This window comes from Motacilla alba, chromosome 2, assembly GCF_015832195.1.
Source record: "Motacilla alba alba isolate MOTALB_02 chromosome 2, Motacilla_alba_V1.0_pri, whole genome shotgun sequence".
Classification (NCBI taxonomy): Eukaryota; Metazoa; Chordata; class Aves; order Passeriformes; family Motacillidae; genus Motacilla; species Motacilla alba.
This window is the reverse complement of record NC_052017.1, coordinates 15,989,286-16,053,861: the sequence shown is the minus strand read 5'-3', so window position 1 is coordinate 16,053,861 and position 64,576 is coordinate 15,989,286. Positions and strand designations below refer to the sequence as shown.

Here is a 64,576-nt window from a genome sequence, read left to right as displayed (position 1 = left end):
AAAAAATTATAGAAACATAGAAATCCTAAACAATTCTGAAAGAATTTCAAAAAGAAGGAAACAAATTTAAATGAAACAATTCTTGTGTCAATTTTGAATTTACATTATTTGTAAAATAGAATTTACTCCTAGAAAGCCGGATTCTCATCTCCATATTTTTGCTAGGTGGCCTTTTAACTTTTTCTGTTGTAGCTAATCAAAGCAAGAATTAAATGTTTCAAAGTATGAATCTGAGCAGTTATCCCTAATTTCACCTCATATTCACCATTTCAAAGCAAACCTCCAAGAAATTGTAACTCTGAGTGATGTGTGGAGCTGTGAAACAGCCTCATCTCTGCTTCACCACTGTCAGTCAGTGACTGAGAAAGGCTCTTTGGGACCTGCTGTGCTATCCCTGGGATGGAAAACTCTTCCCACTGCCAAGAATCCCCACAAAGCCTTTCTAGAGGAATCTTCTTCTCCTTGTGCGCTGAAGGAAGTCCAGGAGGAGTGCAGGGCTTAGAGTGTGGCATCCTAGTGAGTTCTAATTAGTTCAATTGAATTGATTCTCATCTGGCAAGTTCTTTCTCAGAATCAAGGAAAAAAAATCATCAGTCACTTCTATCCTGGGGTATTTGATTTGACCCCAAAGAGAATTCTTGTCTTTGCCATCTGATTTGTTGAAAAGATTCACTTTTTTTTTAGCAGAGGTTAAACAGTAAAAAGGTAGTGTCTGTGTATTGTATTGCACTAAATAGTTTATTTAGTTGTTGTTTTTGCACTGGGTGTTTGGTAATTTGCACTGATCACATGGTCTTCCCCCTCCCTAAGCACCCATGGTAATGGTTTGTCCCAGGTTTACTCCTTCCTTCGCCCCTTCCTCCACCCCCTTCCCCTGAGCTTAAAATCTCCTAGAAGGGGAACCTGCTCTCTTTTTTCCCTGGGATGTCACCTGAATCCTGAGGTGACTCCTATCAAGGAATAAAATAGGACTTTGGTCCCGAGGAGGAGAGCACCTCGCATCTTTTACTTTTGTCCTTCTAAGGGTTGCAAGTGGCCAAAGGTTCAAAGCTCGCCAGATCAGACCCAAACACCTCAGACAGATCAGCCCTTTACAGCTGGTGCCCCAACATGATACTCATCTGACAAGTTCTTTCTCAGAATCAAGGAAAAAAAATCATCAGTCAATTCTATCCTGGGGTATTTGATTTGACCCCAAAGAGAATTCTTGTCTTTGCCATCTGATTTGTTGAAAAGATTCACTTTTTTTTTTTAGCAGAGGTTAAACAGTAAAAAGGAAGTGTCTGTGCATGAGAGAGTTTGGGGAATTAAGTGGGGAATTCCCTCTGGCAGTAGAGACAAGAGGAAGAATATAGTACAGAGCTCTGTCACTTGTGGGCAGTGTCATTTGTCATGGTAACCAGCAACAGATGATTCCAGATTAACAAAGTTTGGATCAAGTTTCTGTGTTTGTGGGAAGTTCACGTTTTCACCTAATATTTATTCAAGGGTAAATGCATGATTGTTGGACTGGACTGACAGTGCTTCTGTCTTGTGCAGCCCAGGAGATGGAGACTGCAGATGAAGTTGCTATTGTTGGAATAGGATGCAACTTTCCCGGAGGTAACTTTGGGGTAAAAGCAAAGCAGGCTGTGAGTGAGCACTGAAAAGCAGAGTCTTTTATTAATGTTGAAATGGAGGAAACCAACAGTTGTTGGCTTGTACCTCAGTTGAATTTGTTGCTTTGCTGCTTGTGGGATCTTTTTGAAAGGTGGTGCTGTGGTGGAAACTATTTAATGTAAACTTGTCTGTTGATAGACAGACAGACAGACAGGCAAAAGAAGCTGCAGTGCTGGCTGTGGGCAGGGCATTGAGCTGCACATGAAACTCATACAAGTGAGCTGGATGGGTCCGGGATGCTTTGACCTTTCTGTGTGTTCACTGGCTGGGTGATTGTGTAGTGCTACAGGACTCTGCATCCATAGGAACGGGGCAGATGAAGGGCTGAGCATTCTTGTCAGCAAGGCCTGTAGTATGAACAGGTTGGGTTTTGCTGAAAGAAAGCTTCTGGCTTTATTACAGTGGGTGGAGTGGATGCAGTGAGATGGCAGGGAAATGGGGAGAGAAGGTAGTTAAGGATTTGGTGGAGTTCCTTTGCTTTTAGACAAGCAGTGAGGGGATCAGTCATGCTTTTTCATTTTCCTCTCTCCAAAGAATGATCACTTCTTTCTGTGGCAAGTCTGCTTGAGCAGCCTAGGTTTAGAGGTGGGAGGTCCTTGTTGCTGATTGTGCATTTCTGAGTCTGCATGGGGAGGGGGAGCACATAATTTAATCTGTTTTAAAAACTCTGTACAACAGGAGACGGAATTGACAATTTCTGGAAAGTCCTGGAGGAAGGCAAAAACTGCACCGTAGAAAGGGATGCATTACTAGACCTGTTGGTCACCAACACAAATGAGTTAACTGCGGACATCAAGATTGAAAGCAACCTGGACTGCAGTGATCATGCATTGGTGGAGTTGGCAGTCCTGAGGGATGTTGGTCAGACAAAGAGTAAAGTCAGGACCCTGAACTTCAGGAAGGCAAGCTTCCAGTTCTTCAGGAAGTTAGTCAGTAGGACCCCATGGGAAACTGTGCTCGGGGACAAGGGAGCAGAACAGAGCTGGCAGATCCTTAAGGATGCCTATCGTAATTGCAAGAAATCAGGCATCTAAGGCAAGAGACTGGCATGGCTGAGTTTTGACTAGGACTTACTAGTCAAAGGGCAAAAAGCAATTCATAGACAGTGCAAGCAGTGCAGCTATCCTGGGAAGAGTGAGTCACGTAGTGACACTAGACATGTAGTCTGGTTGTGTAGGGATAGCTTAAGGAATGTCAAGGCACAGCTGGAGCTGAACTAGGCAGGGGATGCAAAGAATAACAAGAAGGGTTTCTACAGGTATGTTAGCCAGAGAAGGAAGGTAAAAGAAAGTGTACCTGCCTTGTTAACAAAGGCCAGAAAACTGGTCACAAAGGACAAGGAGAAGGCTGAGGTACTCAACCACCTTTCTGCCTGTCTTGAAATGCAACCTCTCTTCTCACACCTCTTGAGTGGGTGGACTGCAAGATGGGGCTTTTGGGAGCAAAGTCCCTTCCACTGTAAGAGAAGGACCAGGAGAGAAAACACTCTAAGGGCCAAACAGGTTAAAATTTAAAGTTATAAAGTGAATTTATTATTAACAGAGTCATAAGAGGACAATGAGAAGTAAAATAAGCCTTTAAAACACTTCTTTTTCCCCTAGCCCCTCTCTATTTCCCACTGACAGTGCAGGGAGATAGGATGTGGGGGTTTTGGTCAGTTCATCACCCAAGATCTTTTTCTGTTCGCTCAGAGAGAGGAGTCTTTCCTCTGCTATGCCATGGGATCCCTCCCACAGGGGACAATTCTCTGTGAACTTCTCCAGTGTGGTTTCAATCTCAGGAGCAGTAGTCCTGCCAAAACTGCTGCAAGGTAAATCTTTCCCACTAGTCTTTCCAAAACTGTGGTGGCGTGGCTCACTTGTCTACAGGGTGGAGTCCTCTGTGGATAGGCTGCTCTAGTTTGGAAGCAAGGGTCCTCTGTCTTGATCTCTGGAAGCAGGGGCACTCTCTCTCCATTTGAGTCTCCCACTTGATCACACCTTTCTCCAGTATCCACCCACTCTGCCATTGCTACTTCTGACATGGGCTGCAAATGGATCTCTGCATCCCCCGTGGACTTCATGGTCTGTGGGGGGACAGCCTGCTTCACCATGGTCCTCACCATGGCCCACTGAGGAATCTCCCCTCCAGCATTTGCAGTATCTCCTCCCCTTTTTCTACTGACCTTGGTGCTGCCATGTTTTTTCCTTCACATGTCCTCACCTCCTCCTCTTCTCTCACTAGAAGAAAAGCTGTTGCCTGTAGGTACCACTGCCGACAATTTCCACCAATTAAAAGATTCCTGCAGGATCCTGCAGTGCCAAGAGGTTGATCTTGTCTAGGTTCCTTGCCAGGAGTCACTCGCCATACTTTTGCCGCCAGCCACACGGCCCTGCTGCCACTGAGTGGGCAATGATGGCTGCTGCGGCATTGGTGCTATTAATGCCTCTCTTCATGTGGGGCAGGGAAAGGGGAGCTGTGGCTACCGCCCCTGCCCTTCTGTCTTTGGCCTGGCTTGCTAGGGGTGGCCAGGCAGGCAAAGGTTGCTATGGGCCGTGCCAAGATGGTGGCAGCTGCAGTGCATTGCCTTACGCTGCCAGGATGGCCCTGGTGGCGGCGCCTTGCCACCCCAGGAAAAACCTACACGTGCACTGTTTGATTTTCTTCTTAAATATGTCATCACAGAGGCATTACCAACCTCTCTAATTGGCTAGCAGCATGTTCATCTTCAGAGCCATCAGAGATTGGCTCTGTCAGACATGTTGGAAGCTTCTAGCAGCTTCTCACAAAAGCCACTTCTGTGGCCCTCCCCTGCTACCAAAAAACCAGGCCGTGCCAAATCAACACAAATGTCCCTTCCAACTCAAACTATTCTATGACTCTGTGAATGAGAAGGATCCTGTCCTGTTTACTGGGTCTCATGAAACTGGCCAGATATCCACAGGTATAACAGAGGCAGTTCCTTGCTTTGTCTCACTTGCTCAGACTCTCAGAAGAAACCCACCACAGCAGCAGATTTGGACTGAATGATTTAATAAGTTTGACACCAATTTTTCCAGAATTACAAACACTGGTTACCATCACTTATTTTATTTCCAATGGGTCTATCATGATATTGGCAACAAATTATGAATTGATTTTCACCTACTGCCTTGTCCCCATAGGTTAGAAGACCACCTCATATATTCTTAGCTGCTACTATTGATGCATCACAGGATGGATTGTCACTGATGAACATAATGGAATTTATGGCTTTACAGTTCTAGGACTGAGCTGCATAAACTTGGGTTTCTTTTTCACTTTGTCCCAAATCAGGCTGTGATTGCCTCTAGCGAATCACTGCCCTGTCATACCATGGAACAACATAACCCAAGTGGTTACTCAGGAGGTCCACGCAAGTTCAATAAACTTTGCAAACTGCAACCAACAGAAGCTACACACAAACTTCTTAAGGGTACCAAATGTTCAGCCTTAGCTAGAAAACAGGACACCAAGAAAAGGCTTTGAATAGAAAATGGGAGTCAGCTTGGGGTGGGTCTTCCCCAAGGTTTTTTCGTGCTGCATTAAGAACCTAAGCACATTTTGTCTCCTGAAGGCTTATGAGTTATTGCAGTCTGAGACAGTTCTGACCTCTTGTAATTTTGCTGTAAAACATCCAGATTTGAGCCTCTTGGGTAAAAACTGTCTTCCAGCTCAGTGCTGGGATGACTTACAGCACCAAGGCAAACAAGGAGGAAATACAGTCCAATGAGAATTACCCTTTCCTGCTATGACTGTGTCCTTCAAACATGTAACATAGTCCATTCACCTGATGCAGTGGTCAGTGTTTGTAATAATTTTAATACATTCAGTTAAAAAGCCACACAAAAAAGATAATTGGCAACAGTAAGCTGGTAGTTACATACATAAAGGTAAAAAATGCAAATCCATTCTGTGCGGTTTGTTGTTAATTTTCTTACCTGGCTTTTCTGAAGCCTTTGTTGATCTGATGTATTTATTCTTCTACTTTTTATGTCTTATATTCCCTGACAGTCACTGTGTTTGAGCCTCCACATAGTAAATATATAAAATATTTAAATAATTCATGGACAGTCTTTATCATTTCTAAATCTATGCTCTAACCTTTTAGACGTGGTATTGTGAGGTGAACTGCCGAAGATTCCAAAAAATGTTAAAAACACTGGAATAAAAACAAGACCATGAAGAGCCCCAAACAAAATAACAAGGAACATGATCTTGAAGAATGTCCTAAAGATGTAGGTGTTTGCTGCAGCCAGGACAACTACGCCCAATATTGTGGAAACTGCACCTTGTAGAACTGGGTAACCTAGCAGGGACAGAGCTTCAATTGCCCTTTTATTGGCTGATGACTCTCCACTTGTAACAAAGGCATAGGAAATATGAGCAGAAAAATCTACTGAAAACCCAATGCAAATGACCAGGTTGATCATGGATATGGAATCCAGGTTGACGTTCCAGAATGTCATGAAACCAGCGACGCCAACTATAACAGAGGCAATAGCAAAGGTCACCCACAAGCAGCACAGCGGGTTGGGAATGAGCAGAAGGGAGACAACGAGCATGGCCCCGGCAGCAACGACAACGTTCTGAACAGTGTTCTGCACTATTACCAGGTACTGGTCGTAGTAGATGAAGGCTGGGTGATACACCTTCAGTGGAATGCTGCACTGCTTGGCTGCCTCTCTTAACTGATTGAGGAGATTCTTCTCATCCACGGCTGATGTCACGTTCACTGTCTGGATGAAGAAACGTGAAGCCTCTATTGCATCCTGAGTCTTGTTTATGTCCCACTCAGAACTGGGCAGAACTCCAAACAGTATAGTTAATTTATTTAAGAAGTCAGTCTTACTGTTTATATTTATCGGGTACCTTTTGGCAAGGTCTGTGTATATTCTCAGCCATGACTCTGAGTACTTCTTATCTACATAGGAAATGTTCTCTATATTCTGTACACAGCTCTCAATGCCAAGACGCACCGACTCATTCCAGTAATCTACACTCTCAGTAACAACAACCATGACCCTGGGTCCATATGTGGAGAAGTATTTGTCATCATCATCATAGTATGGAATAACGTAGGAGGCATCATTTGCCAGATTTCGGAGATCGATGCCTTCCCTGACCTGAGTACACCCATAAATGCTGCCACCCAAATATGCTCCATAGAGCAACACCAGGAGCACCTTGATCCATTTATTTGTAACAAAAGGGCCATAATGCTTTTTAAAGAATACGCTCATTGGATGCTCACCTTCTGGCTGAGATGGCTGCCTAGAACAGCTGCCGATACAGCAAGCATTGTACAAGCAGGAGTTCTCAGCCTGATCTTGACCTACGTCCACAGGCACACAAGTCAGCCAGTGTCGGTTCCCTTGCTCCCTTTTGTGATTTAATACCAGAACTGCCCCAAAGAAGGTCATGGTATATACATAGCAGAAGACAAAAGCCGTCCCTGTATAGAGGCAAAAAGACCTCACGGACGGAAAAGCAGTCCAGGTGCCAATGAAGAAGGCCAAAACATCCGTCAGAGTGGTGATGGTCACAGAAAGTGCTGCCTCTGCATAAGTCTCAGCCAGCAGAGATTTAACACTGGAGTTCTGTTTTTTCTTTGAACTTTGTTCCCAGGAAGCAATCATGATGAACATGTCATCAACGCCAACCCCTGCAAGAGGAGAGACTGTTAACGCTGCACTGCAAATGGCAGCTTCCACCAACACCCAACAAAACTACAACATTAATCATGTTTCATTCTGCAGAAAATCTGAAAAAGGAAGGTGGGCTACTAACACTGCTCGAGCGCTGATGCAAGTTACAAGAGAATCTGGAAAACAGATCCTTTGTGTGTGGCTGAATGTATTACCTTTCAGCACCTCCTGGTGACCTGATGGGTTGTTGATCCCTCAGCGACTCTGCGGAAGGACTGAGCACATCTCTGACAAGTGTCTTGTAGCTGATGTCCATGATGCAGATGACACAGATTTCAAAGCATCACACATTCTGATGCTCAACTATTCTTACCATTGGAAGCACCCCCCATTATCTCTGGAATCTCTTCTTCAGCGCTGCAGCGACTTAGACCAATAATTTCTTGTTCTGCCTTCAGAAGGCAGGAAGAGCAGTTGCTACCACATGGGAGAAGAGTGATTCCAGTTTTCCAGTGGCTCACTTTTTTATGCTCTTTGCCCTCCACTTCTCTCCAGTTTATTTTCCAGCACTTATTCACGATTTATTACTGATTTTTGTTCACCTTTATACTGATGTGCTCACAAATATTACCTGACAGGTCCCTGGGAAAAACTGCCAGGAAGACTGGATCCTGGATTTGGGTTTCGCTAAGATGCCAGAGTAAGTGAGCTGAAGTTCAAAAATGAAGAGCCAATGGGCTTCTCTCACCTCTGCTAACTCTCAAGATTATTATCTCACACCTTTCAGTATTTTGCCATGTCGTCAAGGGCTCTTCTATTCACTGAAAATTAATCACACAGAAGGGAAAGCAAGGCTGTGCGAATAGCGGAATGAGATTTAGCCAAGCACAGAAGAAGAGATGAAATCATTACCTGCTACCTGAACAGGCAATTGCCAGTAAACATGCAAAGATGAATTAAGCAGCACATCCAAAGGTATTACTTGGGTGGCAGCGAGCCAGGCTGCTTTGGAAAGCAAGCAGCCTTCAAAGCAAATCCTCTGATGTACTGAGAATTTGTTTGCTTTCACGCAAGGAAGACAAAAAGTCTGCGTGTTATTTCTGAAGATCTGAAGAGACTGCCTTAAGCCCTTTCCCAGGTATACAAAAGGGGCTTTTTGGTAATCAGAGGCACTGCAATTGATGAGCAAGCAAAAGTAAATCATGCAGGAATTATGCAGGAAACAAAGAAACAATGCCTGCCCAAAGGAGCATTTGCATTGGACATCTTAGGATGATGCACAGCCTCGGTCAACCTGGCAGCTCCATGTGTTTTCCTCAGCATGAGACCAAGCCGAAGAAAACATCAGATAAATGTATGATTTAGGAGACCAGTAAGGATTTTAAAAGCAGTAATTTGTTTGCAGCAACATTATCTAGTTGGAAACATTATCTAATTGCAGCAATGCTATCAGTACTTGGAAAGTTCAGCACTGACTGTTAAGCAGTCAGTGTAACAAGGCTGCAATGATACCAACGTCCTTGGGTTTTTGGGGGGAGCTGCTTGCCCAAATGGTGCATCACTTCAGTTGTGCAGCCAACTGAGACTGGTTTGTACACAGATGTTATATTGCAAAATCCTCCTGGCTACACTTCCAGGGACACTAGAACAATGCCAGAAGTGCTGACCTTACCACTCTCCCAGTTTCAGTCTTCCTGCTGTAGTAGTGGATCTAGATCAGGCCTTGTCTTCTGGGGAAAGCTGCCCTTGCACCAGAACCCATCTCCAGTCCCACTGTGGGCACGCTGAGCTGAGCTGAGGGGCTTGCCCACCTGTAGGTGCTCTGAGGGGGCTGCACCTCTGGGTATCTCCTACACTCACTTCAGGAGAAAATGTTGCATCATCTGACATTCACATCATAAAAGAATGACACCATTAGGTTGTTTTAACTTCACTCTGGTCTTTGTATCTGAACACAACTCACTTTTTCTACTTACCCAGAATGAGGAATGGTGCATTTGCTACAGTGACCACAAATGGCACTCCACAGAAGAGCATCAATCCAAAGCTGCTTAATACAGCTAAGCCAGAAGAAAGCACTCCACAGATTGCAAGCCAGATATTATTTCTTATACAGCTCAGTCTGAAAATATTTCAAGGAAAATCTTCGTTGTATATTTTTTCATTATATATATATATATATATATATATATATATATTTCCTGTCATATATTTCCTAGACAATACCCTGTCTGAAGAGAACACCTGATGAATGATGTTATGAGAGATCCTAGGTGGCAGCAGTGGACAAGATTAATTTCTCTAGGAGGTGAGCATTCAAGGTGGTCATGTCTACACTGAAGACTTGTTCAGGTATTTATCTGGTACTTACCATGAACCTCATCTAAGCAGTTAGGAAATATGCACAGATAGACAAGAAAAATCAAATATTGTCTATTATTTAATATCTTATTATTAAAAGTCATTGTTATATTGTTAAATATTGTTATATTATTAAATGTCACTGGAAGCCTGCAGTTTCAAGAACGCCTTCACTCGGCAAGAGCAGAAACCAACTGGAGGATGGTAAAGAAGAGCAGAGATCACTGCTCATTGAGCCACAGCTTGGAGACATTTTACCTTAGGCAAGAGACGATTGCAAAGGTTATTGTCAGGAAATATGTTATGGAGAAGAGCGGGATCACACTCTTGGTATTTCCTTCAAACTCCTGTTGTCTGGACAGCGAAGTAAAATAAGTTACCTGGCGTTAAAAGAACAAGAAATGATAAAGCACTTTCCCTCTTCTTGTTCTTTGTACAAACGCACAGGCAAGGCCAAACATCACGTTGGCAGAGGAACATTGCCCTGGCCCTCGCAACCCGCTCGCCTTCTTCCACCACCGTCCCTTTTCCTTTCCATTCCGCGACGGGGCTGCCCGGACAGTTCGGGCTCGGCGGCTCCGCACGGCCGTACCCGGCCCCTGCGTTACCTGAATGGAGCCGAGGTGCAGCTCCGCCACTTTGGACGAGATGTTTTGCAGGAAGCTCTCCAGCCACCGCCGGCTGTCCTGCGCCTCGGGGCCGTCCTCCCGCAGGTAATAGACCAGCTTCAGGGCCCGCGCCCTGAGCAGCCGCTCGCCGTCCGTCTCCACGCCGCCCAGCGCGGCCCCCAGGAAGACGCCGTCGTTGACGGGGAAGCGGAGGCTCCCCGGGGCGGGCGGTCCCGCGTCGCCCCGCGACGACAGCAGCTCGTTGGGGCTGGCACAGCCGCCGGCGGTGCGGGCGCAGAGCCGCTCGTACTCGGCGTCGTGCACGGTGGCGTTCAGCCGCAGCACCTCTGCCCACGCCGCCGCGTCCAGGACCGAGGTCCCGCTCGTCGCCACGGCGATGAGGGCGGCGTAGGCGCCCTCGGTGGGCAGCCGCGGGGCGGAGAAGCGCTCCGAGTCGTTGGTGGGGAAGTACCGCCGCACGAAGTCGCGCTCGGCCTTGGCGGGCCCCCAGCTCGGCGTGAACTGCCCCTCGATGTCGTTCGCCTGCCGCTGCGGCAGGAAGACGAAGCCGGCGCCCAACCCGCCCGACAGCAGCAGCGGCACCAGCACGAAGGGCCAGGGGCAGGCGGCCACGCCGCTCGCCAGCCCTTCGAAGAGCCGGCGCAGCGGCCGCTCCACGCAGTTGGTGTTGCGGCAGGAGCAGCGCTCCGCGGGGTCCCGCGGCTCCGCCATGGGCCAGGCGGGCACGGGCTGCCGGCCGCAGCTCCTCGCCGCGGGCGAGTCCCACGCCGGGGCCCGACGGCGCGGACTGTGCGGGCGGCGGAGAGGAGAGAGCGAGGAGAGAAAGAGGGAGAGGAGTTCAGAGCCGCCCTCTGCCCGCTGGGGCCGTGGAAGTAACGCGGAGCTTTCGGAGGTGGGCGCGGCCGGGGCCCTCCCTCGCCGTGACTCACGGGCTCCCCGGGACGGGCAGCAGGGCAGATCGGGCTTCCCCTGCTGCGCTCCCCCGCCGCCTGCCCCTGTTCCGTGTGCTCCCGTTTCCTGTCCACTCGTTTACCGTAGCCCGCAAGAAATGACTTTTTCTGTGTATAGTGAACTGAACAAACTCACTGGGGAGTCAAATGAGTGCTGGGCCTGTTACGAGGGGAGGAGTCAGGTGCAGCAGGAGGAAAGAGCATCTGGAGTCAAGACTGTGTCATGCACAGTTGTCTCATGAAAGCTCACATGTAGGAGACAGGAGGGATTTCAGGTAAATTTGGGGCTGCCTCTTGGGATCTAATACCTTGAACTTCCTGTAGTAAACAGGATTTAATGTGATCCTTGTGTATATGAACTTACCAGAAGCCTAGGGAAGGGACTTCCACAATATCTAATAGAATCAATAAAGCCAGTGTTACAATATTAAATACAGAACTAGCTTCCATGTTGTAAGAAGGAGAGAGTAGAATTAAAAGGTGAGAGGTGAGGTGTAGTGATCTTTTGAGGAGTTCAGAAGATCACATGGCAATGAGCCTGTGCTGTATGCCCAGCATGGCCCTTGCACCAGACTGTGCCAGCAGGATAGCCTCAGCCAGCCCATGGTACCGGAGTAGCCTGCAAAGCACTTGGTACCAGTGATCAGAAAAGGTAGACTTCTGTTTCTTATTTTCTCCAAATCTGCTGCAGATGATACTTCACCACTAAAGATTATTCTCCTATCTGGGAACAAAACACAGACAGTGGTGATATGCATCTTGCAGTGTTTGCTCTTTCAGTGTACACAGGTTTACAAAACAGGGGAGTGACAGCGGAAGAAATAATAGACTTTGAAACAAGGGTTAGTGACTCCAGTTAGCAAGAATATCACAAGAATATCACTAGTGTGATATGCCAGAGCTTTATGCAGTAGCAATCATAGAAAGAATCTTTCCAAGTCCAAAACCTCCCCTGCAGCCTGGTGTTATTGACACTGGTGACAGTGGTTTGAGTGGCTTCTGGCTGAGAAGAACATTAAGCTCAGATGTGGCAGTGCTAGTCAGGTGTCCAGATAATTATCTAATACCTAACAGGCACTTCTTTTCCTTGCCTTTGAGAGAAGCAACTCTCTTCTTTCATCTCCTGCCAGTACTTGCAGAAAAGTTGTAGGCATTTCTTCTCTCCCATCTAGGGAAGACAGGCTTGGCACCTGTGAGTATAAAAGAGCCAGCCAGGCTCTGAGCAAGGTTATGTATCTCCTGCTGCACTCAGCACTAGGGCAGGTTGCATCCTGGTGCTTCCTTTTTCTGTGCACAGGTTTTCTGAGACACGTATGTCAGCTCTGAATTTCTCTCTGGGAGACAGACACTTTGAAGCTATTTCCTGTAGCTCCTAACTTGTCAAAATCTAAGTGTTAATTAGCATGACTCCAGTGATAGCTTCTCCCATGTTCGGTTCTCAGTTTCCTTGAAAGGATTGACACTATGTTAGAGTAAGAGCTGTTTACATAGAAGGAATTTGTCAACAGAAAAAGGGGTGGCTACTTGATGTCATGTAGACACACTCTTTAATTAAAGAGTTAGCCAGCTGAAAAATATAGCCTTTCTCACATAGACATAACTAGGAAGAAGAATAGAAGTCTGGGTGGGAATAAATCACAAAGACACACCTATCCATAGCCAGACACCAAGAAGATTTCTAGGAAAATCTGGCCTTAGACCATGTTGTGGAAGATTCACTGACATTGCAACAGACATGAAGAGATGGTGTCTAGCTGTAAAAAACAGCCATGAAGTGTTTGTGACTTTTTGAAGTTCAACAAGGCAGAAAATAAAATTTAACCACTTGTCATAGACAGTTCCTTTCTGGCTCCTCAGGAGTTTGAGAGAAACTCTGGTAATGGTCAAGAGGCAGGACGTGGCCTAGTGGCAGGACCCCTAGTGGCAGGAGCTGTCCAGTCAGGGTACCCAGTACACGGGGCTCAGGTGGTGCCCGTAGCTCTAAGACTTGGGAATCTCACCTATGGCGTGCAAAGATTACTCCACCAACTCTGAATTCAGAATGGACTTGAAGAAAGAAGTATATGCCAGTCTTCTCCCAGAACCTGGATTCTTGTCCTTGTTCCCTGCCTATTCATGCTCTGGTATTAATTTCAATAGGACAAAATCTGAAATGCTTCTTGGGGCAGAGCTAGGAGCTGGTCTACAGGACTTCTGCCAGACAGCTTTCTGGTGTTTTTTGGATGAAGGCACAAGCTCTCCTGATTGTTGTGTTGCATTTGCTGAAAATTTCAAGTGAAATCCCAGTGAATTGCTGCTTATACATATTTGCCCATAGGCAGATACTTGCAGCAAAATTTCTTTGTGTTTCCCAATGCTATAGAAATGGTGAAAAGGAAAGCTGATGTATAGCTATATATCTATCTATATATCTATCTCTATCTAACCATCTATTGATCTATCTATCTGTCTATCTGACATGCCTAGAAGACAGCCAAGATGGATAACTGGTGCCTAACATTTAAGCAGATTGTACTTGCATCTTTGCAAGGTTTGTGGGGACTCAGAAATACAATCAATTAATTTCTAATATCCCAGTGGTCCCATCTCTAGGTGGTCTTAGACTGTACCTAACACAGGTACATTGTCCACTTCAAGACCACATAAACCAGTGAGGGTGGTAAACACCAAGCAAAAGGAGAAACAAGGCCAGGGTGAGAGGAGAAGAAGGGGAGAGGTCCTCACTGGAGCAGAAGGAGGGAAGAGAGTACTTGGGCAGGGGCTGGAGCCAAGGGACCAGGAGCTGAGACATGCAGCCCTGAGGAGCTGTGTCCTGGTGCGTGCTGGCCTCAGTCTCCTGCACTGGCCTCAGCAAAGGGGCTGAGCACAACCAGGGGTGAGGAGCAAAAAGGGTAGGGGGAGGAAGAGGTATGAAAAGGGAAGCAGGGTTTTTTCTTCAGGGTTGGCTGGGGTTTTTTTCAGTTTCCCTTGATATCAGAATCTGTATTTAATAGATTTTAAAATGGCAAATAGATTAATTCATGGAAATTCCCTGTAGGCGTAAACAGCTTTTGCCTGTAACAATTTCTTGCTGGAATTTTTTGTGATACAATTTGTTACACTTAGTCTTTGTTTTTTCCCAGGGCAAGGACGCTTGCATTATCAAATTCTCAGGTGGCTTATTTCTGCCTTGCTTTTGAAATGCCAGAACAGAGGGACATTTCCTAATGCACCCAGGCTGCCATTGGAAAGTGCTTTGCCAATTATGTGAGACACACTGGACACTGGAATAAAAAAAATTGTCGCCATCAAGAAGATTTTTATCCCATTTTTTCCATCATAACGTAGCATCAGGCATGACTGTGCCATTTATGAAGGAAATTTCATGGATTTTTGCAGTCCCCACCATAGCACCTGACAGAGAAGTTGTTTCCTGTCCTATCCTATCCTATCCTATCCTATCCTATCCTATCCTATCCTATCCTATCCTATCCTTTCCATGCATTTTGATGAGGCAGGAGTACTCTGAGGGCTGCTTAGCTACTGCCGTGTTTGCATGTGTGGCTGAAACAATAGGACTTTGGTACCTGTGCTAGGCAGTGACAGCCTGTGGCTCTGAGGTTGCATGACCGCAGATGATGTGGGAAATGCAGTGTCTCAAAGCCCTGTGTCCCAAGAGAGCAGTTTCATTGTCAAACCGGGGGCTGCCAGTGGGAGATGTGTGCCCTCTGTGCCTTCACCAGCCAGCGTGCAAGATAGGATCACATTTTCCTTGGCCTTCCGGAAAATGCCCACCAAGGAATGATGGGGGTGGCTGGGTGATGGGGGCAGCAGAATGGGAGGTGAATTCCTGATTTCCTCTAGGGTGGCTCTAGAATATAAGAGTCCAAAGAAACCCCAGAAGTTATTGTGGCACCAGGACCCAGAAGTAACAGATGTTTATTTGTGTTGAGGCGCTGCTTTTCCTTTCCTTTGGGAGCACACAGTGACACTGTGAAATTGCCACCTGCTGGGTGCTGGCAGGATGAGTGGCTCCTCTGCTGCATGATGAGATTGCATTCATTTGATTTTTCACTTTTGTTTTTGGGAAGAGTGAAGGTGCCTAAGTGTTTTAACTGTCTGGGTGATGCTGTGGATAGAAACTGTCTGTTTCAATTGAACATTATCATGAGGAAGAGAATTTCAGCTTATCAGTGTAGGATACCAGAAAGGCAAGGTATGCTGCCATATTTCATTACTTTATTTCTGAGGAATATTTCTTTCCAGCTGACTTAAAGAAAATGTCCTGTCTCCACAATAATTCCATAATCATGAGGTTTCCCAAGAAGACTGCATAAAACCCTAGAAGGCGATGATATGATGTACCATGACACTAGACACTGCCAAAGAGCCTAATCAACTTTTGTACTTGTATATCCTTATAAAGGGTCCATAATATTTCACTTTCCTTAATGTACATGAATGATTTCCCAACTTACTTCCATGAGAAGTGCAAATTGTTTGCCTCTTTGACCAGTTGTTTTTACTAGGGAGTATGTTATCTTTGTAGTCTGCTTTTATTTGCATATACGTTTATAACTTTCCTCATAAAATGGTCACTCAGGTCTCAGAGATCTTCAGGAACTGTAAGCACATTATTTATGGAGAAAAACCACAGAGTAAAACTACAGTGCCTCACTTTTACTCCTGCTTTGATCAGGCAATGTCTGCTTGAAATTTTTGGTGGTAGCTTTTATTTTAAACACTACTGTATTATTTTGAATATGTAAATCAGAGAATACTGATACTGAAAATGAACTGAACTTTGATTTATTGGAGCTCAGAGACACTGTTAGAGGTTCAGGAGGATGCCCATGCACAAAAAAACCCCTCACAACAAACTCAGAATTGCAAAGGAAATTAATTTTATCAGTCATGTTAGCAATTAATACATACCAACCCCCGGATTCTGGAAAAGCCACTGAACCACAGGAGGACATAGAGCATGGCTTCTGAGAGGGAGGGCTAGGAAGGCACTTTCAGGGTATTCCCTAGATGAAAATGGCTTGCATCATGGCATCCTCTCCCCTCCACCCTAGGACCACACCTTGTATCTCCTCCCCAGAGAGTAGCCGTTTTCAACATCATCTCACCTGGGGCCAGCACATGAGATGAGGTCATGATAACACTTCCATGCCAACAATGGCTTTATTTTGTATTACTCCCCTTTCACAGGATAAATTGAACCAGCTGTCTGATACATAGTTTAATTTCTGAAGGTCAGAGTCCTACCAGATAACAATAAGGTCATCTTCTGCATTATCTTGTCGACGTGCACAGCAGTGGACCAAATATGGCAGGCTTGAGACACGTCTTCGGTCCCTGACGCAGACACAGTAAAGAATCTCAGGGTCTAATGTGAGCACATGTTCTGTTATCTGAGGGGGCGATGACCATTCAAATCCCTCCCCATTTCATTTACTGGAAGCAAATTTTATACTTCCTTATAAGGGAAATTTTCTGGCAAACACACAACTTATGTAACACTGATCTTCTGCTCCCCAGTGTTTCTGTGCCATCAGAAACAGGATGTTAGAGAAGTTATCAGTTATCTCCATGTCAAGTTAATCCAATCTCTCCTGGCATATGTTGATTTATTATGGGTGTGCATGTCAGGGTAATATCTTCTGTTGCTGGTGATATTTTTATCAATGTGTCCTTTTCATTTTGTGAGCCAGAGTGTTTGCAGAGGTGTCACTACCTGGGTAACTTGCTTTACATACAGTATTGCATAACCTTCCAGGGAATTTCTGCTTTTCCTAGAATGCTGACATATCAGATAGAGACTTCACGTCCTTAGAAAAAGATCTTTCTGATCCCTGAGTTTTGACAGCCACAGTCAATACTACTTCTCAAAAATGAACCAGAGTTCATCCTGATCCTACCTTGGTCTTTCCCTGGTACCTTCACTTTTCTTCACCCTTTACTTTATCCTTGCTTGTCACCTGGAATATGGTCCAGGGAAATCACTCCTGTTCAGTTAGCAGTGCTCTTAGATTACTAATAGTAAAACACAAATGTAAAGCCAGTGGCCTTTCTTTCCATTTACCTACCTTGGGTAGGAATTATCCTCTAACTGAGAGTGGTTTTCCTTCCTTCCTTTCCCAGGACATTCCTCAAACATTCTTTGTGTCCACTTGGAGTGAGAGTGCAGTGTCCACCTGCACTGGTCCAACATCCAGCTCTCTTCACTGCTTCGTATGAATGAGAGTTTGAGATTGCTTGAAAAACCACTGGCAAGAGTATCAGTAAAAGCCAGATTTAATAATAAGCAACAGCACAACAATGTTTATTATTCAAGGCTCACTCTACTACTTACAAAATAGTTAAGGCACACTGAGGAAAAAAAAACCCAACAAAATACAGTCAATCAAAACAGAAATAAACCTAGAAATATGTGTGTGTAGGAACTTATGTGTGTGTGACAAAGGATAGAAAGGGCAAGGAAAAAAAGAAATACAACCTAAAAGCTTAACAGCACTCAAACTTAACAGTTCTTAACTTATAACTTAAACGTAACAATTAAGCAGGGAATAGTGCTTAACAGCATTAAACGTAGTTTATAACTTATGACTTGCAGGCCTAACTTAGATCTCTGAGAGAGCAGCATTTCTCCCAGAGTTACTATAGCATGTGATGTACACGTGTATGCACACAGATATAAAGGTCAGTGCAAGGTACCTGTGAAAAATCCCCCCTGAAGATAGTGAAACACTCACTTTGGATGCTTTTGCACCTCCTCAATGGGTAAAGGATTGAGCCTTGAGGAGTGGGGCTTTTGGCCCAGAATTCATTGTCATTCAGTGATCCTCCAAGTACAGCAAAGCTCAGTTTGCAGGCTCTGAGAGGCCCCACTCAGATGGAGGTCACTGGTCACAGCCCACTGCAGCCCAAAGGACTCCTTTTGGACCACTGTTTATAGGGCTGCAAGGCTGTGTTCATTCCAGTGTTCCAACCTGGCCACACTACATGTCAGCCCACTTTCTCTGGAAGTGTGAGAACAGGGACATTACGCTGTGGAGGCAAGGAAAAGAGTTTCCAAGGCTGATCATGAAAAAACCCTGGAGCTGATTAGACAGCAGCAGTTCCTAGGAGCAGACAGTGTTTCTGACAAGCTCAAGAGGAGCTGAGCCCAGGTGCTGTTCATCAAGGCTGAGGCCTAATGAGCATTTCTCAGGTGGCAGTGCAGGCTGAAAAAGAGAGGGGAGCACACCACCACAGTGCTCCATTGCCTTTGTTGAGCAGACCTCCATTAACTGTTAAAGACACTGAGACACTCGTCTCCCATGTAAGTGGATCCTTACACAGCCACCAGCTAGAGCAGCTTTACCAGTTCTAGGTAAAGAGGCTTCAATTTATGTGTGCAGATGTATTTGAACCTGCAGCAGACTCCCCCCTCATGGTTCACGTGCCTGTCTGCCACTTCCATGAAGTCTGTTTAGAAGAAGAATGTCTTGAAAAGGATATTCTACAAGTAAAACAAAAAAATCATCTGTCCAGATTCTTCTGGGCCGTTCTAAGGTTACAGGATGACAAAAGCAAGATTTTAGGGAGAGGCAAATTGCCAGGAACTACTTCAAATCCCTTTGCTGTCTCATGCATTATTGTGAATGGGCTGAGTTTAAAACAAACCCCGTAAACTGAAAAGCAACAAACTCATTCTACCTGACTAGGGAGGACTGTTGGCATGGAGCAGAACCTCAACAGGCAGGCAGACAGGGCAACTCTGTGGAGAATGTGCTTGCAGCAGTACATTGCCATTCCTATCACAAGGTCTCCCTGAACATCTGTAATTATCTGCTTTTCTCACTTTTGTGATTGCCCTCAGAGATCTTGTCACGCAAGAGAGCAGAACCCTGGTGGGGAGTGTCCTGCTGAGGGCTAAGTGAGGTAATTCTCCCTTAGGGACACAATGGGTCAAGTCTGTCTTGTGTTCCTCCTGCTTTCATCAGGAGCAACATGATATCTATCTGTGAACGGAATCTTCTCTGTGATTTTGGAGGTTCTAATGGGTGTTTTTGATTTTCCTTTGGTTTTTTTGTTGCTGTTTTTTTAGATTCTGCAGATAAGGAGGCAGGTCACAAAGATTAAATTATAATCCTGTGTAGGTTAATTTTTTATGAAATAGGTTGTAAAGAAGTTCCATTTAATTTGACTCTGAACTGTTTATACAGCTTTCATCATCAATCATTCATGGTTTATTGAGCTCAATATTTCAATATAGTAATATGGAAACATAAGCCAGTGTGTTTTCAGGAGCTGTTTTATTTATGTGTCTTCCTTCCAAAGCCTGTGTAACTAAGGTAATAGGCAATATATTTTCCACTTTAACTGTATAAACACTAAATGTTATGAATGTTTGTATTTTACCTTCAAAAGAGAAACTGTTTTTACATGGGGCACACCCAGATCACCAAGGCATCGTAATGTGGTTTCTTAGTGGTTTTGGGACACAACAGAGGCAGTCCTTGTCCTCAGTCCAGCCTCTGTCACACCTATAACCGTGCTTTGCTCCAGAAGCAGCCCCCACAGACTGGGAGGGAAACATCCAAGGAACTTCTGTCACCGTGGGAAGCCATAGGCTCTTCTTTTATGCAGTGTACTGTATAGAAAAATACTGGCATCAGATGAGGTCTGAGCCATAAGAAGACTGATGTTTACAAGCAGTGCCAAAAGTGAGACTTGCAGAACTGTTGCATCTCTTGCCTGAGACCCCTTGCCCACCCTCCTCAGGGTGACTGCTGAGCTGCACATACAAACAGGGAGGCACCAAGATCTTCCCCTTGGCTATTCATCCCAAAGCTGCATGCAGCCTTTTACTAACCCCTCTTGCATCTGTCCAGAAGTCCTAACGCTCTGTGGCAGATCTCAGTGCTGTGCTGGTGCATGTCCCTGTCAGGCTGCACTAGACTTGTGACCACCTGGGGTTGGTCATTGCTGAGCAGTGCTTGCAGAGAGTCAAGTCTTTGTGTTTCTCACTCTCCTCTTCAGGGTCATTTGGGGGTGGGCAAGAGGCAGGGAAGGGACACAGCTGGGACACATTGCTGGACCTTGTACTAACAACCCCCCAGGGATGGACTGAGGATGTGAAGTTTGGGGGCAGCCCTGGCTGTAACCATGAGATGGTGGAACTGGGGATCCTGCGTGGAGGAAGCAGAGCATTAGGAAGGACTGGATCCATAAACTATTGGAGAGCTAACTGTGGCCTCTTGAAAGACCTACTTAGAGGAATGCCATGGGTTAGGGCTTTAGAAGAGAAGGGCTTCTACAAGTACACAGCATTAAAAGGGAGACTGGGGAGAATGTTGGGTCGCTGCTGAATTAGAAGGACGTTCTGGTAATGGAAGACACGGGGAAGGCAGAATTACTGAAAGCCTTCTTTTCTTCCAACTTTACTGCTGGGAATGGCTCTCAGGAGTCCCAGAACTGGGAGGTGAGAGAAGGCTGGAGAAAGTAAGGCTTCCCCTTGGTCTTAGAGGTTGTTGAGATTCAGTTATTAAAATTATTAGCAATGCCTCTGCCCAAATTAAGGTGCAAATGAGACTGTGAGGTGAGGGTTCGTAGTGACGCAGTGTCCCCAGGCAGGTGCAAAGGTGAGCCCTTGATTCCAAAAACCCAACCTTTTGATCAATTAGCCCATCATCAGGTACATAGTTTTTAAGCATTGCAAACATAATTCAACTAACCACCATACACCACAATGCGAACATGCAGTGGTTACATAACTTGTGTTTCTACCTCTAATTCAGCTGTGTCACTTTCCCACAGTCCTTTTCTGCTTAGCCAATGTATCAGGCCTGAGCCATGATTTTGCAAGGCCTTCCTTTGTAAGGTTTTACCCATATGCAACATGAGACCATATGCTAAAGTCAGTAGTAAGGGTTTTATTTGATAGTAAACATGAGATAGAGAAAGAAAGAAATAGAAAAGAGGTGTGTGTGTGGGGGGGGGGGGTGGGGGATGAAAGAAAGTGACAGAGACAAAATAAAGAAAATATCACTATCCTTGATCACAGCAATGTTCCATTGATCCTCTCCAGCTGGTCTTCTTGGTGATGACGGTGCCCCAAAAAGCATAGAATCCAATGGGTTAATATACCCTCAGGCTAGGTAGGAAAACCCAGCTACTTCCCTGGGGGATGGGGACGGGGGACAGGGGTGTTTGCCATTGTTTCTTACAACAGTCTCTGGATTTGTTGCATCACCCTGGGGAGCACGTTGGGGTGTCTTTGATGGGCTAAGCCCCCCCTCAACTGCCTCTCACTTGCATGTCCTTTGGACGTGGCCTGTGGGATTGGGGGTTTCACAGCTTGTATAAGGGAGAACAACTTGCTGCCTCTGACAAGAGGTTACTCCCCCAAACCTCCTTCCCCCACGTTTCAGGGGGGAGTCCGTGTAAACCTGGCTTCTGTGGGCTGTAATCTCCCCTACCCCAAACCCAGCCAGGAAAGAATCTCAGTACAGCTGCAGGGTTTGACTCTTCTTCTTTTCCTTGGTTAGTTGTTTATTTCTCCCTGGGTCTCAGATGAGTGACAAATGGGTTTCCCTTTATCTAATCTCTGCAGTTTGATTTTCAGTCCAAAGTTTCCATCAGGCAGTTTTTAGGGAGGGATGGGCTTCAATCTTTATACAGTTTTGCTTCAATGAGGAAGAGTTTATATCAATGTCTGAGGCATGAACTTTTTCAGTCTCTTACATCCACTCCGTGACTCAACCGTGTAATAAATGGTTCTTTCCAAGTTATCTTCTTCAGTTTATGGGGTGTCTATGGAGTTGATTAATGAAGATAATAGGAGAAAATATAGAAACAGCTGAAGCAATAACATGAGTAATCATACAGCATCCAATAGTTCAAAATCTAAATTGTAGTCATCAACTCATTTCTCATTAGTCAGTGCCCTTACTCCACGATTCCTAGGAATCAGTGGATTTTTTTATGGGTAGTGGGTGTGAGGGATATCACAATTTTGTATCTCTTAGGTGTTGGTTCAATATGTTTTGAAATAGTTGTAGAATTTTACCGCAGGCCTTAATTTTTATATTGCATAGAGGGGTATCCTCAACAGATACACATATTAACATGTGTCAATCAGCCAAGTTTCAAGAGGGGTCCCAGCCCTTGCAGTATACTTGATTAATTTTGCACCTTGGAATAAATAGGAATGGATTTGTTGAGGATGTGTGTTTTCTTATTTTCTTCTTTTTTCTTCTTTTTTTCTTCTTTATGGTTGCAATCACATCTAGTTGGAAGAGTTTTGTAGGTAATATTCTTACTCAGCTGGATAATTCTATACATTATGAAAATTAGCTTTTATGATACAAAATTAACATACAAAACATTTTCATACAAAAGGTTCTCATGCAAACCTATTTTTACACAAAGGCTATGCTCTGTTTTCCAGGAGACAGATTATAGCACTTTTGTAATTTAATCTTGACACAAAGTAGAAACTGTGGCTTTATTATCAGTGTCATTAAAAATGAAATTAATTCCCTTTCAAACTTAGTTGTATCTATCCTAAGTAGATTTTTTTCCTTTGAATTTTAGTGAGAAAATTACCCTCATCACATTCTGCACCCACAAGTGGAAAGCATGTGTATTGCAGAATGTGTTATAGTCAACACACAAATTAGCATAAATAGAAGAAGCGAGGCAAAGTTAAAATATTCTCTCAGGACATATGACTGGAAATTCAACAGCACATTGCCTTGTGGGCTGGTGGAAGGCTTTTCTTTATTCATGTTCTATTTGCAGTCCGTGGCTCTCCCTCCTGGAGGCTCTCCCTCCCCCCCTTAGGAAGGGGGATTCAATCATTTCTCATGTAGCATTTGCTTGTGTTTTGTTGAGATTCTTTAGTTCACTAATTAGTAACTCAGAAAAGTTTAGCCAAATCCTAAAAATTCTAAAGCCTTATGAGACAGAACTGGGAAGGTTTGTTTTCACAATGCCTCCAACAAATAGATGGAGCTTCAAACACTTGTGCATATTTATTGATATTAAGAGCAAACAAAATTGAATTGTTACTTTAAAGACAGAGTCTATTAAAACATATTCCTAAGATCATAAAAATTTACGGGGCTATTTCATGATGATCAGAGGGCTGGAGCACCTCTCCTATGAAGACAGACTCAGAGAGCTGGGGTTATTCAGCCTGTAGAAAGAAGGCCCTAGGAAGATCATATATCACCCTGCCAGTACCTATAGTCCCCTATAAGAAAGATGGATGGAGAGGGACTTTTTAGAAGGTCCTGTGGTAATAGGCAAGGGGAGTGGATTGAAAGTGAAAGAGAATAGGTGTAAATTAGGTATTAGGAAGAAATTCTTTCCAAGTTGCCCAGAGAATTTGTGGATACTCCATCCCTGGAAGTCAGACTGTATGGGGTTTTGAGCAACCTTTCTAGTGTAAATATGCACTGTCCATGGCAGGGAGGCTGAATGTAGAGGATCTTCAGGGTCCCTTACAATGCAAACAATTCTATGAATCTATGGTTTGTTAAAACATAACTTCGGTTTATTATTTGCTAACTGTAAGATGATGAATAATACTCTTGTCCTTGCTGACTTCAAGAAATTTAGAGCATCAAGGAAGTAGTTTTGAACTTTAGTCAGGTCACTGATTAATCACATTTGCATTTTCCCCATGATTTAGCGTGTGTATTTCAATAAGAAACCACACAGAATTCTACATAAATGACTTCCACAGACTCAGCTTATTTCTCCACCCCACTGGTATGATATAAGGTAAGAGTTACATAGATCACAGGATAGCTCTATGTTCTATGTTGTAATTGAAAGGTCCTTAATTTTCTATTACTTGCTATTTAAATGCTAACTTAGGAAAAATGCTTAAAAGTACCTTTGTGATAAAAGTATTTAGATGGATTTGCAGCTTTAGTTTAGCAGTTACCTTAAAATAAAAAATCATAGAAACATAGAAATCATAAACAATTTGGAAAGAATGTAAAGGAAACAATTCTTGTGTCAATTTTGAATTTACATTATTTGTAAAATAGAATTTACTCCTAGAAAGCCGGATTCTCATCTCCATATTTTTGCTAGGTGGGCTTTTAACTTTATCTGTCTTAGCTAATGGAACCTAGAAGTAAATTTTTCAAAGTATGAATCTGAGCAGTTATTCCTCATTTCACCTTTCAAAGAAAACCTCCAAGAAATTATAACTCTGAGTGATGTGTGGAGCTGTGAAACAGCCTCATCTCTGCTTCACTACTGTCAGTCAGTGACTGAGAAAGGCTCTTTGGGACCTGCTGTGCAATCTGTGGGATGGAAAACTCTTCCCACTGCCAAGAATCCCCACAAAACCTTTCTAGAGGAGTCTTCTCCTCTTTGTGGATGGAAGGAAGTCCAGGAGAAGTGCAGGGCTTAGAGTGTGGCATCCTAGTGAGTTCTAATTAGTTCAATTGAATTGATTCTCATCTGGCAAGTTCTTTCTTAGAATCAAGGAAAAAAAAATCATCAGTCAATTCTATCCTGGGGTATTTGATTTGACCCCAAAGAGAATTCTTGTCTTTGCCATCTGATTTGTTGAAAAGATTCAGTTTTCTTTTAGCAGAGGTTAAACAGTAAAAAGGAAGTGTCTGTGCATGAGAGAGTTTGGGGAATTAAGTGGGGAATTCCCTCTGGCAGTAGAGACAAGAGGAAGAATATAGTACAGAGCTCTATCACTTGTGGGCAGTGTCATTTGTCATCATAACCAGCAACAGATGATTCCAGATTAACAAAGTTTGGAACAAGTTTCTGTGTTTGTGGGTAGTTCACATTTTCACCTAATATTTATTCAAGGGTAAATGCATGATTGTTGGACTGGACTGACAGTGCTTCTGTCTTGTGCAGCCCAGGAGATGGAGATGGAGACTGCAGATGAAGTTGCTATTGTTGGAATAGGATGCAACTTTCCCGGAGGTAACTTTGGGGTAAAAGCAAAGCAGGCTGTGAGTGAGCACTGAAAAGCAGAGTCTTTTATTAATGTTGAAATGGAGGAAACCAACAGTTGTTGGCTTGTACCTCAGTTGAATTTGTTGCTTTGCTGCTTGTGGGATCTTTTTGAAAGGTTGTGCTGTGGTGGAAACTATTTAATGTAAACTTGTCTGCTGATAGACAGACAGACAGACAAAAGAAGCTGCAGTGCTGGCTGTGGGCAGGGCATTGAGCTGCACATGAAACTCATACAAGTGAGCTGGATGGGTCTGGGATGATTTGACCTTTCTGTGTGTTCACTGGCTGGGTGATTGTGTAGTGCTACAGGACTCTGCATCCATAGGAACGGGGCAGATGAAGGGCTGGGCATTCTTGTCAGCAATGCCTGTAGTATGAACAGGTTGGGTTTTGCTGAAAGAAAGCTTCTGGCTTTATTACAGTGGGTGGAGTGGATGCAGTGAGATGGCAGGGAAATGGGGAGAGAAGGTAGTTAAGGATTTGGTGGGGTTCCTTTGCTTTTAGACAAGCAGTGAGGGGATCAGTCATGCTTTTTCATTTTCCTCTCTCCAAAGAATGATCACTTCTTTCTGTGGCAAGTCTGCTTGAGCAGCCTAGGTTTAGAGGTGGGAGGTGCTTGTTGCTGATTGTGCATTTCTGAGTCTGCATGGGGAGGGGGAGCACATCATTTAATCTGTTTTAAAAACTTTGTACAACAGGAGAAGGAATTGACAATTTCTGGAAAGTCCTGGAGGAAGGCAAAAACTGCACCGTAGAAATCCCCCCCGAGAGATTTAATGTCAAGGAGTGGTATGATGCAGATGGTAACAAGCCAGGAAAAATATGTACAACACGAGCTGCTCTTCTCGATGAGTGAGTCTGTTACCCTGCTGCACCACTGACTTTTGTAGTACTAGGCTATGGGTACAGCTGCTCAGGGGCTGTGATAGGGTGAAGAATAGCAAATTACAGTAAGGGCAAAGTAAGTGTCTTTTATTTGAATTCCACATTCACCTAAAATCCTCAAGCTAGAGGTAGAGCTTCATTCAAAGGAGAAGTTGACATGCACAGAAGAAATCTTGTTGCCTCCTGAAAATTATACTTGGCAGGCTTGAACCATAGGACCCACAATTACTTTAGTGCTTAATCTCATGTTAGATATTGAATCCTGCTCTGAAATCAAGAAATGATAGAAGGCCATGTAAATCTGATCTTGGGATGCAAGATTAAAGTTGCACTTGGTCTTTTGTAAGCATGGGCCTATTTTGAATATGCTTTTAGAGACAAGCATATGCATGCACATACAGAAAGCATTTTGAATGTATTTTTAGAGAAGCATGGGTATCTGTTGAAAACACCTGAACCAATCCTCTATTTTTGGTTTTTAAATTTAGAGCACTGGTCTGTATTGGCTTAAAATAATGTAGAAAACAAGGTTTTGTGAGGGGTTCTTTGCAGTGAGGAGAGATTCTCATTTTGTTTGTAACTTATTGAAGCTATGACCTCATTACTGCAGAGGGAGTCTCATTCTGCACATTTCATAGTTTAAGGAATCCAGTTGGTAGTAGTGCAATAACCATGAGAATGGAAATGGGTAGGAGTGGACTCTTAACTCTGAAATGCAGAAGCATTTGGCATGTTTTGTGGTGGGACATGAAACATCTTTGGCTTATAAACATTTTCTTTTGAATTTCATGAATGGGAACTGTGGCCTAAACACCAGTTACTGCTCAGCTTTTCATGAAGTTGCAAAAGATGATTACTGTGAGTCTAGAAGTAAATGGCTCTTATATACATATGTCATTTTTCATTCTGGTCTGTGTATTTCAGATTTAATTCATTTGACAACCACCTGTTTGGGATTAATAATATGGAAGCAGAACGCATGGATCCGCAACAGAAATTACTGATAGAGTGCACATACAAAGCCCTGGAGGATGCAGGAGTTCCTGTGGAATCTATCAGTGGCTCCAAAACAGGTGTTTTTATTGGTAAGATGACAATTTCATGGCAAAGAAAGTGAGTTTGAACCTCACAAAGATTGGGGCAACCCTTCATAGCCTTTCAATATTGTATCTAGCATTGGATCTAGGCTGGATCTAGACTGGAGATCTAAGGCTACTGTGCTATGGCACTAGTGGTTACTTTGGTAAGAATTACCTAGGCTAGGTCATGAAGGTCATGGTACAATTCCTGTATCTCTTTTTGGTGCTCTTCTTCCTGTGTTCAGGCACTGAAGGGAAGCAGGAAACTGCATTTGCAACCCAACCCTTCTTAGGAAAGATAGTCTCAAGCCAGGCCATGATGTTCCACCCTTAAGGGGAAGGGAGCACCCAATATATGTAATTTCTCAGGTCTGCAGGAAATGTTTTCTTAGTAAATTACACACTTGGCATGGAAACTGGAATGTTGGTCCCTGACCTGTTACATCAGCACGTGGCAGTGGGATGTGGATAAAGGTGTAGGGTGGAAGAAAAGAGGGAAAGGAGGAGATGAATTTAAGAAAGGGAGAGAGAAAGAGAAGAAGAGAGAATGAAAGAGAGTAAAAGAGAGAAAAAGAGATTGCCAGTCCTTGTTCCAGTGTTGGTCTGGTCAATGGGATGTCCAGGGTCTTGGAGGACCCCCCAGATTTGTTGAGGGTACCTTTTTATAGATAGGTTTCCCTGCCCTGAAGACAGGTTTCTCTCTTTCTATGAAAATTAGTTATCACGTCCAGTTCCTTCTTTTGGACATTTTTGGAGGTCTTGGTTCTTGGGTGGTCTTGATCCTCCCCAGACGGACCTTGGGTCAATATTTCATTCCTGCTTCTGTGCTGGTGCTGTCCATTGTTTGTTGGTGGGGGTAGAGTGGTAGGAAAGTGGCCCAGCAGAAAAGGACCTGGTAGTGCTGGTGGTCAGCAGCTGAACATGAGCCAGTGTGTGCCCAGGTGACCAAGAAGGCCAGTGCCATCCTGGCCTGTACCAGCAATAGTGTCACCACAGGAGCAGGGCAGTGATTCTTCCAACTGTGTATGGCACTGGTGAGACCACAAGTCAAGTCCTGTGTACACTTCTGTGCCCCTCAATTCAGGAAGGACATTGAGGTGCTGGAGTAAGTCCAGAGAAAGGCAGCAGAGCTGGGGAAGGGTCTGGAACACAAGTCCTGTGAGGAACAGCTGAGGGAGCTGGGGTTGTATAGCCTGAGAAGAGGAGGCTCAGGGGTGATTTTATTTCCCTCTACAAATGCCTGAAAGGAGGGTGTGGCAATGCGGGGATCAACCTCTTTCACAGGCAGCCAGAGACAGGATGAAAGGACATGGCCTCAGGCTGTGCCAGGGGAGGTTTTGATTGGACGTTAGGGAGAAATTCCTCACATAAGGGGTGATTGGATATGGGAATCAGCTGCCCAGGGAGAGGGTGGAGTCACTGTTCTTGGAAGTGTTTGAGGAAAGACTAGATGTGTCTTTTAGTGCCATGGTCTTGTCATCATGGTGGTGTTTCACCATGCAGTGAACTCAATCTCAGTGGTCTTTTCCAACCGAGTTGATTCTGTGATTTTGTGATTGTGTCTCTGTGGAGCAGAGCAGGGATGTTTATCCCAGAGAAGTGCTGCCCCACCTCCCCATGATCCTGTCTCATGTTGTTTTTTATAACAATTCTTGGTTATTACTGACAATCCTTGGTTGGCTCCCTGGCTATCTGGCACTAGTTGTTGTACTCGCACACATTAGCCCCTTATCTTCTGGGCTTCTACACAGGTCTACGCTTTTCCCCCAGTATGCTCTTTTCCAGTATAATTTTGGTGTTCTGGGGATTAATCTCCTTTTAAAGCAGCAGAAATCCTCTTGTCCAACTGCCTTTGTCAGTACCCAAAAAGTTACAGAGGAGATGCTAGCAGATGCTGTTGAAAGATATTTAAAAGACAATAGTAGAATATCAGCACATTATTGCTGGTGTAATCTGTGTCTCTTTAAAAAAAAGTTTTCTGGGGAAGTTTGGCTGATATAGGGGAAATGCTTTAAATTGTCTTTTAGTCTGAGAGATGCTCTTCTTCATTGAGGGCACTATTCCTTGCTCTCTGAATAGAGCTACTTGCACTTTCCACATATGCTCATGGACTAGGGGAGTCACTATATTTCAAGCGTAGTGTTCCCAGAAAGAGGACATGACTGCTCTCACAGGCCCTGCTCTTCTTTACTATTTCTTATTGCTTGCAAGTGTGGGAAAAAAAAAATAAATACAAAGTATTGGATGTAGTTTGTGCTGTGACCTTTGACTTGGTACATCTGAGGAACTGAACCTAGTGTCTTGTACATTTCTGTCTGAACTACCCTCTTTGTAACTTGTTGATAAATATTGTAATAGCTAAACTAAAAGAACCTGAGTCTCAAAAGTGTACCTCAGTCTCAAAGTGAGATGCAGGCATCTAAGCAGACTACAGAGAACTTAGCTGCATCATACAGTGAGCTGAGCCATCAGAAAGGGCATTTCCTGGGCAGGTAGGAATTTCCTTCATTTCTTGGGCAGGTAGGAATTTCCAGTGTTAGCTATGTTTGTGTATGCTGAGTTTAGGGGAAATTGCTGTGGCTTCTCCCTTTGACTTGGGTTGGAGCAAAGCTTCATGACAGGAGCCCTGATGGCATATGGTTTCATCTTAACACTGAAAACCAAAGGACACCATCAGGTTTTGAGCTGTACATGCCTATTGTTGGCTTGGGTTAAGTTGACATGTATCTGATGTTTTCCAGGTCTCATGAATCGAGACTATGAAATCATAACCAGCAGAGCTGTGAGTGAAATAAATCATTATGATGGTACTGGAACAGCAATGAGCATTGCTGCCAACAGGGTGTCTTTCACATTTAATCTGACTGGACCGTCTCTGACTGTCGACACCGCGTGTTCGTCTTTTCTTTTTGCTCTGCACTACGCCTTGCGAGCCATTAAATCAGGTAATGGGACTGAAGAGGTGCTGGACAATGAAATCAGAATTCCTACTGTTTCTGTCTGTCACCAGGGCCATCTCAACATGAAATATGTTTCTGTTTGACTCCAGGAGACTGTGAGGCAGCAATCTGTGGTGGGGTGAACTGCATCATCGATCCCCGCACCTTTGTATCTCTCAGTAAAGCCAAAATGATCTCTCCAGAGGGCATAAGCAAACCCTTCTCCAAAAAAGCAGATGGCTATGGAAGGGGAGAAGGCTGTGGTGTTGTTTTCCTCAAACCACTGAAAAAGGTAAGATTGCTTGTGAAGCAGTCTGAAATAAGACTGGTTGCTTGCCTGAATCTTGTGTCTTCAGCTCTAGTAGTGACTATTCCAGAGAAGTTTTTCCAATTCAAGTTTAAGATTAATGAAGCATTTCTTTAGAATTTATCAACTTTCCCTAAGATAGGGAAAGGATCTTGCATTTAAAATTTAGCATCATGTTCTGGTTGTTCTTGGCTGTTTTGTGTTGTTTTGTTGTCTCCTTTACAGAAAAAGCATGAGATTACCACAGAATCAGGTTGGAAGGGGCCTCAGTGAATTTTCTGGTCCAAACTCCTTGCTCAAGCTGGGTCGTCTTAGATCAAGTTTTACACGATTGTGTCCTGATGATTCTTGACACATTCAGTCTCCATTCCCTCTTTGAGCAACCTGTTTTAGTGATTGGTCACCTGATCAGTGAAGAATTTCTTCCTCATATTCAGATGGAACTTCCCGTGCATCAGTTTCAGCCCATTGCCTCTTGTCCTGTTGCTTGGCACTACCAGGGGCCTGGTTCCTTCTTCTTCACACCCTCCCTTCAGATACTGACAGACACTGATGAGGCCCCTTCTCAGTCATCTCTTCTCAAGGCTGAAAAGGCCCAGCTCCCTCAGCCTTTCCTCATAAAAGAGATGTTCCAATTCCTTCATCATCTTCATAGCTCTCCTCTGGACCCACTCCATTAGCTCCATGTCTTTCTTGTAATGAGGAGCCCAGAACTGGACACAGCATTCCTGCTGTGGCCTCACCAGGGCTGAGTAGAGGGGCAGGATCACCTCCCTCAACCTGTTGGCAATGCTTTTCCTAATACAGCTGAGGATTCCATCGGCCTTCTTGGACCCTCACTGCTGGCTCATGGACAACTTGATGTCCTCCAGGACCCCTAGGTCCATCTCCACAGAGTTGCTTTCCAGCAGGTTGACTCCCAACCTGTCCTGGTGCAGGGGGTTATTCCTCCCCTGGTGCAGGACCCTGCAATTGCCCTTGTCAAATTTCAGACAGTTCTTCTCTGTCCATCTCTGTGACCTGTCGAGGTCCCTCTGAAGGGCTGCACAGCCCTCTGGGGTAGGGGCCACCTCCTGCCAGCTTTGTGTTGACAGTGAACTTGCTGAGGAAGCTCTGCACCTTCATCCAAACCTTGATGAGTAAACTAAAAAATATGGGCCCAGGGGATACCACTAGTGACAAATCTCCAACTAGACCCTGTGCCACTGATTATCACCCTTTGGGACCTGCCATTCAGCCAGTTCTCAATACACCTCTCTTTCCACTCATGCAGTCCACACTTCCTGAGTTTTTCTATGAGGATATTGTGAGAGACAGTGACAAAAGACTTGATAAACTTGAAGTAGACAATATCCATTGCTCTCCCCTCACTCATCCAGGAGGTGGTTTCATCACAGAAATCCATCACGTTGGTCAAACATGATTTACTTTTAAGGAATCCATGATTTACCTCCAAGGAATCCTTGACCACTCCTGATCACCTTATCTTCCTTGTGGACAGAGATGGCCTCCAGAATGACGTGGTACATCACTTTTCCAGGGATTGAGGAGAGGCTGACTGATTGGTAGTTCCTTGGTCCTCCTTCTTGCCATTTTTGAAGCTTGGGGTGACATTTGGTTTCTTCCAGTCCTCAGGCATGTCTCATGATCGCCACAACCTTTCAAAGATGATTGTGAGCAGCCTTGCTATGTTGTCCCCCTGCTCTCTCAGACCTCATGGATGCATCCTGTCAGGGCCCCTGGACTTGTGGATATTGAGTTCATTTAGGGATTCTCTGACCCAATCCTACTTGGGCAAGGGAAGGTCTTCCTTTCAGCATTCCTTTAACCTGGTCTCCTGGGTCAGAAATCCCTGAGGGCTGGTCTTATCAGTAAAGACAGGTGCAAAGAAGGCATTCAATAACACTGCCTTCTCTGCATCCCCAGGTTCCCCCCTCCATTTAGTAATGGACCTAGGAGTCCTTTAGTGTTAAAATTAATTCTTAATTTTCCTTTTGTTGTGATGGATTTGAAAAAGCCCTTTTTGTTATCCTGAAAAACTTTCGCCAGATTTAATTCCAGATGTGCCTTGGCCTTTCTAGTCTCATTTCTGCTTACTCTGATAACCTTTCTGCATTCACTCTGAGTGGCCTGATCCTGCTTCCATCTCCTGTATATTTCTGGCTTATATTTGAGTAATGATAGGACTTCTTTTCTTTATTCATCCACAGAGGTTTGTTGTCCACTTTACCTACTTCCTTTCTTATGGGGATGCACTGTCTTTGAGCCTATAGTAAGTGAGCCTTGAATGTCAGCCTACTCTCTTGGACCCCTCTTCCCTTCAGAGCCTTCTCCCATGGGATTCTTCCAAGAAGATCCCTAAAGATGCTAAAGTTAGCTCTCCTGGAGTCCCTGTTTGAAATCTTACTCTCTGTCCTGCTACTTCTTCCTTCAATACTGAGCTCTACAGGCTCGTGGTCACTGCAGCCAAGGCTGCCCCAACCGTCGCATGCCCAACAGGCCTTCCCTGTTTGTTAGTATAAGGTCGGGCAGCCCAGCATTCCTTGTGGGATCCTTCACTACCTGGGACAGGAAGTTGTCATCAAGGCTTTCCAGGAACCTCCGGCACTGCTTGTGCTTTGCTGTTTTGCTTCTCCAGAAGATGTCAGGGTAGTTAAAGCCCCCCAAGAGCCAGGGCCTGTGGCTGTGGGGCTGCTTCCAGCTGCCTGTAGAAGGCCTCATCCACTCCCTCCTTCTGATCAGGCGGCCTGTAGCGAACACCCACAATGGTGTCACCCTTACTAGTCCGCCCTTTTATCCTCACCAGGGCAGAGCTCGGCACACTCCAAGTGTTGCTTCCCATTGAGGGCAACTTCACCACTGCACCTTCGTGGACTGTCTCTCCTAAACAGCCTGTGGCCCTTCATGACAACACTGCAATCACAGGAGCTATCCCACCATGTTCATAATTGCAATGAGATCAAAGCCCAGTGGCTGCATGGAGATCTCTAGTTCCTCCTGTTTGTTCACCATACTGTGTGCAGAGGCATACAGCACTGAATAGAAGTATCTTATGGTGACAACATTCCAGTGGGGGTGTGAAGGGATGTCCCATAGTCCTGTCTAGTAGTTGTGTCTTCGACTGTAGGTGCTTGATCAACTCAAGCACCCTCATAAGCCTTCTTTTGGTACTAAGGTGTTTCTCGGATATTTCCCTGTCGGCTTCTATTATCTCAGGAGCCTCTTGCTTGTCTCTGTAAGACTGCTGGTGTGCTCCAGTGTGGCTGCTACATCTCAGAGTCACCTCCAGAGGGGTCTCAGAAGTACCCTCTAACTTTTTCATACTATTACCCAGTTTGTTAGGGACAAGGCTGATATTACTGCCCTCCCACATCATAACTAGTTTAAAGCTCTCCAAGGAGTCTTGCTGGTTCCCATGCAAAGACTCTACTTTCTTACTCAGAGCCCCATCTGATGCCAGCATGCCTGGCTCTACAAAGACCATACCATTGCCAAAAGCCCCAAAATCTTGGTGGTGACACCAGCTGCAGAGACATGTCTTAGTAGACTCAGTCCATCTGTTTCTTTCTATATTGATGCTTCAAACTATTGCTGTTTTCAATATTTTTTATTCAATATTGTTGCTTTGAATTGGAAGTGTGGAGGAGAAAATAACTAGTGCATCAGATTTCCTTAGCAAAAGTCCCAAACACAAAATCTTTCTTGATTGCTCTCAGACAATGTGCTGCCATTACCTCACCCCCAACATGGAGGATAAGGAATGGGTAGTCTGCAGCCCAGTCTGTGGGCTGCACCAGGCTTGTAAGGTTCATGGTTAACATCTTCAGCCATAGACTACTAGTAATATTAAAGAAAACTACACTTTTCCATGGAACAGGCAAAGGAAGACTACAGCAAAATCTGGGGTGTGATAAACATCAGTGCAGTCAATCAGAATGGCAGATCCACAACTCCAATCACGAGACCGTCTCAAATAGAGCAAGAGAAGTTACTGCGCAGCATTTACGAAAGCCGTGTTGATCCCTCAATTGTGCAGTACATTGAAGCCCACGGCACAGGAACTGCTGCTGGAGATCCTACAGAAGCTGAGAGCCTGGGTAGTGTCATTAGCAAGAACAGGTCTTCCCAAGTTTCCATTCTGAAAATCGGCTCAGTGAAAGGAAACATTGGACACACTGAATCAGCTGCTGGAGCAGCCGGGTTAATCAAAGTGCTCCTGATGATGCATCATGGAAAGATTGTTCCGTCCTTGCATTACTCAAAGGAGATGAGCAGCATTGATACAGAGAAATTAAACCTTGCTGTTGCCACAGCTGTAGAGCCCTGGGAAGAATCCAGTGAGTATGGAAGAGTAGCTGGCATCAACTGCTTTGGATTTGGAGGAACCAATGCTCATGTTGTAGTCAGGCAGATGAAGCAGCCAGGGCCTCTTCCTGCCTTTAAGAAGCCCCTGGAATTAGTTCTGCTGTCAGCAGCATCCCCTAGATCCCTTCAGATGACAATGGCCGACACAGCTGAGCAGCTGAGCACAAGGAGCTCCGTAACTCTCCCAAGCCTGGCCTATACCTCTGCCTGCAGAAGAAGCCACGCCAGCTACAGGTACCGAAAAGCATTTGTCACAAATTCCCTCCAACACTTGCAGCAAGAGCTGAAGCTGGCAGCGAGCACGGAACCTGCCATGTCCAAAGCGGAACCACAGCTGGTGTTTGTGTTCTGCGGCAACGGCGTAACGCTGAAGGAGTTCAGTGAGGCACTGCTGAGCTCAGAGCCGGTGTTCCGAGACAAGTGTAAGGAAATAGAAGACCTTTTCCAGCAGCACGCTGCCATCAGCCTCCTGCCGGCAAGAAATCATAGCCCAAAGGACTTGTTGAATCCAGAGTTTTCTCAGCCCTTGCTGTTTGCCCTGCAGGTTGCTGTAGCTTCCCTCCTGAAGCACTGGGGTATTAAGCCCGTTGCTGTTGTTGGCCACTCGGTGGGGGAAGTTGCTGCTGCACACATTGCTGGGTACCTTTCCCTGGCAGATGCAGTCAAAGTGATTTATCACCGGAGCAGGCTGCAGGCAAAGACTCCTAGCGGCAGAATGCTGGTGGTTGGGAACATCCCCGTTGAAGAGATTGCTGAACGCCTGCATCCCTACTCAGGAAAGGTGTGCATCGCTGCCTTCAACAGCCCCATTTCCTGCACCTTGTCTGGGAGTGTAGAGGCTGTGGAAGCTGTCCAGAGAGAGTTAGCTGAAGCTTTCAGACAGAGAAACATCTTTCTTCATGTATTAAATGTTCCAGCAGCGTACCACAGCCCCAGCATGGATATGATACTCGGGGAGCTGGAGAAGGAGATAGAGCCTTTAGAAAAGCAGAAGGGGGGAATTGAAGTCATTTCAACACTGACTGGGGCGGCTGCATCTGAAAATGACTTTGCTCGGGGCAAATTCTGGGCGCAGCATACTCGTGAGCCTGTTGCTTTCACACAAGCCATCCAAACTGCAGCCGGAGGCAGGGAAAACGTGGTGTTTGTGGAAATAAGTCCTCACCGAGCACTGCAGCGAAGCATAAAAGAAACACTAGGGAAAGGCACAAAGGTGCTGTCCTCTTTGCAAACAGATGCAGAATATCAGACGCTCTTCAGCCTGGTAGGAAATCTGTTTGAACTGGGATTTAATCCCAACTGGCAGCACTTTTATGATGGGTATCAAAGTGTTCCCGTGGCCATTCCACGATATCAATTTGATCGCCAAAAACTCATGAACTGCCTGGATATCCATCAACAAGCAAACCAAAGAGGTGTCAGTGCCAGTCATCCTTTGATTTATGGCATAAACAGTGACAACTTGGACTTTGGCTGCCTGGTGTCCCAGGAAACAACACCATACTTATATGAGCACAAGAACAATGGGGTGGCCTTAGTCCCTGGTGCTTTCTATGTGGAGCTTGGTCTGGCCTCTGTGATGAGCAGCTCAGAACCTAAAGTGCCTCTGAGCACTTGCCAGCTGAGTATCAGTTTTTCTGCACCGTGTGTTCTTACACAGAATTCGCAAGTGCTGAGTATCAAGCTGAGTCCGCAAAAAGCCATGACAACCTTTGAGGTTCTCTCTTCCTCCAATGCAGTCTATGCTGCTGGCCAAGTGGCAAAGGGGCTTGAAGAGGTGGTGGAAGAAAGCAGCATCTCCTTCCAAGCCATCTATCGAAGATGCAAGTCAGTGATTAGCAGAGAGGAGCTTTATGAAGCACTGTCTCAGGTTGGCTTTCAGTATGGCTCCGTATTCAGGCAGCTCAGTGATGTGCATTATTGCCAGGAGCTAAAGGAAGCTATAACAAGCATAAAGGTGAATGAGGAGACCGCCAGAGACATGTACAGCTACTGTATCCACCCAGTGCTGCTCGACTGTTTTCTGCAGATGACGGCTGTGCTGACCTCAAGGACACTCCACTCCAGAGCAGGCTTTCCTTCAGGGATAGGCAGCCTGGTGGTGCTCCGCCCGTTGCAGGAGGAAATGATGATATACATGAGAATGAGCAAATCCACCGGGAACTGCCTTGAGGTCTGTGGATGCTTTGTGGACAAACACGGCTCCGTTTTGGCTGAGCTCAAGCGCGTTGCCATCACTTTCATGAAGGAATCGTCTTCCAGAGACAATGAGTTTCTGTTTGAAAACAAATGGAAAGAAGTCTCTCTTTCACAGACAATTGGACATCTGGGGTTTAAGCCCAGAGTCCTTGTGTTTGCAGACAAACTTGGGATAGCTGAGCAGCTCAAAAAATACTTGCATCCGACTTCGAGATACGTTATGTATGAAGGCTGGGAATGCCTCATGGAAGGCGATACACAGAATAAAATGAGGGCAGAGGTTAAGGATTATGATGAAGTTCTCTTCCTGTGGGGAATCCAAAAGGTAAATGAAGATTCCCCCGGCAAAGCAGTAGATCAGCTGGCAAAGTGCTGCGAAGCCTATCGCCAGGTAGTGGTGGCACTAAGAGAGAAGAGGTCTCGCTGTTCCGTCAGAGTGATCACCTACAGAACAACAGAGAGATATGTGGACCACGTTAACTGTGGGTTTGCATTGTATGGCATGACCAGAACTTGTATTGTTGAAGTTCCAGAAATCACATTTCAGTTGATTGACCTCAGCTCCTCCACTTCCCTGGACATCTCAGTGTTAGCAGATGTTCTTGTCAAGTACAAAAGTGGGGACTATCCAGAAGTCTGCATCAGCCAGGGAAGAATTTATGTGGCCGAAATCAGACGCACACCTTTTGTAGATGTAGATTACATACAACCCGTAAGATCACTCCAGAAATCACAATCATTCACTTTGTACACTTCTGATCCATACACAGCAAAAGACTTGTCTGGGGAATTATCCACCGGCACTGCTACTCTGCTTGACAAACAGAGTGTTGAAATTCAAGTGGATAAGATTTGTTTGCACTCAGAAGATTATTCTCCCATTAGTGTTTCTAGCTGCAACTTTGGTAATACACTGTATTGGAACTCCCAGGCAGGAGAGAAACACAGACTTCTAGCTCTTGATTTCAGTGGCACAGTCACTGCAACAGGCAGTGATGTGAAAAAAGTGAAAGTGGGAGATCATGTGGTTTCCTGTTATCCCACTGCTGCATCATCCAGAGTTCAGATTCCAGGAACAGTTTGTTTCCATGCAAGGAAATTCCCATTCCTCCAGAATGTCCCTTGTGTGTCATACTTCATCATTGCATGGGAAATCTTCACTCAGAGGTTACCCAAAGGGAAACATGGCAGAACATTGGGTATTATTACTACAGAGCCAGCCTCAGTTTTGTGCCACGTTCTTTCCGTAGCAGCAGAAGAGATGGGTTGGAGAAAAGTCCTTGCAAAGCCCACTCCTAACATGTTCCAGTACATCAACCTGTGCAGTGCCCTTGTTATTCTTCCTCCAGTCAACAGACTGTCTCAGGAGGACCTGGCCCACATGTCCTTTCTTAAAGATGTGGTGATCGTGTGTGGCAGTCAACAGTCAGAATGTATCCAGAATGTCAGTGAAATTGATCATGAAAACATCGGCTTTCATATCCTTGCCGTTGCCAGCCTTTTCCGGAAAGCACCTCTAAAGGAAGTGCAGAAGACCGTACATGCCTGGATCAGTTCCATGGATATGAAACGGTTTAGAAATCTTTCAGGTTCTGTTTTTCAGCAGACTGAGAACTTTGAAGGGCTAAATTCTGTGACGTCCTATTTCACCTGCACTTCTGTCCCCCTTGCTGTCCTGAGAAGGCAGAAGGACATCAGTGTGCTTTCAGACATCCCATTGTACGAGCCCCAGAAGCAGCTGTTCAAGCAGAATGCTGTTTATGTGATAGCTGGGGGGCTCACTGGACTTGGCTTTGAAACGGTGAAATTCATAGCTGAGAACGGCGGAGGGTGTATTGCAATTCTGTCCAGGAGAATTCCCAGCAGTGAGAAGCAAGAAGAATTAAAGGCTTTGCAGCAGCAGTACAAAGGGAGCAAAGTAGTGTCTGTGCAGTGTGATGTGGCTTCAACCAGTGATGTTAAGAAAGCTTTCCAGTCCATTGCCAACACCTTTGTGGGGAGTCCGATCAAAGGGGTGTTCCAAAGTGCTGTTGCTTTACACGACGGCCACCTTGAAGTGCTGAAGCTGGCTGACTTCCACAAAGTGCTGAGCCCAAAAGTAGCAGGGACCCTAAATCTTCACTGGGCTACCAAAGACCAGGAGCTTGACTACTTTGTGTGCTACTCCTCTGTTACTTCCTTTCTGGGCAATACCACCCAGACAAACTATGCAGCTGCAAACTCTTTCCTGGATGTCTTCTGTCTCTACAGGAGGAACTGTGGGCTTTCAGGCCAGGCCATTAACTGGGGTGCTTTGAACCTTGGCATTCTGCTCAACCAAAACCACATTCAGAGCATTCTGGAATCCAAGGGCATAGACATTCTGCAAGTGCATGAAATTCATGACTATCTCAGGAAGACCTTACTTATAAACAAGCCACAGCAAGCTGTGGTCAAATTGAACTTTCAAACTTTGTATCATCATGTTTTTAGTCAGATTATTTCTCTCAAAAGTCGCTTCATATCACTTATGTCAGAAGATTTCAAGAACAAGATTGAAATGTCTGAGGAATCTGAAGTCCCAGAGACTGCCTTTCTCAAATCTGAGGATTACATCACCTCACTGGTGAGTGACCTCACAGGAGTGAGCGCAGATGAGCTAACCATGAATACGCCTCTTTCGTCTTTGGGCATAGACTCCATGTTAGCTATGACAATTCAGAACCGTGTCTTTCAGGAGCGAAAGGTGGACATACCCCTTGTGAAACTTCTTGATCCTCACACAACTCTGTCAAGTTTAGTGGGGGTGTTAGAAGAAACAAGTGATGCAAATGGAACAGTTGAAAAGAAGAGTGCTGTGGTTGAAAGTGCAGAAAACGGGAGCTGGCTATAGGAATCTTCCCAATCAGGAATTGTGTAACTTTGACAATACTCAGTCCCTTTGTAATATGTCAGAAATTGAAATTGCAGAACGTCTGGTGATGCTAAATGTACTCATCTGCACTGACTCAGCAAAACCCACACCAGGTTCTTCTGCCATTATTCTGCTAGCTGTGTTAATTTTAGTCAATTGTTTGGCTTGTTACTCTTTGCACCTCTACATTATGAATATACATGTAATGCAGCACAAGAATTTTTCTGGCATTTATGTATTTATGTATTTTTCTGTTTTTTAATATGAAAATATTAAATATGAAAACAAATATTTAATATGAAAACAAATCAATTATCAAGTAATTTGTTTATAAATGTTTATAAATTCCAGCATTTTTCAAAGTCCTTTAGATATTGTGAATTTTAAGGTTTCTGATCAAAAAGGAAACTTGATTTTTTCCTTCTGTTTTCAAAAATAATAAAAATGTACTATGTGCAAAGCATACAGTAAATCAACTGGATTTTAAAATTTATTACCCATTGTATGAAAACTGAAATAAACAGTAGAAGAGTTTAAAATGCATAAACTCAAGTGTAATTTCTTCTTTTTGTTATTGGTTTTGTCCTTCATTCACTTAATTAATTCTTAATCCAAACATTTGGTCTTAATTTCTTCCTGTGAGACCTACCTCACACTTTTGAAAGGAGAGCCCACAGATGGAAAAATTTATTTATATTTATGTAATAGAGACCCAATTCTAAAAGTTCCAGTATACTTTAAAACATATTATGATTAAAAACCAGAGCATTGTATTCAATTTTAAATCTTACTATAGTAAATAATTTTCATACCTGTAAGGAGGCATCTTCTATTGTGAACATAGGAGCAAATGCTTTTTATTGAAGTCAAATACAGAATATAGTTTGCTATATTGCACACTGTCATTACCTGTGAATTTATATACCACCTGAAATTCATGAAGAGGTGACAATCTTATCTACAGCTTTGAACAGGAATCCTCTTCTGTTAACCTCTTCAGGTCAGGCCAAATCATTCTTGGTAAATCTACAGTGAGGACAGTACTTTGTATTACACAGAAGAAGTTATAAGTGCCTTTGATTAAGCAGGAATCAGCATTTTAAATTATTCTTTTCCTGCAGGATGTGCTAATAGTATTAAATCCTGTGGTGTAAAATTTAAACTTTCTCCACAAATGGTATCTAAGAAACGTACTTCCACAGCTACTCACCAACTTATACTCAAATAACATTGTCCTAGAGACTCCCTGTTAGCATCCCTGGGATTCCAAACAGAAATGAAACAAAGCACGAATGGGACACTTGATTAATTGTAAAGTATTTGTTCTATACAGGGGAAATGCTTATGCTTGTTTTGGGTGTGTTTACTAATCACATTTAATTGAAAAATCACATTTAATGAAAATCACACTTAATCACATTTAATAAAAAAATGTCTATATCTTTTTACATCTCCTTTGTCCAAAGTGGAGGGAAAGTTTTAAGGACTTTCCAGGAAATGTATAGAAGAATAGTTTGATTTGGAAGAGGCTTTTAGATAGACCTAAAACTCACACCTGCTCTCCTGAGAAGCTATATCCTATTCACAGTGTCTGTGGACAATATCCGTCAGGACAGGCTAAACCAATTCTGAGCTCAGAAGACTGTCTTAAAAACACCTGGAATAAGAATATAAATACACCTTATTCAGGAGAAACTGGAGTCCCACCAGGCTTACTGAGCCTGGTGCTGCCAGTGATGTGGATGGACAATGTAGTCAGGATTTAACCTGGAACAAGTCTTAATCCTGGATTTTAGTGAAAACATTCCCTGGTCATATGGTATTCAGATGAAAGATAGCAGATATTTGCTGCTATTCAGGTTTCCCACTCTAAAAATGCAATAAAGTGTTCGCATGGCTCTTCGTCTGTGTGTTCCCAGTGTGAGCATAAAAGGGATTTCATCTGTTCAGAACTGGTTATCAATTAAACCAGTTAATAGAGAAATTGTAGAGAAACAATTCAAATCCCTAGCAGAGATAAGAGTAGCTGACACGCCTCACAGAGTAGACAGCCTGCTCTTTTTACATCTGCAGTGTTAATTTTGACGATTTTGACAACAGCATGTGACTCTGGAAGATAGACCTGACCTGTTCTTGTATAATTTTCATAGATAGTTTTTGCAAAGGCTGGCACCCTCAAAGCAAAGTTTATCACTCACCAAAAAAAGAAAAAAATAAATCTTATCCTAGAAAAAGCATGAAGTGTGTCAGAACCCAGGACACCCCTCTGGGTGCCCTGGATGGCCCGAGCCCCTGGCAGAGGACTCTGAGACCCTGGCATGCAGCCAAAGACATGCGGTGTTTCGATCTTAGCCCATGGAGCAAATTACCAACTCTGTATGAAGAATTACAAGCCACAAAAGTTTAGGTATTGTTGTAGAAGTAGTCACAAGGTGAAGCAAAAAGTTTTTGAGTGCTGTACAGGGGGGGGTTTGACCTCTGTACAGTGGGGTTTGGATTTTGTACATGGGGGTCTGAGGCTCCAAGATGGAGGAATCAGGGCATGCCTTGTCTTTCTTCCTTCTTCTTCCTAGCCTCCATGATTTGGGTGGTTTTGGCACTTTTAGACTGGTTTAGAATATAAACTGACTGTCTAACATAGGTGATAGCTATTGGTACAGAATTGTAAATACAGTACACGTGGTTTTTAGTATAAAAGATAGCACCAGCCTCAGGGGCGGAGAGTGTGCAGAGAGTGTGCAGTGTGCGCCTCTGGCTGACCTGCTGAGCAGACTGCAGCAGCTCAGGGAGAAAATCTTTTAGAAAACATACAATAAACAACCTTGAGACCTGACAACTGAAGACTACTGAGTCTTTCTTTGAAGGCATGGGTTGGAGCAGAGATTTTTCCACCTTTTGGGGTCACCCTGACTTGGGGGAGACTCCGACAGAAGTGGATTTGAAGAGCTGTACTCTAGAAAGTCTTTGAGGCCAGAAATCTCCCAATCACATCCTTTGCAGTGTATATCAATTATATATTTCCTAAAATGTACTCCCCCAATTCGTTATGACAGACTGAAGTCTGTAGGACAAAATATGGAAGAGACCATGGATCTCATCATGCAGAACACTGTTTCTGGTAATCCCAAACAAGCAGTTTTAGGAAAGTAAAGCCAGTATGGTTCAGAGACTTTGAAGGAGATGCATAATCTGGAATAGAGCCATGCTTTCCTCTTAAACCAAGGACTCTTATCAATTCCCTGTGAGTCAAACTTCTGGTTTAGGACAAAGTGCAGTGGAAGACAGATGCTGATCTGAATACAAGTAAATGAACCATATAAATATGTCTAAGTTATACTCCTTATGCACAACTGACACTCCAAGCCCTGCAGCTGCAGTGTTAGAGTTTCATGTACGGAGTGACAGCTAGTGGCTTCAGGGGTTGCAGTTGTAAGAGAACTGTGCCTTGCTTAGGGTAGTATGTGTCTCCAAAAAGCAAGTATCTTGGAGTCATATGAGTCCAAAAGAGTCAGTTTTCTGGTAGAGAAGGATTTTGAGCTGGCCAACACAGAGAGGGTCTAATGTGAAAAGAATGGAGAAATGGGAGATTGTGTAGTGCCACTACCGAAACAAATATCTCAAACTGGCAATAGAAAACACAGCTGAGCAACTGAATGCAAGAAATCAATTGCTCTCTCCAGACTTGCCAAGTTACCTGCCCATAGAAATGTCAAGTTTTTTGGTGCTTTTGGTTTTAGCACTCAGCAGAAGAAATCTCTGTCTTCATCTTTTAAATGTCCGAGCTTGACTCCACTACTAGAAACTATAGGAAAACACCCTGAATTTAAACAAATAGAAGAGGATTCCTTACTGGCTGGAGTTAAGGCTTCTGCAGAGGAGGTCACTGAGCAATGTATAAAAAAATGAGGGTGTGTTGGCTTTAGGCAGGCAATAGCACAGAAACAGGAGGGAAAAAAGTGAGTAAACACATCCTTAAGGTTGTATGATATGTAATAGACACTCTGCAGAAAATAAGGATTACTCCTCCTCGTGCACTAACACTGGATGTCAAAAACCTGTTTGATCTGGTGTGTAATCCAGACTGGCAGCCCATCTGTACATTGTTTGCTCTTTTGCTGAATCACTTGTCTCAGTGTCCCAGTGCTGGTTCCCCAGTACCCATTTGATCACAAGAAACTCATGGCAATGCCTGGCTTCTTGCCATTACAGTTTATCATAAAATAATTATAAAAGTCATATTGGTGATGCTTACAAAGTGCCTGTAAAGACACATCAAGTAAGGTATTCTGCTGTCTCTGCTACGTACTCCTGTACATAGAGTGTACAGGTGCAGAATTCATGAACAGCCGGCCATGGCCTGCGATTAATAGAAATATGAAAATGAAATAGAAATAGAAATAATAGAATGGCTAGTTTAACTTCAGACACAAATCCCATCACAGGACTTGACCCAAATCCACAGTTTTTCCTGGGATCAGGGAGAATTCACAGTTTGGGCACTGGTATGTACCAGAAACTTATGGCCTGGCTAGACTTGACAATATGAACAGTGGCTGAGAAGAAGCAAACTAGGATGTTTTAGGCAAAGGGTAGCTTGGTGTGATGGGGTCTGCACTGTGAAACTTAAGGGACACAGCTCTGCTGGTCATGGCATGGAGCTGTGCTTATATTCTAAAGGCAGCAAGCTTCTGCATTCTTTTCAGTGGGGAGCTCCCAGTCCCAGAGCCATCTCTCAGCCATGGTGCCTCCTGCCTGTGAGCACTTCCCAAGGCTGACAGCCCTGCGCTGTGCAGCTGGGCAGGGCCAAGTGCAGCAGGAAGCCCTCTGCCCATTGTGCCCCTTGTCCAGGGTGCAGTGCCTCGTTTCCACTGACCACAGGAGATCCCTGCAGTACGGCAGTGGCTTAAAGTTCTTGAACGCTCAAAGTCTTCAATTCTGGCCCCATGAATCCCCTCAATCTCACCGAGTTACCCAGCTCTCCTCAGGTGTTCCTCCTTTCTCCCTCGGAGCTGAGCAATGGGCTGCAGTAGAGACCACATAAAACATTTTTAGTCATGCAAGTTCATTTTCCGTAGAGGCCAGGCCATGCTGGGTGAGCTGTCCGTGCCACATTCCTTGCTTGGCTCTTGCCATGGCCTGACAGTTTTGCACCTCTCCCTTGCACCAGAACTAGCCTGGGAGCCTGTCAGCTGGACAGCAGGATGTAAGATGCCAGCTCCAGGAAATAAAGTTTCTGAAAAATTTCAGCAGCCAGCAGCCTGCTTAGTTTCTCTTTTTCCCTTTTTTCTTTCCATAAGGCTCATTTGCTGTTTTCAATTGCCATGTTTATTTGTTGCTGAAGCCTTGGCAGGACTTTATCTGCTGGCTGAAGTTTGTGGTAACAGTCATGACCGCAGCAGTCAGATGAAAAGTGAATATTGAAATGCTGGCTTGGGTTGGAAACACCAAAACCAGGGAAGCAAAAACAATATTGAAACCTGACAGAGGCTTACAATTATGAAACCTCTAAGGGGAAGCAGTTAGCTCTGGACAGTGTGTAGGAAGCTAGGAGAGATTTGTTTAAGGATTTTTATTTCTGTCCACCGTATTGATCAGACTCAAAGAAAACATGCTAAGAGATTATCCAAGGCAGGATGTAGTCTCCCAAAACTTTTCTTGGCAAACAATTGTTTAGCTTGATCCTTGAAATATTCCAGCAATGACAATTCCACAGCAGCCTTAAGTAACCTGCTTCAGTGCTTCATTACACTTAGCATGAAGAAAGCCTTTCCTGATGCATTGCACTGCTTCTTGGTACCTCCCTCTTTGCTGTATTTCTCTCTGTTCTAATGGAATATTTTGATTCTTTCTTTATGTGGCTCTTTTGAAGGTCTGAAGATCTTTTTTTGGTATCTTAAAACTTTGAGGCAGTTTGGTTTGTTTCATATTTATCACTTGCTCATGACTCAGTTCCAAAATACATTTCGATTTCCCAAAATTATTTCACTGATGTACACTCATTATGAAACTATTTGAGTTGCATGCTTTTAAAGCTGCTCATTGATATAAATATTCTCCTATGAACTGGAAGCAGCTGTCTGTGAACCACATTGATAAAATTAACACACTAAAATTATCATGTCAGAATTGACCTTGGCTGTTACACAGTCTACACATGCTTACACATTCTCCTAGTGATTTTCCTGATATTAGTTACAAATTCAGAGCTGGGTTAATGTTTAGGCAAAATATTCAGAGCTTCCCAACTTGGCTTACTAATGAGCACCAAAACCAGGTGTTCATCCTGACATTTCAAAGAAGTAGCAAATACAGTTACTGCACAATTAGCAAAAGCAACAGAAATCAATATATTTTAACTGTAAAGCCAATAAAAAAATAAAAATGAGAGAGGACCTGTCTTCTTTTACCCAGTGACAAGGTGAATTTTTTAGAATTTCCTCATTTTCCAAAAAGCAGAGCAAAACCCTCCCTTTGGCAATACATGAGAAAAAAAAGAGAAACCACTGGTTCTCCTCCCTGCAGTCAGTTCACAAAGCAAAACAGAAGACATGCATGGAAAACTTCTAAATATCCTACTTTCTGTTGGTCATGGAAATACTTGGAATTTGCTTTGGTGAGGACAGAAGTCTAGTTTCAGATCGAAAGAGGAGTGCATCATGACCTTAGATGTCCAATTAATGGCTTTGATTCTTCTGCTTTGAAGGAAAGGACCTAAATCACTGCCAAGTTAAACTGAAATCAGAGGACTTTCCACATCAGCTCATCAAGGAATGAACATGCTGCTGTCTGCTTGAGGCTGCTGGGTCCAGCACAGGGAGCAAACATCCATTTTTTTCTCATCCTTCAAGCTTTAAAATGACTCTGTAAGCAGCACTTTTAACCAGTTGCTACTTAAAATTTTCCTCACATAAGCCTGTGGATTGAGTATTATTCTGGCTTGTTGTTATTGTCAGTCCTAATCCTGCCATATTGTTAAGGGCTCTGCTGTTATTAAGCACTGTGCCAATACCTCTCAAAAGCTACAACTCTCAGCTTTCCAAACACAGTGGTAAATTTGTAAGTAATGTTTTCAGTCATGCCAAAATGACTTGGGCTCCAAGCCAGAAACGACTTAGAGATGTATGTTTGTACTGGCAAAAACATTTAATCCTTCATTCAGCCTCACTGAGTGTCTGCCTGAGCTTCTACATGCCAAAGGGCCAAAGGGCAAGAGACATCCTTGCAAAGCTTTCAGTTCATCCTTCTTTTAGCATGCTGCTGAGCTACTTTGCATACTTGGGTGTAGTCAGGCAGCAAGAACAGTGTTAGAAATACAAACACACATCCGTCCCTCCCTGACTGGAACACTCAATTCTTTGTGAGATTTACTGTAAGAAGAGCAAATGTTTTGGGACAATGACCTCTGGCTTTTCCCTGCCTCGTTCCTGGTGCCTAAGTAATTTATTTGCAGAGCAGATCTCTCAAAGCTGACACATCCTGATCGCACTAAGCCGATGAAATCATGCCCTTTGCTGCCAACTGAGGAGATATTTCTCAGATAATCCAGTCTACTGGCAAGCGAGGGTTTCTCAAGAATTGTTTCCCAAAGGCATCCCAGCTGATTCGGTGCATGAATTTGCATGAGCTCCAGGCGACAGCTGAGACAGGGCAAATCAGCACCATGGGAGCCACGCTGTGAGTTAACAGCCCCACAGAGCTGGTGCCCCAGCGCTCACACTGAGAGGTTCAGCTGCGTGCAGGGGGGACGCTGAGAACAGCAGCCAGAGAAACAGCTCAGCTTCACTGTATTCAAATATCTCCTCCCATCCCATGCCGCAGTGACTGAGTTCCCCCAGTTTGCTCCTACACTAGGAAAGCAAGGCTCATGGAGATTGTTAGCAAAGGTGCAAGAAGTGGGCTTCTGACACTGTCTTGAGCTATTTTCCAAGAGTAACTGGATCTGTTTTTCCTCCACAGCTGCACATACTTCAGTGCAAGTTTATGCATGAACATTCACTTAGGAGTAAGAATTTCCTATCTTGACTTAATTAAAGTTACTTTAAAAAAATAAATCTCCTTAAATTAAGTCAAGAATTGTATTTTTGTCCTCATGTAGCTTTGTACCAGGGTTGCTGGAAGTGTAAATTAAACCAGATGTAGTCAGTTCAGTACCAGTGTATTTGGAAATGCTCCTGTGAGCTGATCATCTGAGGATTTTGCAATACATTTCTCCTCAGCAGTCACAAGCAGCAAACACTTCAAGGCCTAAGCCACAGTAGCATGGTTGGATGACAGAGTCTATAAACAGCTTGCCGTGGCCTGTGATTAATAGAAATATAGAAAATGAAATAGAAATAGAATGGCTAGTTTAACTTCAGGCCCACATCCCATCACAGGACTTGACCCAAATCCATAGGAGTTTTTCCTGGGATCAGGGAGAATTCACAGTTTGGGCACCAGTCATGGCAATGCCTGGCTTCTTGCCATTACAATTCATCAGAAAATAATTATAAAAGTAATACTTTTACTTGATTATGCTTTGTAAGCATCACTTGATGATGCTTCCAAAGTGCCTGTAAAGACACATCAAGTGAGGCATTTTGCTCTCTCTGCTATCTACACCTGTACATAGAGAGCTGTTATTTCTCAGCCCATTGGCTGCTCATGCTTTTACATGGAAAAAAGACATTCAATCTCTTAGTCTAAAGACAGAAAAAATTCTGGAGACAACCAGCAACTAATATTTACTAATCTACTAGGAGAAGTTTTTCTTTGCTGGTCTCCAAAGGAATGTGAGAGAAGGTTGAAGGACCAGCTTCTCAGGCCAGATCGAAAAATCACTGTTCTCTTCATATGCCTACATAGGCATTTACACTAGGAGATATTCCTGTGTTGGAACACCATGTGAACAGAGATGTGATTTATACCTACAAATTCTACCCTTACAGATTTCCATTAGACATGCACACAGAAATGCAAGCCATTGGGAGGTGCAGGTGGTAGAAAAGAAGCAAGCAAATAAGTTGTCTATTTATCTCTAAGAGGGCTTATCCCTTTCAAGCCTATGTTCTGATAAGAACAATTAGCAGTAATATACAATGAAGGGACAGGGAAGATAGGAAAACTTTAACCCCCAGGAAAATATACACAACTTGTTGTTATGGTTAATATGGAGGTTTCTTTGGCTGATATCTTCAACAGCAGAGTTATAAGACTTGGAGAAAAACATGTGCCATCTTTTAAGTGTTCTATAATTTAGCAAAGTCCCAGGACCTAGAAGCAAAGAACTATCCATTCCCATTTACCTTCATGGATCATTCTGACTCCTTTGCTATTTGTTAAATTTTGAATTCAGCTCAAATGACCTGACTTGCTTGAGGCTAAAGTCACCTCAGGAGTTATATTAAGACTCTCAAAACTAAACAAAACTGTCCCTGTTCCAAGAGGAATGAACAGGAGGCTGAAATAAATAATGACCACAGACTATCTTAAAGTGATTAAATGTTAAAAAATCATCAATGGCAATTTTTCTGGGCTTTCTTTTAGCTGTTTGAGGAAAAGCTCTCCTAGTCTTCTTAGAGAAGAAACTGGTTGTCTGTTGTTTGGCAGCACTCGCTTAGTGGAGAGTCCTAGTTGAACATCATGTATTTATTTTTATTTTAAAACCTGTCTTTGGGGAAGGTGGTATTAGATGGTAGTTTCTTCTCAGATTACCTTCATGTCCTTTTTCTTCTATAACCAATCTCCTTCAGGTTCTCTTCTCATAATTCCTGGCTCTCCCTTATGATTCATGCTTTCTCTCAAAGTCAACAGGATTTTCCTTTTGCAATTTTCCTACCATTCTCCAGTTAGCTAAATTGTATAGTGACTTCTTGGGATTAAATTAGTCACCAAATTTACAAGCCAGAAGGCCTAAGGTGCTTTTTCATTGTACAATGGCAATTTTCAATAGGCAGCTGAAAAGGAATTCTCAGTGCCACACAAAGATCTGAAATTCTGAAAATAGGAGTCTTTCCCTGCTTCAGACATCTCCATCACCCTGCCTTCCTAACTCACCTGGTAAAGGTGCCATTTGTTGCTCACTTGCACAGATTGGTGACTGTGGCACCTCAAATATTGCCACTATCACATCTTCGAATTCAAAGTCAGGAGGCAGAGCTGAGAGGGACATAAGCAATCAGAAGCATGCATTAAGGTAAAATTATTTATCCAACTAGGCTTCACTTCATTTTCTGCATTGAAATCTTAGGAGGAAGCCATGATTCCCATTCTCATCTGCCCACAGAGAAAGAAAACAGCAGTGCCTCTGACAATGCAGTCAGCTTGATTGCCAGCAGGAACTGCTTCCTTGCAGGTGTTTCTCTAAATATCTGCCAGACTACAGCACTGGAGATATCACAGGTGGGGCCTTCCTTTTGGGCATTAGTTTATTCTAAATTACATTCCAAAATGCATACCAAAAATGAGCTGTGAAAGGGTAAGGCTTCCCTTTACTTTCTTGCTGGGGAGGAGAATCATTCCATTTCCAGAGTCCTCACTGATGCCCTTCCTGAACACTGTTACCTTCTTCCCCCTTTTTTCTCTTGCTCCTTTTAAGTGTCTGGTCAAATCTGCAAGGCTATCAAACGCTTTCTGAGTGTCCATATTTGCTGCAGGAACACTTGTGAGGAGAGGGTGGAAAGGGTAGGGAACAGGATGGAGTAGGATCTATTGTCTCTGTTTCTGGCACTGGAAAAGGAGTGGCAACAGGGAAGTTTCTGTAACTGGAGATTCCAGAAACACATACATTTATAGAGAGAGTTCATATTTACTCTGAAAATGGAAGCAGTCAGAAGACATGAAAAGAAAGAGCATGAGAGGGACAATGTTTTAAATGTTTGTATTTCCTTCAAGCCCTTCGAATATGTTCTCATTAAGGGTGCAGTAGAAGTTTCCAAATCTGATACTAATTTTTGAACTTGCAAGTTAATGTTTCAGCATCTATATGACACAGGTTATAGTTTATTAAGCAACCATTAGTTGTGAACTTCAAGTAGATATTATTCATGCTTTTATCACATATACATGAAGACTTTTTTTTTTCTTCAGGGCCTGATTTTTTTTAATTGTAAAGAATACAAGTAAATTTCCATTTTTGGATCAGAACAATTTTCTAGTACTTACACTGAATTCTTGAAAGTCAAAACAAAGACACGAATATCAAAAAGCTAAATTCTGAGTAATGAATTTTAATATTGTTTCTGGTGGTGCTGGAAATGGGTAGGTTTCAAATCAGGTCTTTAAATCCACATCTATCCCCAAGAGTCTGAGGGTGGTCCAGTGTTACAGAACAGAATCACTGAGGTTGGAAAAGACCTCTAAGATCATTGAGTGCAACCATTAACCCAGCACTGCCACGCTCACCCCTAACTGTCCCCAGCGTCCCCCATCTCTAAGCCTTTGTACACCTCCAGGAATGGTGATTCGATCACTTCCACGGGTATCCTGTTCCAGCTCCCGACCACGCTTTCAGTGAAGACAATTTTTCTTATATCCAATCTAAACCTCCCCTGAGGCTGAGGGCCGTCTCCTCTTGTCCTGTTGCTCTTTACCCGGGAGAAGAGCCCGACCCGCAGGGGCTGCACTCTCCTTCCAGGCAGCTGTAGGGAGCGATAGATCGGGTCCCTCCCGAGCCTCCTTTTCTCCAGGCTAACCCCCCAGCTCCATCAGCTGTTCCTCATCAGATTTGTGCTCCAAACCCTTCCCCACCCTCCTTGCCCTTCTCTGGATATGAAAATACTGTATATAAATATCCTGTATATAGAGTCCTCTAACAGAGAGTTTGTCCACTCAAAGACGGAAGGCTCTTTCCGACAACATCCCCTGAATCCGCGCTCGCCTTCCTGGCGCAGTCCGACCGCGTTCCCGGCGCAATGCGGGCTCAATCCTGGCTCGTTCCCGGCACAATTCGGGCTCAGTCCGTGCTCAATTCGTGTTTATTCCCGGCTCAATCCGGGCTCAATTCGGGTTTATTCCCGGCTCAATCCAGCCTCAATCCGGGCTCGTTCCCGCCTCAATCCGGGCTCGATCCGGTCTCCATCCGGCCGCATTCCCGGCGCTCCCGCGGCGCAGGTGTTGCGCTGCAGTACCGGCAGCGCGCGGCAGGGGGCGCGCGCAGGCCGCGTTCCCGTGCCCGGCGTTCCCAGCTCCGCTCCCGGCGGGAGGCGGCGGCCGGGAGGGGCCGGGAGGGGCCGGGAGGGGCAGGGCCCGGCACCGGCACCGGCACCGGCACCGGCACCGGCACCGGCACCGGCACCGGCACGGAGGAGGGATCAGCGGCGGCCACGCTGGGGATCATAATCACTGCTGATAGGGTTGGGAGCACGTTTGGCTGCGGCTCAGGAGACCTGTCAGCTCTACGTCGGTCTGGATGGTCTTAGAGGTCTCTCCCAGCCGAAATAATTCCGTGATTGTGCCGCGCTGAAAGCCGGAGTGGCTGTTTCAAGGGCTGTGTCACAGGCACCTGCGATACCGAGGGTGGATTTGGGGGAAAAAACTGGGCCCTGGGGAACCAGCTATGGCTGGTTAAAAGGTCAGCGATTTTTTGCTTGCCAAGGGTGGTATAAAACCTTGAGCAGGTCCTGCTGTGAAGCTCTTGCTCAGGCAATGTGTAAAGTGCTCGGTTAATGTAAAACACATATTTATAGTGATTTCTTTTAAGTGTGCTATAATTTAATAGGTAAGAGCCTGGTTAGCAATGACATGAGGGAAGGGATGACAGCACACAAATATTAGGAAGAATACTGTAATAGCTGTGGAGGAGTGATGAGGACCCTGAGTTCCTATAGCGTTAAGTTTTATTTTAGGGGAAGGGTTTGGTTTGTTGGCTTGTGGGAGTGGTTTTTTTTGGTTGTTGTTTTCTTTTTTCTTTTTTTTTTAACAGACAGTATGGAATTCAAAATGGAAAATCTAAGATTAAATCTAAAGCTTCTAGCTTACAAGTGCGAGGTAAAAATGTGTCAGTCTTCAAAGTAATACTATTCCACATGGCAACCAGCAATATTTTCCATTCCTGCTTTTCTTTTCAAATGTTTTTTTCTGATGCTGCTGAACTTCTCGCCCTCTTGAATGCTTTGCTTTCTGATACTAGAAGCACTGCAAGCTCATCCTTCTTGAAAGGGGCTATTTATTCAGTAAAGCTTTTGTCAGACCACTTATGTAGCTTCAAAATCAATTCCCAGTACTTTCCTTTCTCTGCCTCTTTGTGAGAAGCATATGGATTCTTGGACTGAATGGATATTATATCAATACTATACACTGTGCTGCCCTATCAACATCAATTGCTGCAGTTGGGTCACCGACGCTGTACAGATGCAGAAAGGAAATGGTCTTGACAAATAGGATACATGGGATTTTTCCAGAACAGTATTTAGAAAGAGCTGCCTCTAAGTGAAATCCCCATTAGACAGCAGCACGACAAATATGCAGACAGGCTACATGGAATACCACAGCAGCAAATGAGAATGTCTCCCTTTTTTACTGAATTCTTGCTTGCTGCAATCATCACCATGCCTAAGTGAAGAACAGCAAAACGTATTGCATTATTAAGCATAGGAAAGCTGATGGCTAATAGAGAAAAGCAGCTTCACTCCAAGGCACAGATGGGAAGCACATACTGTCCTGACTTCGTCTGCTTTTCCTTTAGAGAATGACAAGTATTAAGCATTATACATCCCCTGGGTATCCGTGTTGAACTGTGAGTGTTAGACACATGTAACATTTCAAAGCAGTCATACCGCTGGCACAGTTACAAACATACTTGATTAAACCGTCCCACACTATGAAAAGAGGTTTGGAACAATAGATTCAGGGTCATCTTTTCTTCTTGGCATAAACCTGCTCAGAAGGCTTGAAACAGGTCAATTTATGGGCCTCTGAGAGAGCTGAAGTGGTGAAATGGACTATGTTGTTGAATGATGAAATTGTATTTCATTGTTAATTTGTTTTTGCTCTCCCCTTTTTGTTTATCCTAGTACTAAACAGTGGGGTTTGCATTATTCATACAAACTAGTAGGGAGACTTTGCAATACAGAAGTTCTGACATTATTTCAACATGCAGTAATATCCTGAGATTATTCCATGCTCTTCCCACTAAGGATGATGGCACCCAGCTCCAACAAATAAGCCATACATGGCCCATTACTCGTAAAAATACTCTTTTTCCATTAATAGAACTTGACAGGAGGAAAAACAAAACTCAGTCCACAATCTGCTGTCTTGAGGTTGCCATTGACAAAACATTTTACCCAAATATTTTCAGGCATTTGATGAGGATCCAGTGTCAGATGGATTGAAAAGGGAAATGACAGGAAGATTGTGAAGATTTTTGGGACAGACCTGAAAAGTGAAAATGTCTTTTCCAGATCTTTCCAACATTCCTCAAACAGGCCAAAAAAGGGAAGGCATTTTGGATATAAAGGCTATTTTAGTAGAGAATCCAGAAAGTGCTACTGGGGGAAAAAAAACTTACCTTTGAAAACATCTTGGCTATCAAAGGAAAGAATTAGACTGTCGCTGGATTATTCAATTATTTGAAATATGAAGGATACTATTGAAAGGGGTATTGGAGATGATGGATTATACCTATTTGCTACACAGTGGCAAAATAGATGCATAGCAGTACAGTTTCTAGTGTGCCTCTTTTGTATTTCTAGTGATTTCTTGGCAGAATGCCTGTAAAAATAATGGAAAATCAAACAAAGCAACCAGTTAGTTAAAAAAAGATAGCATTAATACTCTTAATCTGTTCAAAAGCCATATTTTTATTTTAAATAATATCAGTCACATTTTAAATAGGGTATTGTATGTTGTGTCTGAGGTCAGAGCAGGTACATGGTGTTTGCATAACTCACAGGGTACAAAGATCTCTCTGCTATTTCTGGATGCTCAGAGCACCACTGAGCCAAAACTGTGTATTTATAATGCACATTTTTTTCTTGCAATTCATGTGTATCTCTGATTATAATTCCTACAAATTACTTGAATGTCTCTGCACAGTTTAAAGTAATGTGTCAGAGTCAAGTCTTTTTACCAAAGTGATTTGCAGAAAATGAAAATATACTGAGCCCTTTTATCTTAAATCTTGTACTAGTAGCAGAAGAAATGGATCTGAGTAGAAGAATACTAACTGTTCATATGAAAAAGTGGAAAATGTAAAAGAGGAAAAAATACATGCACTGCTAACAACTGCAATCTAAATCTTTTTTTTTGGATGCTCTAATTCTGAGAACTGAGAGAATGTGTCTTCTGCTGATGAGGTATCTTCACTGATGAAGAAGCAACAGCCTGAAAATAGAGGAAAATTTACAGGGTACAGTCTAAAAATAATTTACCATAAAAACAGCTTTTGAAAAGTGCCATTTCAAAGTCTGTTTTTATAATGAAGGATACAAAATTACTTATCAAGTACTTAATCACACTCTTCTATAGTTTCTTGGCTGCTTACTCATATGAATATTACAATCCAGACTGATTTAGTTGGCCTCTTCCCTTGATGGCTTAAATTATTTACTATCCATCCTTCTGAGAAAACAGGCTCCAGGAACACTTGTTGCAATCTCTAGGACATGCCTGCTCTAAAGAAGGTTTTGGGTTTGTTTGGGGTTTTTGCAGACATTGGTTTTGGGGTTTTTTTTGGGGGGGGCGAGTGTTTGTTTGTGTTTTTCATTTTGTTTTGGGTTTTTTTTTTTGATTGGTTGGTTTAGTTTTATAGTTGTTTTTCTTTTGTTTGGTTGGTTTGATTTTTGGTTGTGGTATTTTTGGTTTTTGTTTTTTTGCTTGTTTGTTTGGGGTTTTTTTGAGGGGGGGAGGAGGAGGTTTTGATAATTTTTTTGCCCTCTTATCCTTTGGATGAAACTGCTGACAAAAAACCACCCATAGGTTGTGAGGTGGGTGTTGCACATTCCATTTGGACCAGCTCAAATACTAGACACATACTAATTCTTGCTGAATACTGAGTTTCCTCTTACGTCAGGGAAGATGAGAGTAAAGAGGTGGAGTAAACTTCTCAACTTTTGGAGCAGATAGTAGGTCAGTGATAGCTGAGATAGGGAGAGCATGAATTCAGTAGGATATATATGTTTTGAGAAATAAGTGCAACATGCTTACACGTGTTCAGAAGCAACTCTGTCTTCTATGTCTCGTCAGCCATCCTTTGGTAAGTTTGCTTAACATTACAGAATTCAAGAGACTTGAACTCAGTCTTCCAGGTTAAAGTTGCCCCTTCTCTGTGCCTGCCTTTCCTGCCTGAAAAGCCTCCTCGTTTGCTCCAGACCACCCTGGCAATACCTGTGCAGTGGGAACCACCAGGCAGCCTGGGCTCAGGTGACCATCTGCTGGGGAGGGGATTGCACTCCCTCCAGCTGGAGGGATTTCTGCTCTACTCTCACTCTTGGTTTATGCTGCAGTGCCTTTGGTTTCAGTACTCTTCTTCCCTCAGTTGGGCAGGAACTGTGAGGAACAGAGGGAGTAGGCAGATTTCTTTAATTGAAGCATTGTTTGTATTGACAATAGCAGCATAATAACACCTGAGAGGAAAGGATTTTGAATAGCAGAGTTTTATATCACATATGTGTGCACCTGCCATCCTGATCTCAAGCAGACTTCAAGTTGCTAAAGACTGTGGGCTGTTGCCCAGCTCCAAATCACCCCGCTCTGCCTGCCTTGTTTTCGACAGTCCCTCACCTGCTTACAGCATGTTCTTGTAATTTGCTGTGCTCATCAATTTCCTGGGTTCTTTCTGCTGTGTTCACAAGAAAACCTATTTCAGTGAGTTCAGCAGGGGCTTAAGGGTAAAACATTCAAGTGAATACCCTTTCTATCAGTAGTCCTGTGGAATTGCTGTCTTCAGCCACTATCATATGTCCTAGTTATTCTTCCAGCGTGCTGTTACACTAAATCCACACAGTCACACAGAAATGTGCCAGCAACAGGCCCACAGCCATACCCTACCCAGAAAATAGCAGGGAGCAGCTGTGATACAGGAAGAGCTGGTAATGCTAACCTGAAGCTACTGGATCGTTCTTTTGTCATTCTTCAACTTGAGAAATGAACTAACTGAACAATAGCTCCTTTGGGCTGAATTTTGTGGTTTTCGTAATTAGGACTTTTCTGTTTAATGGGAGTTTTGACTTAGGAGCCCAATCCCACATCTTTACTTTATTAGAGAGAGAGTGAAATTGAATGTTGAAATAGAAGCAGACAGGTAAGTGTAATGTTGGATTTTTTCCTCTAGACTCTGCTTTCCTGACTAATATGTTGGTATTTAGTTATTGAAATATAACATATGTGTAAACACATATAGAAATAATCCATTATTCTGCACTATTTGAGTACATCCATTGTTTTGTCTTCTTTTTATCTTTTTTCATATATTACAGATGCTTAAAATGATACAGTCAGAAAAGCTAATCTGTTTTATTTTTATGTGTGTAACATCGGAGAGCCAAAGGCTATACCAGTTTTTCCATTTGCACATACTAGTGTTTGCAGAACATAGCCATAACATTTTCTTTGATTACTGTAATACATTTTGCATGCACACTGCTTGATATCAGCAGTAGAATACACTGCCTTTGTTACCAAGGGACACTACAGGCAGTCTCTATGTAGGCAGAACAGGCAGGATTAATCCAGGTTACTGCGTGACTGGAAAAATCTCAAGAGAACAAGCTCAGGCAATGGCATGGATGATGTGCTAGATTGCACTCTACCAACAGAGCAGACTGAATGAGCATCCCAATTCTATACTGAGAGGTCTTTTCTGAGGAAGGCACTCACTATATTTTAGATAAAACATAAAACTGAGACTCTCACTGCTTGCAGTCATCAGAGAGCTTAAACTACTTTTGTGGTGTCAACACTAATAGTGTGGCCAAGAGCCACACATGTCATTGCCTTCTACCCAATCCAACCCCCCCAGTTGTTTCAGTGGTTTATGAGGCCCTTCTGAATTTCCCACTCTCAGTTCACATTCCAAATCATTCACTGTTAGGCAGCTACTGTGCTCCTTCTTGGGGTGGGACCCCTAACTCTTGGGGCTACTGTACAACATTTAATATTTCATCCTTCAGCATCCTCTGAAAGAAGGAGACATAGACACCCAGAAGAAGTCCATGAATGTATATGTATTTAAAGGCTTGTTTCATAATTCCAGAGGTGAATGCCTCTCATAACTGGCAGCAGTTTAAATCTTGAGCAGAACTTTGCAGGAGACTCACAATTGTGATACAAGCAAATTTTCTGAAACTCTAACAAGGGAAAGTGCTGGATTCTGCACCTGGGATGGGACAGCCCTGGTTTTGTGTAGAGACTGGGCAATGAGAGGCTGCAGAGCTGTGCCACAGAAAGGGACCTGGGGGTCCTGGCCCATGGCAAGCTGAACCTGAGCCAGCAGTGCCCTGGCAGCCAGCAGGGCCAGCCCTGTCCTGGGGGGCATCAGGCACAGCATGGCCAGCAGGGCAAGGGAGGGCACTGTCCCGCTCTGCTCTGCACTGGGGCGGCCTCAGCTTGAGTGCTGGGGTCAGTTCTGGGTGCTACCGTATCAAAAGGACATTGAGCTGTTAGAGAGTGTCCAAAGAAGGCCCCAAGGATGGTGAAGGGTCTGAAGTGGCATCCATATGAGGAGTGGCTGAGGTCACTTGGTCTGTTCAGCCTGGAGGAGGGACTGAGGGGAGGCCTCAGCGTAGTCCTCAGTATCCTCAGAGGGGGAAGCAGAGGGTCAGGCATTGATCTCTTAACTCTCGTGACCAGTGACAGAACAGAGGGACAGGCATGAAGCTGAGTCAGGGGAGGCTTAGGCTGGAAAAAGTTTCTTCACGCAGAGGGCAGCTGGGCACTTTAACAGGCCCCCCAGCACCAAGCTTGACAGAGTTCCAGAAGCCTTTGGACAATGCTTTCAGGCACCTGGTATGATTCTTGGGGTGTTCTGCAAAGAGCCAGGAGCTGGACTTGGTGATCCTGATGGATCCCTTCCAACTCAGGATATCCTATGATTCTCTGAAGTTTTAGTTATTGGGTAACTGATATTCAGGTGAAAACTCTTTCATTCTGCAGGTAGATAGGGCTGCTATTTATTTCTCATTCTCTTTTTAGTCTTTAGTAATTTGTCCTTTCCAGTTATTTATTTGTAATGGAAATAAACATGGAGTAGCTTTCTTTGCAAGCAGTGGCAATCCTTAGCAGAAATTACTTGGTTGGAAACTTAGATGGATACTTAGGAACTTTGCTTAAGTGGAATCCGGGATGGAAGACTTCCAGGAAAATCTACTGGCGGCTCAGATTGTACTGAATAGTGTTAGAAGATTTAAGTCTCTCCAGAGATGCCTAAATCTCAACTAGATTCGACAACTGCAGCATCTGCTGCAGCTCTTGTTAAAATAAAATAAAAGACTAAAATAAGATAAAAGCCAAATAAAGTTAAGATACTAATAAGCCATGCTAAAGTGCAGTATCAATACTCAAATGAAAGGTAAAACTAGCAGCATGCAATCTAGAAAAAGAGATGTAACTGAAATCATAGCAGAAATAAACTTCACCAATGTCAGTCACTAGGCAAAGACTTTCAAATAGCAGGTCCCTGTACAGGTGCATGGGGTATTGGCAACAGAACAAGAAAAGTTCAGCTGTGACTTAATTTCACTGGAAAGGAGAGAAAGTTATTGATATAATGAACACACTGAAAACAGTTATGTTTCAAGACAGTCATTCAATTTTTTTTGTGCATCTGGAACATATTTTTCTTGGAACACAGGTAAAGATAAATCCTCATTTGAAGCCCAAATAACTCAACAGAATTCTTTAAATTGACTTCAGTTGGTTTTTCACCCCATCTGTGACTTGCACACCATGTAAGCAGAAGCCATAAATGAGAATCAGATGAATACTTTTGCCTTGCACTGTTGTGGACACCATTGCTATCATTCTGGATGGGAGAGCAGAAATATTTTCATTCAAATATTTAGTTTTCTTGCAATGTTAATGAGGCATTGGTGACAATACCAACACCAGAACCTTATAAACAGCAAGAAACAATAGGGCTCTGGAGGGATGTAACCCTACCAGAGCGAACCCATCAATTTAATTTAAACCTGGCTCATTTGCTAATCTGGAGCCAGAGTGCCCAATGCCAGGCATTACTAAATTCTCAATGCCCAGTCATCAAGAGGCTGCCACAGGGACTTAAAATACCAATTTCAGGAGCTCAGAGGTTTCATGGTATTTTCCGCTATAGTTTTACCTCATTCAGCAGTGCTTAAGTTTCTTTTGGGCTTTCCATGAGTAGGCACTGACCCAGTATTTATCCTTTAATGAGGAACAGAAGCATTAAATGCTCTAAAGTTTTCCAATAAAGATGCGAGCCATTACTGAAATTCACTCATTTTATCCTAATAGCATTGCATTTCCTGCCAATAACTTAAAATATGCTGTTATTCTGCCTGAAAAGAAAAAAGGCCTTAACTCTAAAATAAGACTCTGGAAATGATATAATATAAACATGTGCTGACATTAATTACTGTAATATTTATGTATAAAACAGATGGTAGTGCTTTCAAAAATGTGTGAGCAATGATCAGAATGAATTCATTAGGCATTTATACCGCTGTCATGTACTCACATAGGTGTTGCCTTGGACCCTGCTATATGCTAAGGGGTTCTTTCTTTTTAAGTGAGGTTTTACCAAACAGATGGAAAACATTATTAACTACTGTTTTCCTTTCTTGTCAAATATGTTTTGTCTAATCATCACTATAATTACACATCCACATTCTAGTAAATCATGCTGTATAAACATTTAAAACAGAGTGGATTATTAGGGTGAAATGCAAAGTATTCCAGACATTAAAACAAAACAAACATGGACTGGGCTGTGCTGAATAATAACAATTTTTAACATCGAGGACAGACAAAACATAATTTAATAGCTTTGGCTTTTCTTTCTTCCATTTATGTCCCATTACTCTACATACAGTGCATCCTGGGTGCTTTCAAGTGCCTCCCTCCCCTTTCTTTGTGTGAATATTTAAACGAAGCGACATTTTCCTTTATACAGCAGCTTCCTTCCACATCTTGCTGTCTCTGTTTTCTTCTTTCCATTTAATATGCAACCACAAAAGCACTCGGAAAGAAAGTGGACATCAATGAAATGTAAGGGCCCTTTGTTTCCTGAGACAGCCTTGAAATTTCCATTCTAGATGAAGCAAGTGTGTTTGATGAGGGTAACCAACTACTGCAGGACCAGAGCTGCAGTACTCAGCTTTTCCATCTGCAGTGTCAGCTTCAGAATCACAAAATATCAGCAGAGCAATGGCCTTTCTGTCAGTCCTGTGACTGCACTCAAAGGCTGCCACAGCCCCTCTTCAGGCCACAGACACAGACAGGGAGTGGCTGGCCCAGGTGATGTTCGGCACGGTTCACACCATGCGGCCGTGCTTGGCCCTACCTGGCCCTATCTGGCCAAGCAGTGAGTGCAGGAGCATGGATTTGATGTAACATCTCTGCTATAGGTGCCAATATTTGTGCTAGTCATCCTCTGAAGTCAGTGTAAAGAAATGAGCTTTTATGGCACTGGATCAATTGACTGTACTGAAAGGGAAAATTCTGCCCTGGTGCCCACTTCTTTCTGCTTCAAGGCTCTCTGAACTTCTAGGATTTGAAAGGTTCTGCTTGAAATGAATATATTCCTATAATCCCAAAGGCTTGTGAATATTGCCTTACAGTGTCAGAAAATTGAGTTATTCTTCTGTAGACATCCCGAAAGGTATTTGTTCAATTGTTACAGACAAAATTCAGATTCCATCAGAGACTGGAAGAACATTTATTGCATCTTACATGTGGTTCCCACTTGGAAAACAACAAATACCCCGTCACTGTACACAATTCCAGGACAATTTCCACATCTTTTCTAAGAGTCAGACCGCATCAATATATTCCCCATCTAACTTATTTAAAGGTTATTGCATCAGCTGTTTCTTGCAAGATCAAAAATTTTGATAGCTATAGGAGCTATGGCCAGACACTAAAATACACAAAGGTTTCATTGGGTTTAGACCATTTCTTCATAGTGGTACAGCCAAAATAGAATAGTGCAGTGTCCTGCTACTTCTGAAAAGACACCATGGCCTGCTGTAGAACTAACAGATTGCCAGTGATATTGGTTAAATGAAGTTGACTTCTAGGGGAGCTGAAACAGTGAAAAAAAAACCCTTGAAAGACAGATATAAGTAGTTCCTATGAAAAGCAGATTAACTATGTTTAATGATAAAAGAATGTCTGTCTGTACAGAATTGATTCAATATCTTGATCCCTTGGTCTTCTCTGGACCAATATCAAAAACCATTTAAAGGATAAACATGTTGGTGTATTTTTAAAAAAAATACCAAAACAGTGTAATTTTCCTTTGTGTATCAATTTTGCTTTCATTACTATTTTAAAAAATATTCAGCAGTACAAAGCAATTTTTTTCCTGCTGCACATCAGTATCTTTTTATCTACAAACATTTACACAGAATGTTCCAAATTCATCATGCCTTAGATTTTATCAGCAACATTCTCTTTTTTTTGGAATTCCATATATTGCCTGAGAAAACCAAGGATACAGAGCTGGCTATTTCTACAAGCTGATTACAAAGTCTGCAAGAAATTGGGAGTGTTAAGGCTTGATTGGTATCTGCTACAATCAAAAATTCACGAAAATTGTTGCTGCATCAAAACAGGTTGATCATGAGTAAATCTGTTATACCTTTCCACAGATGCATTATTTTACAACTTCTTTGGGGCATGCCTCAAGAACCAACCTTCTCAGCTCTCCTAGGCGGGTGGCAGAGGATTTATTCAGCTTAGTTTTGCTGTGTTGAATGACCCTGGAGTCTTACTATGCCATTAGCTGGCAAGGCAGTAGGTGTTTAATGGTGCTCTTTCAAAGCACATTAAGGCCACCACAACTTTCCTGGCTCAGGAGATGCATTTCCAGCTGCTGCTGCACCCTGCCAATACTGGGCAAGGACTGCCCATGTGTTCACCCTCCGTGTCCAACACTGCACCAAGGTATGATCACAGAATCATGCAGAGTATTGAGTTGGAAGGGGCCCACAAGGATCACTGAGGTGAGGCTGACCAGATGACAGCTCCCACTTAAAAGCTGGTGCATGGTTAGGATCAGTCTGCTTGCAGTGGCACTCGCAGGGCTGTATCAGAGCACACTCAAACCTTTCAGTAAGCTGTTAAGGACTGTCATACCTCTTATCTCTACCAACAGCAATGCAGGGGCCTGGCACATTGTGCCTTCTGGAAAAGTGGATATTCAGGATGCCTTTGTGAAGAACCACCGAAGACATGAAAGGAAAGGCTACACAAATCCATGCCACATGAGGGCTCTCTCATGCTAAGAGAAAGACAGGACAAAACCAGATCTCTGGCTGCTATGAAGCCACCTGTTCCCATTGTAACAGGCTGAGAATTCACAGAATCATCCTCACATCACATTTTAAAGCTGACATCAGTGAGCTGTCAAAGCTGTCAAGGGCACTGGGACAGACTGGTAACAGCAGGAACCCATTCCTTACCAGAACATCTTTGACACAAAGTCTATAGCAGAAGGCAAAATCAGCCCTAACCCATCAGCTGGGCACTCTGACAGGGAAGCCTCCTCTGGTAAGTGCTGTTTGTGTATCACATACTGGAGCAGATAGTCTGTAGAACCATCTGGAGAACATATCTAGTAGCAATTTTCCTGATACTGTGGGAAAAGGATTTCTAGGATGCTCCTAGACTTTTTTTATTAATTTGATCTTAAGAGATAATGTGATGATTTATGTTGGTAAATATTATATGACTGCTGTTTATGGTTAAATTTTTTTTTTGGTGCTACCTGGATGTTGATGTTTTGAGCAGAATTGAGCCACTAAATAGCCTTTTCAATGTTGAAAGTATACAATGGAGGTATGACTTTAAAAAGGACTGTGAAAATTCTGTCTAGCTTTTCCTTTCCACTTCTCCTCATTTCTTTCAGTCAGCTGTCAGCCATAGAGAACTCTTCCCACCAAAATGTAACTGAGGAGGTGGATCACAGGAGACTGTGCAGGAAAGAGCTGTTTAGGACCCTGCTTCTCAAAGAAAGCAAGAGTCCTTAATCACCCAGTCATGTGCTCCTCTCTCAGTTTGTCATGGATGACACAAAATGGCACTTATATTCCTCTTCTCTTCAGTGCACCAACTTCAATAATATTACCTTATAATGAAACTATATTAAGAGTTGTGGTAACGAGACATTTTCAGCTTGCTTGTTTAATAATTGGACTAGTGTCCAACTCAGCAGAGAAGGACAGGGAATTGAGTGTCAAAATCCTTATCCTCAAATAATCTTACAGGTGGTATCTGTGGCCCAAGCAAATGTAGGAAAGAAATGGGAGATACTGAGCAAGGTCCTGGGACTCACGAGGATACAAACAGCGTTGACTGAAAACATGCTCGGACAGCACCTTCCTGCATTCGTGGCACTTGCTTTACAGCCTGCAGAGTGCAGGTGCTGCGATCAGCTTCTTCCCACACAGATTATGAAGTCTGAAGAACAGAGACTCCTAGGGACAGGCCTTTGAGTTTCCAATCCTACAAAAGGTCTTATGCCTTGTAATTTTACTTTTTGAGTTTCCAGACAGATAGCAAGAAGGAAAACCTGGAG

At 43.6% G+C, this 64,576-nt stretch overlaps 2 protein-coding genes across 2 annotated transcripts; one reads left to right on the top strand and one right to left on the bottom strand.

The window, feature by feature from the left end:
• Nucleotides 1-4,666: 4,666 nt before the first annotated feature.
• LOC119698175 (patched domain-containing protein 3-like) lies at nt 4,667-11,137 on the bottom strand. Its single transcript, XM_038129816.1, has 4 exons — nt 10,274-11,137; nt 9,924-10,045; nt 9,281-9,426; nt 4,667-7,321 (listed from the first exon to the last, which is right to left on the bottom strand). Exons 1-4 carry the CDS (start codon nt 11,003-11,005, stop codon nt 5,721-5,723), a joined length of 2,601 nt encoding a protein of 866 aa, XP_037985744.1. The 5' UTR covers nt 11,006-11,137; the 3' UTR covers nt 4,667-5,720.
• Nucleotides 11,138-23,926: 12,789 nt separating this feature from the next.
• LOC119698210 (mycocerosic acid synthase-like) lies at nt 23,927-39,894 on the top strand. The gene is made up of 7 exons (XM_038129872.1): nt 23,927-24,003; nt 25,114-25,182; nt 25,914-26,067; nt 27,025-27,185; nt 29,921-30,124; nt 30,229-30,410; nt 34,303-39,894. The coding sequence occupies exons 2-7, from the start codon at nt 25,122-25,124 to the stop codon at nt 39,859-39,861; spliced, it is 6,321 nt and encodes a 2,106-aa protein (XP_037985800.1). The 5' UTR covers nt 23,927-24,003; nt 25,114-25,121; the 3' UTR covers nt 39,862-39,894.
• Nucleotides 39,895-64,576: the final 24,682 nt, after the last annotated feature.

Coding starts and splice junctions, on each gene's coding strand:
- LOC119698175 (XM_038129816.1), bottom strand. CDS start 11,005: ATGGCGGAGCCGCGGGACCCCGCGGAGCGCTGCTCCTGCCGCAACACC. Junction 10,046..10,273: donor TGCACCTCGGCTCCATTCAG/GTAACGCAGGGG, acceptor TTTTAACGCCAG/GTAACTTATTTTACTTCGCT. Junction 9,427..9,923: donor GCAATCGTCTCTTGCCTAAG/GTAAAATGTCTC, acceptor AAATATTTTCAG/ACTGAGCTGTATAAGAAATA.
- LOC119698210 (XM_038129872.1), top strand. CDS start 25,122: ATGGAGATGGAGACTGCAGATGAAGTTGCTATTGTTGGAATAGGATGC. Junction 25,183..25,913: donor AGGATGCAACTTTCCCGGAG/GTAACTTTGGGG, acceptor TTTGTACAACAG/GAGAAGGAATTGACAATTTC. Junction 30,411..34,302: donor TCCTCAAACCACTGAAAAAG/GTAAGATTGCTT, acceptor TCCATGGAACAG/GCAAAGGAAGACTACAGCAA.